Genomic DNA, 72,089 nt, shown 5'->3' with positions numbered 1-72,089 from the left:
CATCTTTAGGTTAGTTACCGGTGCCTGCGCCATTAAAGTGACTTCCGGGTTTGTGTAGTTATCAGCCAATCAGCACATCGTTGTCAAGGGAATGACACCCCATAATGCAAACGTGAGAGCAGGCACAGCCGTACACACACGCACACAAACACACACACACTCTAAGGACCTACACTGTGTCATGCATCAGTCATAACTTAGAATAATGCTTTATGCAGTAATCTTGTCTCAGAAACGCTTTTATCACAAACAGGAGGTTAAAACATTCAAATTCAATTTCTTGCATCTGTAATGTTATTTTAATTTTATGAAACTTTATAGCTGATATCACGGTAACCGTTTTGCAGAGGCAGCAACTTAAAGTAACACGATTGATCCGATGTTTTCCCTTTTTTTCTGGTCATGTCACATATTTGCACAGCCAATTGACTTCCTAGGGCTTAATCTAGACTGCTGATCAATAGACCAATCGGAAAATTACCATATGCCAACACCCGCTAAGTATAGGATGACAGCTCCAACTGTGTTTATTTATCTGAATTTTACAGTTATATCACCACTGTGTATTAAATATCTAATTGGAGACTAATTGGAGATTAATTCAGTGCATATCTGCCATATCTGGTTGGGCACCGTCACCCTGACCCCCTCTTCCACTATGCCTAATGTAGGGTCACCAGTGTGTCTGTCAGGGCAAAACTAATTTGTTAATGAATCCCTAAGAAGTCTGTCCATTGTGTGGAACTGATTGTTCATTAATCATGTCTTGAAGCAATGGGCATTTTGCACGTCACGCTGTTGTGGAAAATCCCACTTTTTTCTCAAATTCTGGGCAATAACTCAACTCAAGTATTGATCCTCTCCAGGAAACACCAGACAATGAAAAAAGATGCAACACAAGTTCCATGCATTCTAAAAACATTTGGGTAAAAAAACAACAACTATGGGTCAAAAATGGAAAAAGATTCCTCTACTTGGGTCTATATGACCCAACTTTGAGTCAAGAATCTACATGGGAATTCAAAATAGGTACGACACAAAGAAAAGCAACTACGGGGACAGGAGTAGAAAGGAATGAAAACGTAACTAAAATGAACGAGCTTAACATGAGGTGGTGGACATTTTCTCGCTAGACACACATGAGACTGGTAAGGTTAACCTAACCACATCAACTCAATTTAATGCACCAACTTGTACACAGTCTGGTTAATTCTGCAAAAGTTGTACTCACAGTTTGTAGAAATTTAGAAGTTTGCCCTCATTGTGGCTTTGGGTAACATGTGGGGGGCAGGATTAGTTAACTTCCCAATCTTTGAACAACGGAGATGGAGAATGATTCAAGTTAACCTGGTCCCATATTTGATCATATCTTTTAGGATGATACTTTTCAAAACCAGAAGCAAAACGAGCTGTATTTTGGGAATGCTGGCGATTGTGTGCAAAGACCCAATTGAGGCTAAATGGAGTCGACAAAACTTGGACGTTGCTGATTCTGTTCCAACTAACTTGCTGTCTAAAGCGAGACAACACCTAAACATGGATGAGTTGAAAATGTCAGTGATCAAAATGTAATAGATGAGCAAGAGAGCAAGATGAACTGTTTATTTATTGATGTATTTATCTATACAACCATAATATCTTGAGGAATTTTCACGGCCATGTTGGGATCCAGTCAAGTTTGGCTAACAACTCACAAGAAAGAAAGTCAAAAAGGCATTTAAAAAAATATATATTTGACATATCTTCACAGGAAGAGTGGCTAGAATCGTAAAGCAAGCCGTTACGGTGAGAATGTTTCATTTATAGATGCTAACATGACAAGAGGTCAAGGAGAGAGTCAGCGAGGATTCTTTGAAAACATGAATGTCAAATTCATTTGATAAGGTCCAAAGGTGATCACGTGAAGAAGCGGTGATGTTTTGCACCACTGTCAATAAAAATACAGGCTTGAGTGGCTTGAACACAGTGAGCATCTTGTGGATAAAATTAGGTTTTAGAGCAAGCCAGAGAGGAGAGCGAGTGTAGGTCAGTGTTCAGTACGCAGCTCCCCCACTCCGCGTTTCTCTGGCTCCCGCATCCCCTCAGGGGGGAAGCAATAATAAAGAATATGTGATGAGGATGTGTGAGGCTGAGAGGACAAAAAGAATGCGATATCAGTGCCACGTTCACAGCTGGTGGGAGCAACAAATACCACACATTCCTTTTTGAAACGCAAACATTTAACATGCGCATTTCCATCCACTCCACCAATTTTGGGGGGTTGTGAAATTTACCACAGCAGGCTTCAACATGTGAAGCAGCATGTGGTTCGTTCTTATAGCTAAACTGTGCTCTCTATGTTTCAAGTAACTGTTTACCATTCTGATGTGCATATTGCATTCGATGCATCTCATCTGCATCATCACTCACTCCTCTTCGTTGCTGGCTATAAACTAGAAATACAAATGAAGACAGTTTTCCCCAGCATCTTCATGTTATTATAGGAAATATCGCAACAACATTATCAATATAATACTGTACACGCAACACTCGTGTTTACAAATTTGACCTTATTCCCCACACAAAGCCATCCATGCCAGTTTTCATCATCTTTTCATTCAGTTTCATCCACCTTATTAATTAGTCTACAACGTGTAGGTTCCGGTTCACTTTTTTTGTCCCTCTGATTTATTCAGACTAGCCGATGCTCATCCGTTGATCACGAAAGGCAAACATGTCTTGCGGAGTAAAATGCAAACAAAGCCGGTGTGAAAATCGCTTTGAGTCACTCGGATTAGGTGGGATAAAGTGTTCATAATGCATGTGGGCGTAAGATTTAGGTGATCTTCAATAGTCGATACTAAAACTGAAGTCTCTTTCCAGAAGTTTGTCAAGTGGAGAAACACTGTCAGCATTATATCACATTGACTACAGCTGGAACGAAAGCTGAGAAAAAAAATATATATCATGGTGCATCGTGTTAGTGTTTGTAATCACATTGTGGCAAACGGCAGATGTGAAGTGACTAGTCGACTTGTTGACAAACTGAATTTTCCACTCAGCGTCTATGGTGATTTATATAGCATTTTTCTACCATACAAGGCCCTCAAAGCGCTTTTCATTCGACTACTCATTCACCTACTGATGATGCAGCATCAGGAACAACTGGGAGTTCAGCATCTTGCTCAAGGAATACTTCGACGTGATCAGAACCACAACCTCTGGGTTGCAAGACGGCCACCCATCCACGTTAACTCCAGTCAACTAATTGTTAATCACGTGTTTGTAGCATTTTGTCTTATCTTGACCATTTTAAAGAGGATTTTCGACTGAGCCGTCTGCTGCCATTGCCGGACTTCAACGCTCTGTGGAGCAGAGAAATGTCTGCCCAACAAGGAGATGTTACGAACACAAGATTAGAGGGACCAGCTCGGTGAAGAGAAAAATGAGCTGTCACTTGGTACATCAACTTGTGAGCTGTATTTTTAATCATTTCATTTCATTTGCTTCAATGGCAGCCAATCAAAATATGTCTTTATGTGAAACCGGTCCATAACGCAAAAAAAAAGTTATGGAACACTGTACTGTGCTGAAAAAATGTCATCAGTTAATCGAACTACAAAACTTCTTCTGTCCTTTGTCCCGGAGAAAACCCACATAAAGTAAGACAGTCAGTCAACTTTATGCGACACAAAGTCATTTAAACACAACATACAGTACGTCAGCACAAATAACAAGCCTCAACCATAACAACATAGACACCAGGACTATGCAATGAAGAACTTAAGTAGCAACTTATTGTATTTTAGCAGGCTACTTGTCACGTTTCGGTTCTGTGGAGTTGGATTTTTGTTTGATTTTGGGTGTTCATGTTCCTTTTTGTCTGTGTGTCCAGTGTTTTGTTTTGTGTTCTTTGTCCTTCCCCTCATCTCGTTATGTGTAACCACGTCCGCCTGTGTGTCTTTCCTTCCCTTGTGCGTCAACCTATCAGTGCCCTCAGCCGCTTGTGTCTTGCCCAGATGTGTCTTGTCAAGTAATTAGCAGAGGTGTAATTAGGCCCCGTCAACACGAAAGCCCGTTTCAATGTATCCTCACAAGTTTCTTACCGTTTGGGCCATTCGTCCACACGATGGCGTGGTTTCAGAGCTTCAAACAGATCACTTTTGAAAGCGGGCTCAAGAGTGGAAAGATTTCAAAACGCGCCCCCTCCAGTGATGATGTAATGGTCGCAGTTCGATGACGACGCATTGTCGCAGATTGATGACGTATGCGCCAATTCTCCCATGACTGCGTCAGTCTGTCAACAACAATGACGGATAGCCATATCGTAGTCGTTTTGTGCAGCCTCCTTTGCCTGCTAATGCTTTTGCCACAAAATATTTTGCTTCTTTATTCCCACGTTCAACGAGTGGTGTTGTACTTGAATCACCCGCCATTGTCACTTCTTCTGTGTTGTTGTTTTGATACATGCAAAGCCATGTTTGTTCTGTAAATTGCAATAAAGTTTAAAAAAAAAAGTGTTTGTCTTCTTCGCTGATTCTTCTTCTACGCTTTCCGTTAACTCCCTGTGGCTGCGCTACAGCGCTGCTCCAGACTTGGCATATACATTACAGCCGTTAAACGTCCTCAGCGTCTTCTTTTGGACACGCAAGAATTTAAATGCTTCTGTGTGTACGAGATGTGTTTGAGAAACGAAGCCAGCTTTGCTTCCGTCTGGATGGGGCTTTAGTTTGCGGGGTTTATCCAGTCAGTGTGTGTGCATTGTCTACATTATGTGTGGAAGTTCGTGTGTTGAGTCTTCGTCACAGCCAAGTCGTCACCATCACAGCCAAGCTGTCGTCGCCACAGCCAAGTCATAGCCACTCCAGAGCAAGTCAAGTCAAGGAAAATTAGGTCCTGCCACGCTCTTTCCAGTCATGGCAACCAGTCTAATCATGTCGTGTCCAGTCATGGCGACCAGTCTAGTCACATCGTATCCAGTCATGGCGACCAGTCTAGTCACGTCAAGTCCAGTCATGGCGACCAGTCTAGTCATGTTGTGTTCAGTCAACGCGACCAGTCGAGTCAAATCGTGCCCTGTCATGGCGACCAGTCTAGACACGTCGTGTATAGCTATAGCGACCAGTCTAGTCACGTTGTGCCCAGTCATGGCGACCAGTCTAGTCACGTTGTGTCCAGTCATGGCGACCAGTCTAGTCACGTCCTGTCCAGTCATGGCGACCAGTCTACTAGTCACGGCCTGTCCAGTCATGGTGACCAGTCTAGTCACGTCCTGTCCAGTCATGGCGACCAGTCTAGTCACGTCCTGTCCAGTCATGGCGACCAGTCTAACCACGTCCTGTCCAGTCATGCCGACCAGTCCAGTCACGTCCTGTCCAGTTATGGTTGTCTGCTTACCTTTTACCCTATGTTTAATTAAGTGTCACGTATTGCACTTGATTCCTGTTTCACTGCTTTTATTTTCCTGCATTTGGGTCAGCCATCCCTCAATCACTCCCATATGACACTACCTCCTGGTTTAGATGGGATTCTACCAGGGGCTTGAGCAGCTCCATTGTGATTCCAACAGTAAATTATATAAAATCTTTCTTTTTCGTTTTCCTGTTCATGAAACAGCAAAAACAACCGATGTTGCTTTTGCACTTTTAAAGCTTGTCTGTGCTAATAAAGGATTTCAATAGTCTCCCTTGCTCATGAAATGATGCATGTGCCATAGTCATGATTGTACTCACATATTCTGCTTTTGAATATTATGGCTCAAAAACACAACAGCTAGAGCAGAAATTAGTTTCTCAAATGCTCCTGAATGAGAGGCAAAGAATGAAGAGGGGAAAAAAACTGAAACCCCTTGGGGAGAGAAAATAGCCCAAATGTATCTACATTGAGGCTTTGTGCTGCACCCTTTCTAGTCATTGGTATTCTTGGAATTTGTTCCTGAATGTGGCACTTATAATAGTGACGATCCAAATCACAAAAACCCTCCCCTTCCCTTTTTGTTCTCCTTTGTGAAATAAAAGATGAATGCATTTGAATAAAATTCGATAATTTCACTGTCAAAAGTCCTTACTCTTGCCGTTATGACAATCAAGAGTATCATTGGTAACAGCCACTGGCAAACATCCTGTTGGATTTCCCAAGTGGCAGGAGGGTTATTTTGTCTTGTCGTGAGAAGTCAAACTGATGGGCAATAACAGATCTGGAGGACGGACGTGGAGAGAGCTCTCGGAATCGCGCAAACACCGGCTGAACACACGTTTCTCAGCAGGTTGCTTTTGCACTGGAGTACATTAGCAATGCATCATACTGTCTCCTTTATTTGCTATTTTCTTGCCCTGCCAAGCTGTAGCATTTTGTCAATGAAAATAGAGATCACTGTAGATGTTTAATAAAGATTCAACATCATCATAGCATATCTTAAAGATAAGGTTTGCTTGCTTTTGTCAGTCTTTATTGAGAGATAGAAGAGAAGAAAAGGAATATGACAACTTGACAGGAAATAAAGTGGACAAGGCTTGGATGAGGACTTGAGGAGCCAAAAGGCAGTTAGCGACATCGACAGGATCTATGAGTGTCATTTATTAGCTGTTGTTGCCATCAAAACAACAGTTTTGACTGTGAAGCCCTATAAAGTTTAAACTGCACATCATTAAATGGATTGTGTGGTGGATACCATTACCACCACCATCTAGTATTAATATTGTTTGAATTTGCTAAATTAAAGTAATTGCTAAATTATTTAATATTTTCAGCAAATATTAAGTCTTTAGTTTTGTTCGGACACATATTTTATAAGGGGTGCACATGTTTGTTAATATTGTCTGAATATTCATTACATTTGTTCTTGTTTGAGGGAAGCAACCATGCTGGAAGGTGGGAGGAGTTAAAGATCTGGCACCTGCCACCACCACCTAAAAACTGGAGGGGAAAATACACTTGTTTAATGATTTATTTGGGGTATTTTTTTCTGGTAATTTGGTTTAAATGCACTTTAGCTTTTACTTGTTTAGTGTTGATATTTATTTTTGTCTGGTTTTTCTTATTAAATTAAGTTGGTAATTGTGCTTGATTCGTACCTCTTGTGTTCATTTAGGTTGGTCCACCCCCATTTAAGCCACCTGAGTTTGTCAGGAGGTCAGTCCAGTTTAAATTGGGCCTAAAGCTTTAGCTATTAGTTGATGTTGGAATTTTTGATCAATCATTTTTCTCTGAATTGATTAAATGTATTTATTTTTTGTCTAAAATTGGAACACCCGTGTCCTTGTCCATGTTTGGTCCACTACAGATGGGTAACTTGAAATGAAAAGTCAAGTTTACTTCTTCCTACTCCCTTTCAGGCAGAATTGGACTTTATCGATTTGTTTTCTTATCTCTTTTTTGTTGTTGTTTTTTTCTCCTCGTGAAATCTGACACCGACTGTGTGCTTTCTTAGTGCCTGAAACAAAAACAAAAAATGAAATTACAAAAAAATGAAAAAGAAAATAGTGACACGTACAAGCAGTGTACAGTGGTGTTGTGAAAAATTATTTTAATGTGTTGCATTTATTCTTTCTTCTGAGATCCAAGTTTAATTAGTTCTACTCATACTTATTTTCCTTCTTTCCTTTTGTTTTCTTCATCTACTTCTTCTGAGATATGAGCAGTGTTGGGAATAACGGCGTTGAAACTAACGGCATTAGGTAACTCAGTTTTTTTTTTCATTAACAGACTAATCTAACTGATTATTCTCCCCATATTTGAAATGCCCTTATCGTTATTGTATGAGAAATGCGGTTTGTTGCAATTTATTTATTGGATTCAAGGCTCGAAGTAAGCTTACAAGACATTGTGCGGTAACTAGCTCTGAACATGTCAGTTGTGCACAATTAGAGGCACTGTTGTTGTCGTCGGACCTCGTCACAATAAAAGTGTCTTGACAGCTGAAATGTAGAGTGACTTTTATTTTGGAGGTGCCGCAGGAAGCGTGTCACGACGTGACGGACGTGTCATCTTTTTTCCTTCTGGACCTTAAGGCTTAGCATATTTTAGCATTTTAGCAAAGAGTCCACGTCCTCGCCTGGAACTGGTTTGACAACTTAGCAACTGAGTGACATTAATCGAGTGCTAAACATGGAGGCGATGGAGTGACATTTATATGTTAATGATGCATGTTAAGCCTAGAGTTGGGCAGTTTTCTGACGTAAATCAATCATTAAACACGTCTTTATATGTGTGGAATTATAAACTGAAGGTAAAGATAGACCTGCGAGGAAGTTGTTCAGGTGAAAAGCAATTTTATTCTCATTTCCATGCAAAGAATGTTCGGGCGCGCAGACATCACCATACTCTCATGTTTGAAAGTGTACAAAAGTATATGTTTTTCCAGAGAGATCAAGTGGAAGTTGATGATTCTGAGGAGTAAATATAGTAATAGTTATGACTATGATTTTGGCCATGGTAGCATTAAACACTGTATATTTTAATAGCATTGGCAATTTCTTTGATCTATTATTGATTATTTTACCCGCAACAATCATAAAAAATTGCCCGGAAATCCTGGAGGGAATGTCTAGGACTGTCTACAATTTACCTATAGATGACATATGTGCCACAAATCACCATCTATCCAGTATTTATTTTATTTGTATTATTATTCTGATTGCTGTAGTAACTGGCAGTGGTAGAACAAACATCACTCCAAATGTAATGAATTATTATTATTATTATTATTATTATTATTATTATTATTATTATTATTATTATTATTATTATTATTATTATTATTATTATTGTATGATGTGTCATATTGTGGAGTGAGGCATTTGTGTGACATAAATACTCACAAAAATAAATGAAAACACCCTATATAGCCTGGACGTAATTTGAATTCCGAAATAATAATAATAATTAATAATAATAATAATAATAATTATTAGAATTTTGGAATAATAATAATAATAATATTGGAAAAATCCTAATTGTTTGATATAAAACGTTTTTTTAAGTAGTGAAAATAGTTACTTTGCCTGGTAACAAGTTACTTTTATTATAAAGAAATTAAATTACTAACTCAGTTACTTTTTTAAGCAACTAATGAGTAACTATAACTAATTACTTTTTTAAAGTAATGTTCCCAACACTGGATATGAGTATAATTAATTCCATCTTTTTCTTTAACTTCATTTTTTCGTCTTCTTGTTTTTCATCATTGTCGTTCTTCTAACACTGAGTTTAATTCTTCTCCTTTCTTCTTCAATTTTTGTTCCTTCTTCTGACTCATTTATCTGAAAACTCTTACTGAAACATCAAGGCACTTCACATGGCAGCACGGCATTTTCCTTTGAAATAAATATGCTCCAAAGCATGTACAATTTAGAGCAGGGATGGCCAAGTTCGGTCCAGAGAGCCACTATCCAGCCTGTCTCCCTCCTTCTGCACGACTGAATCTAATGATCAGCTCATCAGCAAGCTTTGCAGAAGCCTTATAACGATCCTGATCTTGTTAGTGGCGAGAAACATAGAAAACAGGCTGGATAGTGGTTCTCGAGGACCGAACTTGGCCACCCCTGATTTAGAGTACAATACAACCAAAATGTTGGTGAGCTATATGAAGTCTCTGAAGTTCTACTATGACGGTGAAGGGAAAAATAACCATGGTTTGATATGTCCTCATGAAACCTCTTATATAAGGATATGTTGTTGTCCTGAACTGTTGTACGAATCCAGGTGCCCAACAATTTGTAAATAAAGGGCGGGATGAGCCTGGGAACTCTTCCTTGTTTATACTACAGCCTTCCCTGCTTCGCAAACATGTTTTCGAGAGTGTCTGGGAGAGGGCTTGGACAGCCCGGTTTCTCACGCTCACAACTGACGGAGTCAGCTGTGGAACACGTACGATTGCCCGGCCGTTGTTGCAGCCCGCTTCACCCGGACCGTAGGCTCCCCGGTCTAGCGTCAAGGTAAGCGCTGATGATGATCGTATTATGCTGCTTAACGTTGTAGTGTATTGATTACTGTTTGCGGGGAATAAAATGTACAATTATTCGAGCAAATCGAGTCGCGATTGTTGCTGTTTGCGGGGAATGAAAGGTATAATCATTCTAGCACAGCGCAGGTGTTGATTACTGTTTGCGGGGGATAAAACGTACGATTATCCTAGCACAGTATAAATGTTGATTGCTATATATGGGGAATAAAAGACACAGTTATTCTAGCAAAAGTATATCAAGTCTCTGTGTATTCATTGTTGCCGCCGACCACTCACGATCCTGCATAAAAATATAAAGGTGAAGTAGTGTTTTCCACAAAACAGACGGTTTGTTTAAAAATAAGATGCACAAGTGGCATCCTTGGTACTGCATTGTTGCTTGAAGACTGCATTATTGTTCTGAGTGGAACTAGAGACTGCCTTTAAGGTCGTTTTAAACTATCTTAAGAGTTTATCTGTGCAGTAACTAAAAGTTGGAGGATTTAATTTTGGTCGTTTTGATTAAATTCAATGATGGTGCATGAGTCGCATCATGGATGACACGCTGTGGCAATTCAGGACTCAGGTGCAAAGAAGGGTTGGCCGTCAAAGCAGATGTTTATTAAGCAAAAAAAGCTCCACACTCTGAGGGGAAACAAAACAAAGGCTATGAAAAAGCCCCGTCCACACGAAAGCCCGTTTCAATGTATCCTCACATGTTTCTTACCGTTTAGGCCGTTCGTCCACACGATGGCGCAGTTTCGGAGCTTCAAACAGATCACTGGCCTGACCGGACACCATTTGCAGGATACTCCTCCAGCGATGACATAATGGTCGCAGCTCGATGACGACGCATTGTCGTAGTTTGATGACGTAGGCTCCAATTCACGCAAACCATCATTCTGTCAACAACAATGGCAGTTAGCCGTGTTGTAGTCATTTTGCGCAGCCTCCTTAGCTTGCTTATGCTTTTGCAGCTAAATATTTAGCTTCTTCTTTGTTCCCCTTTTTGAATCACCCGCCATTGTCATTTCTCCTGTGTTCGTCTTTTTCATGTTGTTTCGATACATGCAAAGCCATGTTTGTTCTGTAGATTGCAATAAAGTTAGAGGAAAAAAGTATTTGTCTACTTCGCTGATTCTTCTTGTACGCTTTCCGTTAACTCCCTGTGGCTGCGCTACAGCGCCACTCCAGACTTGGCATATACATTAGAGCCGTTAAACGTCCTCAGCGTCTTCTTTTGGACACACGCAAGTCTTGAAATGCTTCTGTGTGTACGACATTTGTTTGGGGAACAAAGCCGGCTTTGCTTCCGTCTGGACGGGGCCTAAAGGCGCTCCAAAAGGGAGAATATCCAAACTACAAACAAAACAACAAAAGGCATTCCTAAACTAAAGACTAAACTGTGGCTATGTAAGGTTACGACAAGAAATTCTCATAAGAGACAAAGGATAGCAAGGCAGCGGACCGAGACTGTGGATGGGCTTGTGTGATCTTGGCTAAACACATTGGCACAAGATAGGGGAGACGCAGACTATTTAACACATGAGGGCATAGGGAAAGAGGTGGACACGATCAGGAATCAAGGTTGACACTGAGTTTTCCTTTTCACCACTGTGAAGAACCAGAGTGAAGTGATCAGCTCCAAGTGCGTAGACTCTATACTAGAATATATAGAGCGCAGCCTAATTACAGTCTATCCTTTCGTCTTTATTTGAAGACAAGCGTACGCATGTTAAGCACTGGTGTGCCACATAAAATGAGGTGTCAGCCTTGAGTTTGACGTGAATTCTCGAGGGACAGTGCGCTGATGAAATCCACTTGAGACGCTGCAGCAACTGCTGGAGCGTTAACATTTAAAGTAAACGATAATTACCAGTTAACCACCAGTGACGCTCTCTCCTTGTTCGCTTCCTCCACATTTATCCTGCTTCATTCCCTACTGGATTATTTCCGTCTCTTCCACCTGCCCAAAGCTCTTGTCTAATGACAGCTCTGCTACACTTCCCTGCCTGCCTCCTTCTGCCACACATACTATTGGCCTCCTCACAGTGTGTGTGGAATAGCTCATTACCAGCTCATCTAGCCGTGTGTTTTTGTGTCCAGTTGGCCCATTGCAGTTCAGCCTGATATGACTCTCCTTGCCTACATGACCCTACACTGTTTGTCCCTGGATTTTGTACCATTGGTACCAAACTCAAAGCATTTTTTGTTTGACTATTGAAAGTACATATACAATTCAGTACTCTGCTACAAACAAATAAAGGGAACACATAATGGTCTAACTCCAAGTCACACATCTGGCAATTGAACGTGTCCTGTTAGGAAGCAGCAGTTCCAATGTAATGTAATTGACACTATGGACTGGCTTGCCAGTTCCCCGACCTGAACCCAATCGAGCAGCACGTGTCTCGTTGCATCCACAGACTGTCCAGGAGGTCAGTTGATGCCCTGATCGAGGAGATTCCTCAAAAGAACATTGGCGTCTCATTAGGAGCAGGGGTGACAGTTGCCTGGCTTCCTAAGATTTTCAGGGACTCCCAAATGTCTCATTAAAACTAATTTCTAAAGTTTCTGCCATTTAAAGCAATTATGATTGTTTTAGTCTGAATTCAAACACATTCAAACACACGTCGGTGTCAGCCAAAGAGGATGCTGGAGAGATGAAGTGGAGAGTGACAAGATGACACCTTTCATATCGAAGATGTGAGTTTTAAAGTGGTCAAAATGGTTAAATGTGGATTTATGTTCTTATCATTTTCTGTATAAGCGTTGTGGTAATTCACCTGTTGAATAATAATCCTCAAGAAGAATATTAAGGACTCTTTCTAGCTCAGAGGGTTGAAGAATTCTAATTTTTTAGTTGATGACAAACATGAAATTTCAAAATCTTTGCAGTACACAGATGGGTAGCGCCCTGTGACTGGGTTTGCTTAGGGCCTCCAAATGACTTAATATGCACAGGCATATTTTTCAACTTTAATTTTGTGTATGGCTCTGACTCCAGACCTCCCAGAACTAATGATTTAGCTTTCCATTGATCATTCTTGTTATTTTGTTCTCAATGCATCCCACTATGTCATGAATAAAGATTTTCAACTGAAATATTTTATTTATTGCGCTCTAAATCGTCATGCTTTTAAAATAATGGCCTAAGTCTTTGGCTACATCCTTAATTAAAGTGATCATTCAATACTAGGCCTGAAATGAAGTTAGGAAATTAAATCTTTTTTTGTGTGTGTGTATTCTGAAAACAACTGAAAGAAAAACGTGGTCATTATTTTAGGAGGGTGATGATATGTGTGTGATGATATGTGTTTTTTTAGGTGTTCCTTTATTATTATTATTTTTATTATTATTATTATTATTATACGGAAGAGGATTAGGGCCAGTGAAGACAGAAAAAAAAGGATGGCATGATTCTCACTTTATTCTCAGAATTCTCACTTAAGAGTCAAAATTCGGACAGAATTTTGACTTTAAAGTGAGAATTCTGACTTTATTCTTAGAATTTTCATTTTAATCACCGAATTCTGACTTTGGGGTGAGAATTGTCACTTTATTCCCAGAATTCAGATTTTAAAGTGAGAATTCTGACTTTAAAGTGACTTTAAAATCAGAATTATGACTTTACTAGTGCTACTATTATTCTCACTTTAAAGTCAGAATTCTGAGATTAAAGTCAGAATTCACACTTTAAAGTGAGAATTCTGAGAATAAAGTGAGAATCCTGCCAGACTTTTTTCTCTCTCTTGACTGGCCCTAATCCTCTTCCGTATTATTATTATTTATTATTATTATTATTATTTTTATTTTTTTATTTTTTCAGTGAACGTATATAGTACTTAGCTGCCGCTTACTGTATCCTATGTGAACATAAGAATCACCACACTTTTCTGTTCAGGAGATTGACTGAAAACTCAAGAGTGCATTCTCCTTTCAAATCCATCAGTCTGACACCTGGGGTTCATTTCACAAAGCATGTTCAACAAACACCGAGACTAATCCTGAACAGCGAGTTGACATACACTGAGAGAGGAAACTGTGCGTTTTCGGTTCCAGGACAGCTGATTTGAGGTAGTTATATCAACGCAGAGTAGTTTCACCTGGCGTTGCCACTACACTAAACTACACTACACTAAAAAGTCCATATCAATGGAGCCCCGATTCGTCGAGTCACCATGGCAACGGGGAAGCGCAGAGCGCGGCGCCGCCGTCTGCTTCCGTGCTTTTTTTTCTTTCTTTTTTTACCTCTGAAACAGGTTAGAGTTACCTCTTTTTCTCTGGTTTCAGTTACCTCCCTTTCTGAAACGGAAAACGCAGAGTTTCCCACATTTCAGGGTTTCTTGACCCAGAGTTCTCTCTAAACCTGCTTTGTGAAATAGACCCCTGGACTATTGCATCAAGGCGTTGATCACACATTCAACAACTGGTTACCAGATTCACAAAAAGGGAAATGATATAAACAAAAGTAACTTTGCAATAAAGATGGCATAATATTAAAACTTTTGTCTCACAAAAGTAAGACTTGTTTTTGTATTATAATGAGTCAGAATCACAGATAGTATTATGAGGGGGAAATGTCATACATATGATGGTCTATTTTGAGAAAAATTGTCAGTGTGTCAATGTAATGCTGGGGGAAAGTTATACACTCACTGCCAGCAACGAGGCACTCTAAAATGTCAACATCATGGAAGATGCATACCACGCGTAAAATACTATCTGTAAAAAGTCACAATTTCTCCAATTTTATCAGAATATTTTCAGAAAATGTTTTGGTTTTACTAGCCTCAAGTCATAATATGAGAACTAACAAAGTCAACGTGAATAGCGGATTCATTCATTGCTAAAACATTTTGGACCGGCTTTTGATTGCGAAATAATCATCTACATTCTACAGCGATAAACACGGTGCGTCAGTGAGACAATCTCGCTTGTATTGTTTAGTGGCTGGTCACATGACGACTGTCATCCTCACCACATTTCCAAAATTGCTGTTGTACTTGTTTCATTTATGACAAACAACAAACTTCAAACTACCACGACACATAACTCTGCCAAATCTTTACATTGCCTGCTCAGTGCTTAATGTGATGTTATATTCAGACTTTATTCACGTAACACGTAGATAGTGTGATCTTAAATACTTTTTAGAGCTTTGTTCAAAATGTAAAAAGTCTTATATCAACTTTCATATGTTTTCAATAGAAATATCCATCAAAGCATGAATGGGTTACAAGTGTCAAAACGGGGCTCAATGAAATGATATACTGGATGATTCAACAGAAACTCAGACTTGCAAAAGCAATTTATTATGCTCAACTCCTGAATTCTGCAAATGCCTCATACTTTTCAACTTTCTGTGTAAAGTGTATTTTTTGTGAACTCCGAGTGTATAGTAGGGTCATGCCTGCAGCGCTCGCTTCCTGACGCAAGTATACTCCTTTTGACACAAGATGTGCGAGGCTGCTGATGCCAAAACATTATGCGCTTACTGTATGTAAAGTTCCGCCCATCTGCCTGAATGCCATTAATAATATAAACCTCTGCAGGTGTTGTTGCATTAATCTGACAAACTCCCCCCGCGGCAGCGCTAAACCTGGGGGCGGTATGTCAACCGTATTCGTGTGAGGACGCTTCGGAGATGCGCAAAAGTCCCTGCGCACGCTTGAGCTCGTATGCATATGCATAAACAGGCAGAGCAAAAACGGGCATATTTGCACAAGAGTTCTGTCAAGTCCGGTCACAGTTAGTTTTCCCCGTTCATTCATTTAAAGCTTCGGCAGCCTGGATGCTGCGTGAGGAGAAAACAAATGCGCAGTGCACTCAAGTGAAGAAGTCTTGTTTTCATAAGGCTACATAACTGGGAGATGACACGCATTCTGGCTGGAATTGAGCTTTTGCTTTGCTCTTTTCCAAAACCAAATAAATACATTTTGAGTAATCTGAAATAAAAGTTACATATATTTACCTAAACCTTTTTTTTTTCCAACTTCAATTTTATCCTGTTAAAACAATTAATTGGCTCAGTCTGAACATGTTCAACTCAAGTTAAAGCGTAAGAGACACCTAGGACGAATTTTAATATGTTGAACGATATAATATACACTACAAAATGAACAGTTAATTGAATCAAAACATATTAACCCACTAGCCTATGTCATGATTTTTAAATTACTCGCGCAAAATCTGCCCAGTGGCGAGCTCCCAGCGGCCGAATGGGATATGACAGCTATTTATAGCCGGCACACTCTCTATCCTGAGACTTTAACAGAGCCAGTGACAGAAAGATGGCTGAACGGGTCATTCTTCTTATTCGAGCTTTTTCCCATTCCACACTCTAAAAAGACAATTGTTGACCAACTTTGAATTAACTTAATTCAATCATGTGTTACTAGGGGTGTTAAAAAAATCAATTCGGCAATATATCGCAATATTACAGCGTGCAATTCTCTAATTGATTCGATATGTGGCCGAATCGATTTTTAAACATCAATTTTTATAGGAATATTCAACAAAACGTTTTAGTTAGGATTAGGGTTCACAGGTTAAGCATGGAAGGATGTTATATTAATGTAACATTAAGCCTTTATATTTTATTTCAACACTGTTCAAACATGAAACAGATTGTTTGTTAAATACAATGGCTCACAGTTATAAGCCTGAAGTTTCAGATAAATAAATACATCCATCCATCCATCCATCGATTTTCTTAACCACTTGTCCTCACAAGGGTTGCGGGGTGCGCTGGAGCCTATCACAGCTGGCTTCGGACAGTAGGCGGGGTACACCCTAAACTGGTTGCCAGCCAATCACAGTGATTAGTATGTTCTAAATTTGAGTAAAAAAAAAGAATCGCAATAATCAACTATAGATTCGTATCGAGATTAATCGGTATCAAATTGAATTGTGGTTTATAAATCGTGATACGAATCTAATCGCCAGGTTCTAGGCAATTCATGTGTTACCATTTCAAGCGATGTTTTAAGTTGGTCAACAATTCTCGTTTTACACTTAAGTTGGTTCAACAATTCTCTTTTTAGAGTTGAGCAGCAAACAATTTGCTACGCCACTCTTTTGGCAGAATAAAATGTTCGGTCGCTGTAGGTCACACTTGATCTCCTCATAACACATCACTATCCTTCTTTTATGAAAAGCAGTCATTTACTGTGGTTAGGTTAGCATGAAGCCATTATCTTTCGGCTAATGTTGCTACTCTCGCTAGCTTTGCTGCTCATGAATGACCAGTGACAGCTGTGACGCATTTTTTTCACCGGGTACCGAGAGTAACGCTGTCTGATATAAATAGCAACAATCGTGGTTAGCAAAACATTTGGTGAAAGGACTCGGCTATTTACTACCGATAACTTCACTGCTAATGAACGGGTGTATCGGGTGCACTGTTCAGTGATTTCAGTAACAAAATACGGACATTCCCTAACACTTGGCAGCTCTGAAGATAGTAAATCTCACTCCTCTCTTGGGTCACTACATGTTGATTTGAGCTGTGTAATATCCAGTTTGATCAAATTATGAGGCATGTTTTGCTGACTTTTCTGCATTAAACACAACTGTAAGTCTTTGGCTTTTGTGTACTGTGAGTTGCTAAATTAAACAATTAAAACAGAGCGAGCAACCTACTGATAGCTCGTCATCGGCAGCTTGAAAGTCAACAGTGAGGAGGGCTGATGATGTCACGCACGCACAGGGTGACAACATGGGGGCGTGGAAATGAGCTGCCATGGGAAATTGCGAAATTTCCGAGGCTGTTTTATTGCGTATTTATTAAAGCAATCATTGAATCATATTAAATGTATGTGCACTCTGTCTTAAAAATGCTTTTAGGATGATTTTGTCTTATGTCTCTTACACTTTAACAAGAGTCTGAACATGACAATGGCTCTGCAATCACTCTTTTTTTTTTCCATTTGGCTTTGGGTTCACTTTGGATAAGGGCTTTCCATATGCACCTTCTAAAACAGTGGTTTTTAACCTGGGTTCGATTGAGCCCCAGGGGTTCGGCGGAGGTCAAGGAACACACCCGAGTCATATTATTCATGATGTCATGTCCCGCTTGGCTATCATTGTCTGCAGATAATTTGGTGCCCTCGATAGTCGACTTGTAACTGTTGTGATGGTACATCGCGTGACTTCTTTAGTATTGTAATCCCTTCATAATAACTATGTTGAGCAAAAATAAAGAAAATGGTTGGACGAATATGTGCAATATGAACAGAACTTACAGTGTTCCACAGGGTTCAATTCTGGGGCTTCTGCTGTTTTCATTGTATCTGCTGTTTCTGGGTTCCATCTTAAGGAAACAGCGGTGGTTGTTTCAAAGACCTCTATAAATATAGTTGAGTTGAGTTGAGTTGAGTTGAGTGATGGGAGATTGGGAATACAAGAACACAATGCTTGTTGAATTCAAGGTGAAAAGAGCCAGATTCAATGGAAAGGTTACGCTCCCTGTTTATTTTGTTCACCGGTAAACCCTCTACCTATGTCATAATTGTGAAATAAATATTTTATTCTTCAATGAAGAAGGGTTCAGTGAATACTCATAAAAAAAACTGATGGGGCTCAGTACCTCCAACAATGTTAAGAACAACTGTTCTAAAATGTAAAGCCCCCCGTTGCCCCCGTCCGTCTTTGGCTCTCAACCAGGCTGCTTTGCAACTGGTCCAGACGACATTTGGCAACTTTGCGCATGCACTGGGCTGCGTCTCAATCTGCAGGTGTGGATGCTGCCAAGGCAATAGCCCCACCCCGTTTCCCATCCCAAGCCAGCCACTGCCTAGTGCAGCTGGCCTCTTTTTAATCAGAAACTGGCCTTTTCAGGCACCGTTGAGTTAAAATGCAAGAGTTTGCTGACTTGTGTACTTTCAGCATTGGCTTTCACGCTAACAAACGACATATCTCCTCAGACTTTGTAGAAATGTTGTCGATGCATTTCTTTCTCTTCAACTGAATTTCTCAGCATTCACACAAAGAAATTGCCTTTCTACTTGAATTGATGTTCTTTAAGAACCAAGCGCAAACACTGCTAATGAAGAAGCTGCAAACATGAAGAGTGATTCACTCACATGGCTGAGTGCGGTCAGTGCAAGTGGGCGGCGTGTCCCTGTGGCAGCATGAAAATTATATAATCAACCTGTACAGTCAACCTCTGTTCAACCCCGTGTGTGTTGTCCGTTGCAGACGAGTCATTAGGAGCTCTGGCGACCAGTCAAATGAGAATTTAGACCTCCCTGCTCTGACAAATGGTTCCCAACAAAGGCCAAGTTTGGCTTTTATGAGTGGCGGGCAGCATGTTTGGTATCTGGCCTTCAGCATAAAGTGAGGAAAAGCATACCAGAACAGCTGGACTTTATTTGGGGTTAACCAGATGCATTAAATGGTGGCAGGTGTTTGCTGACTACTATTTAACAAGAGTTTGAATGTGAATGGTTCGTTCTGAATACAGCAGCATCCGCAGTTATGAGTTATTGTAACAATCTGCAGTATGGCACCGCGCCACTAGGTGGCGCCACCTTGTTTTTGTTAGGCTAAGCAGCATTATTATTTTTTTGGGGCCGTGAGTGTATTTGATGCCATGGATTTGTACGTATAATTGTGACGCGTGGTAGCACCAAGAAGCCTACTTTTAACAGTATGCAAATTTGAGCAACCCCTTTTTACGTTCCTACTTGATAAGATAATGAAAACAATCCTCCTCAGTTAAGTTGTACAGGTCATTTATATGTAGAAAAAGTACAGAAATTATTTGTCTTTGTCAAAAAAAATTACATCACAAAAACCTGGTATTTGAAGAGGGGGGTGTAGACTTTATATCCACTGTAGTACAGATTCTGCATGAACTTTTTCTTCTTCTTCTTCTTCTTCTTCTTCTTCTTCTTCTTCTTCTTCTTCTTCTGTGAGGAGTGGGAGGGATAGAGAGAGAGAGAAGTGCGGAAGTTTGAGCGTTTTTTGGTGCTTTTTTCATCTTTTTTTGATAGTATGTGTAATAGTTTTTTTCTTTATCTTGTAGTTATTTTTTGTAAAACTTAGTGGTTAGTGTTGGTGGGGGGTTTTCGGTGGTGGACCGGCGTCGCCGGTAGGCAACATGCCGGTGGCGGAAACGCCCGCTGCCGAGTTTGAGCGTCTCACTCGCCGGCACGCAGTTAAGCTGTTGCCGGCAGTGGGCTGCTCAGTGGAGGAGGCAGGAATGGCCGTGGGGAAGGTGGTGGGATACAATAGTATTAAATCTGCGTCCCGAATGAATGGAGCGATCGTTATCTTCCTTGATGACACTAACAAGGTGGGACAGGTGGTTGAGAGCGGTGTTGTGATTGGCGACACCTTCACTCCCGTTCTCCCCCTCGTGAGCCCTGCAAGAAAGGTAACGATCTCGAATGCTCCGCCGTTTATTAAAAACGAGGTGCTCGCTAAAGAACTGTCGAGATTTGGTCAACTCGTTTCACCGATAAAAATGGTGTCTTTGGGCTGCAAGTCACCGCAGCTTAAGCATGTTGTGTGTCACCGGAGACAGGTGCACATGGTGCTTAAAGACACGACGGGCGAGCTGAACCTGACATGCACTTTTAAAGTTGATAATTTTCCGTATATGGTGTTTGTTTCTACTGAACACATGAAGTGTTTTGGGTGCGGTGCGGAGGGGCACCTAGTTCGCTCCTGTCCGGAGCGGAGGGCGTCCGCTCCTGCCTCGGGCGGGAGCGCCCCCCCACCCGGGGATGCGGCGGTGGCCGAAGGGGCGCCGCAGCCCACGGAGCCGGTGGATTCGGCGGCGCCGTCGGCTCCGGTGTTGGCTGGTCCGTCGGCTCCGGTGTTGGCCGGTCCGTCGGCTCCGGTGTTGGCCGGTCCGTCGGCTCCGGTCGCCCCGGTGACGGCGAGGTTGGCGGATTCGGTTGATACGGTGCCGGTGGTGGGCGGGGCCGCGGAGGGGTCGACAGGAGCCGGCGGTGGGCCGCCACTGCCACAAACCGATAACGTATTACAGGAATCGATAAAAGAAAAAAGGGGAGCAAACGCCGTCATTCTACGACCGTGTGAAAATGTTTTTGTGAATGAAAACATGGCTGATGTGGGCGATGAGGCAATGTCTGATGATGACACACTGAAAGTGTCGCAAAAGAGAAAACTTAATGTTCTTGTGAAAGGTATTGTTAAAAATAGAAAAACGACTGAAAGTGAATGTGATTTTACACAGGATGACAACGATGTACCCTACTCTGTCGAAATGATTAAAAGGTTTCTTGAAGATACAAAAGGGGTACGGCAAACCGCCGTATCCGAGCATTTTCCCGATCTCAAGCTTTTTATTAAGTCCGCAAAGCCTCTTTCACGAAGGCTTGGGGAAGTGCTCACCGATCAAGAAATTTATCGGCTCAGAAAGAGCATAGCGAAAGCCAGAGATGAATTGCACATTGATGAAATTGGAGATTAATCTCCTTTTATTGTTTTTTTTGTCATTGCTGTGTTGTCCTAATGGGTCGCTATTTATTTTCCCATTAATGTGTGATTTTAATATGGGAACTCTGAACGTGAATGGTGCCCGGGCTGATTTCAAAAGAGCTGCTCTTTTTAAGATGATGGAATTGAATGGACTGAATGTGTTGTTTCTTCAAGAAACGCACAGCACTGACAACAATGTCTGTGAATGGAAAATAGATTTTAAGGGGGAGGTAATTCTGAGCCATGGTTCCAGTGCCAGTGGTGGAGTTGGTATTTTATTAGCTCAGAATTTTTTGCCGGCTTCTTTTAGTGTAGAAGAAATTATTCCAGGTTTTTTACTAAAAGTTATAGCTTTCTATGAAAATGTTAAGTTAGTATTTTTAAACGCCTATGCTCCAACCAGAGGGGTGGAGAGGATCACGTTTTTGGATAAGTTAGGTGATGCTCTTAAAGCGTGTCGTGGTGATTTCGTGTTTTTAGGCGGTGATTTTAATTGCACTGAAAATCCCGCTCTGGACAGGAATCATCCTGAGCCACACCCTGGGTCGTCTCACAGACTCAGACAGCTCATTAAAGACCACGAGCTGTCTGACCTATGGAGAGTTTTTCATCATGACACACGACAGTACACATGGAGCCATAGCTATGAGAATTATTTATCCCTCGCCAGACTTGATCGCTTTTACTGTTTTAGTTACCTTTTAAATATTTTTAAAAGGTGCTCGATTCGGCCTGTTGGTTTTAGCGATCATTTTCTTGTGTCTTGTTCCGTTTTTATTCAGAACATTCGCTTACGTAGCGCCTATTGGCATTTTAACACAGCTCTTTTGAATAATCAGGCTTTTAAAACAGCTTTTAAGTTTTTTTGGTTATCCCACAGAGAGAGCAGACCCAACTTTCCCACCATCCAGCAATGGTGGGATTACGGAAAAACTCAGACCAGACAACTGTGCCAGAATTTCACTCGCTTTGCCACGGGTGAGTTAACCCGGACTGTAAGGGGTCTGGAGAGACAGGTAGAGGAGTTACAGTCTTTAGCTGCTTCTACTGGAAATCGAGGGCTTTTAGACTCCCTCAAGTCCAAACAGTCGGCGCTGGCCAGCCTGCTCGGGGTGTCTGCACAGGGGGCGCTGGTCAGGTCGCGTTTTATGAACATCTCGCAGATGGATGCCCCCTCTCAGTTTTTCTTTGGGCTTGAGAAGAAAAATGGACAAAGGAAGATCATTCATTGCTTACGCACGGGTAGCAGTTCTGAAGTCTCAGATTCTTCTGGGATTAGGAAATATGCTGCCGGTTTCTACAGAGACCTTTATAGGAATGAGTGGTCAAGTAATTCAGAGACACACAGTACTTTTTTAAGCGGTCTCCCTCAGGTGAGCCAGGAGCAAACCCCCCAGTTGGCGGCACCGGTGAAGCTCGAGGAGCTGGAAGCTGCCCTGGGGAGCCTGCAGTGTGGCAAGGCTCCTGGCATTGACGGCCTTTCGGTGGATTTTTACAAGTCCTTCTGGCCGATTGTCGGACCAGACTTGCTTGCCGTGATGAATGACAGCATCAAAAATGGGAAACTCCCGTTGAGCTGCAGGAGGGCCATCATCACCCTGCTACCAAAGAAGGGAGACCTGCAGGACATTAAGAACTGGAGGCCTGTGTCCTTGCTGTGCTCTGATTACAAGATCTTGTCCAAAGCGCTGGCCCTTAGGCTGCGAGGGGTGATGTCGTCCATCATCCACCCTGATCAGACCTATTGCGTGCCGGGCAGGCTCATTAGCGACAATGTCAATCTAATTCGGGACTATTTGGAACTCTGCAATTCCTTGGCTATTGGGACTGGTCTCATTTCCATAGACCAGGAAAAGGCTTTTGACAGGGTTGAACACCAGTACCTGTGGCAAACCATGGGTGCCTTTGGTTTCAGCCCTGACTTTATAGCCATGATCCGGGTGTTTTATTGTGAAATTGAGAGCGTTCTTAAAATAAATGGTGGTCTGAGTGCCCCTTTCGACGTCCGGAGAGGGGTGAGGCAGGGCTGCTCTCTCTCTGGGATGCTTTATTCTCTGTCCATAGAGCCTCTGCTCCACAAGTTAAGGGAAACTTTAAACGGTGTGTACATCCCCCAGTGTTGTATGTCTTTCAAACTGTCTGCCTATGCCGACGATGTAGTGGTTTTAACTAAGTCGCAAGAGGACATTGATACGTTAAGAAAAGTTGTGAAAGAGTTTGGTTTTATTTCATCTTCGCGAGTGAACTGGGGGAAGAGCGAGGCTCTCATGGTGGGAGAGGGGCTGAAGGACAAGCTCAAATTGCCAGGCGAACTGGAATGGAAAAGTGGGGGTTTTAAATATCTGGGCATTTTTTGGGGGGATGAGACCTACAAAAAGAAAAACTGGGAAAAAGTGTTGGAGACGGTAAGGGGAAGGTTAAAACGGTGGAAGTGGTTGCTGCCAAAAATGTCTTATAGGGGCAGAACCCTCATCGTCAACAACTTAGTTTCGTCTTCCTTATGGCACAAACTAATGGTCTTGGACCCTCCAGCCTCTCTCCTGGAAGAGTTGCAGCGCATTTTAATTGATTTCTTTTGGGGGGGCAGGAGGCACTGGGTTCCACAGAGCGTCCTTTTCCTCCCTAAAGAAGAGGGGGGGCAGGGCTTGGTGCATTTGGCCAGCAGGGGCGCTGCTTTTAGACTCCAGTTTATACAAAGGCTCCTGACTGGCCCCAAGGATGTTCTGTGGAGACCATTAGCCCGATGCATCCTGCAGCGTTTGGGTTTATATGGGCTGGATTTTAGTTTGTTTTTAATGGACTTGTCTCGCATGAGCACAGTTTCTCTGCCTTGTTTTTATCGGAGTGCTTTCAAAGTCTGGAACTTCCTGAAAAAACAGCGGGCGGAGCAGGCTGACTCACTGTACTGGCTCATGCAAGAACCTGTCCTGCAGGGAACCCTGCTGGACTACCCTAGCTGGGGGGGAGCGACTCTGTCCAAAACCCTTCAAGCTGCAGGGGTCGCAACGCTTGGCAGAGTGGTGGAGCTGACCGGTCCCAGTCTCGAAGACCCCGCTCCGCTGGCCTCCATTCTGGGGCTACATTCCTTGAGGGTCGTCAACCAGCTGCTGAACCACTGGAAAAGAAGACTGGCTGGACATGAGCGCTCTCTCCTCAGTCTGTATGGCAGTGGTTCCCTAACTCCAAACCCGGAGGACGGCTTCCCCCACATCGGCCTGCTCCCAGAATTGGGTGACTGTGGCGGTCCCCTGCTGGAGAACATTCCAGCAGTTCCGTTGGGAACCGCGTCCGGAAAACACTTTTACCGAACAATGGTCAAGACCTTACACAAAAACAAACTTAACGGACGCTTGGACACTCCATGGAGGAGAGTTATAGATGATAAACTGAAGCCAGCTTGGGGCACCTTATACAAGGCCCCAGTGGTCAAGAAACACGGCGATGTTCAGTGGCGGATCCTCCACGGCATCGTGGCCGTGAACTCCTATATATCCGCGATAAATCCAGCTGTTGCGGACACCTGCCCCTTCTGTGGACACAGGGAAACAGTATTTCACTGTTTCTATCAGTGCGAGCGTTTGCAATCTGTTTTTGATTTAGTTGATAGGGTTTTTAATCAATGTAATGTAGTTTTTCACAAGCACTCTTTTATTTATGGTTTTAACCATAAGGGTCAGATCAAGAAGGAAAGCCGGGTTTTAAACTTTGTTTTGAGCCAGGCTAAGATGGGTGTGTGGTTGTCCCGAAAAAGGAAAGTTGAAGATGGGGCAGAAGTTGATCCCACGGTTCTGTGTAAAAAGTTGATAAAGTCCAGACTCTTTATTGATTTTAGTTTTTACAAGAGAGCAGGAGATTTGGATAGGTTTTGTGACATGTGGACTGTTAACGGGGCACTGTGCGACGTGAATGAACAGGCGCTATGTTTTAGTGATGTTTTGATGTAAAAGCTTTTGTATTTTTTTATCTATTTATTTAATTGCTCTTGCCGAGCTGTATGTTAGGAAAAGAATGTAAATAAGAGCGGCAAATAAATGTATTTTTTCAAAATCAAAAAAATCAAAATCTTCTTCTTCTTCTTCTTCTTCTTCTTCTTCGTGATTTGTCTTGACATCAACAAACTACCTGTAAACATAATTGTTTCATGTTTCACTAATTAGCTACGTAAAAATGTGTCACTGCTCAATGTCTAAATGACTGGATTTTGGCCTGTTTTACTACTGCCACTTCTCCTCTCTTGAGAAGTGATCAAAGTGAGACTGTTGTTCTTTGTGAACATTACCTTTGTTTCAAATCTATGATTCTGAAGGCCTTGGGCAGATTAGATTAAGATGGCAACACATAGAAGCAAATATCTGATTGGACGACAAAAAAGATGGCAACCACATACACGTAGTGGATGCAGCACAGCCAAGAAAAAGTCATAACAAAATGAAGAAAATGGGCTGTTTGGATTGAATACAATTTCATGAAACAAAAATATGCTACGGGAAGACCTGTAGGTGTGACAAATAATGTTTGACCATAGATAAGGAATGTTTGAAAATACAACAAACATCATGTATGTATTGTGTCTCTCCCAAAGAGTAAGCATCCCTTTAGACGTATAGCGGCGCAAAGTGTCACTTTGAACACGACGACGCATCATTGTTTTTCATCTGAGGCACTGATGCACTTCAGTGCTAAGTCACAGGCAGACATGACCATGAAATAGAATTGGTTTTACATTCACTATTCAACGACTATATAACCTGCTGGCCACTTTATTAGGAACACCTTCACAAAATCTTGCCTTTTTTGAAAAGGCAAAATAAGGTTAAATAAGACAAATGCAGATATGACTGTGAACTTGGCAAGATTCATAAATAACCATATGAGGAGTGGACAATCCACAGGGTGCTAATGACTCACATGGAAATGTGTGAGATACACATGTCTGAGCTAGCAGGATTAAATAAAAGATGGTGACTTTAGTGTCATTCAATTGTGTTACGGGATTTGTTTTTCTAACCATATTTGTCCTAACAAGGACTGTTACCTATGAAAAAAAAATAAAAGATGGTTTGCTACACAGAGGCGGACCTCTCCAATGTTTAAATTTTTGCAAGGGAAATGTATTTTCTGAATTCATTATTAAAGTCAGAATTAAGAAGAATGGTAGCTTTCTTTACGGGTATCATTTCAGAGTTAATTTTCCACTAACCAGGAAGTAGCTTCCTTGCTAACAATATATAAACATAAAATACATATATTCAATGATCTTGTTTTGAGATTATTTTTTTAAATACTAGTGTATCAACAGAAGAGAGTTTAAAAAAAATAATTACAATAATTATTTAAGTCATTTGACCTGAAACAGGAAGTAGCCTGCCAGCATACAGATTTGTGTTAGTTAGTTAATCATGCCCTGCGATTGGCTGGCAACCAGTTCAGGGTGTACCCCGCCTACTGCCCGAAGCCAGCTGGGATAGGCTCCAGCAACCCTCGCGACCCTTGTGAGGACAAGCGGTACAGAAAATGGATGGATGGATGGATAGTTAATCATTCCATTTTGGGCAGGTATTTATTATATTTATAAATATGTGCGAGAAGCAACTGGCAGAATTTGAGAGCTACCCGCAGGGAAGAAAAAGCATCTGGTGCACAATGAGTCATTAGTTTACATTAAATAGCCATACATGGCTGATTAAAGCAAAAGTAGCCAGGATCAGCAGCGAGCAGATGCCAAGGCATCGCCTCCAAGGAAGTGACAGCAGGAGAGGAGGGCATCTCAAACACGATTTCTCGTCGACAAAGTGGTCGTGAAGCAATGAAAACTTGTTATGAGTCAGTCATACCCGTTAAGAGTGAGGCCGAGAGCCCGAAATCGATTGATTTCAAATGTTATTGTTATTTCATTCTGCTGCCTCGAGGTAGCCGAAGTCAAGGTTCAATTTGTTAGTAGCCGTCTTCAAATTTCTTCAAATCCTTTCATTGAACTGTAATACAATTGTTACAATTGTAATGACATCGTTTGGTTTGTGAGCACATCAGCTGATGTTTTAGTTACCGGTAAAAGTCAGTTGACTTCTTTGTATAGCACTTTAACAACAAAGTACTAAAAGTGATTGAATAAACAAATATAGACACATCAATTAATTAAAAGTTTCACTAAAAATGAAAAATATGTGGAAAGGTCATATGTTATCATAAATGAATAACCCAAATGCTTTCCTAAAAAATGGAAATGTGAATAAAGGCAATTGAAAGTCCATAAATTATAATAAAATTGACAAATAAAGAGCTTTACTTAAAAAAAAAGAATGAGTAAAAAAAAATGACTGGAGTTTTTACTGACATTTTAAATCTTAACCTTAAACACTTAAAATCTGTTCATAATCAATGCAAACAAAGCTTTACTTTAAAAAAAAATACAAGTCAATGTTTTCTAACGATAATAAAGGCTTTGGCAAAATGACAGAACATAGGTTTAAAATGAATAAATTATAATAAATTAGGTCAATGGGCTGGATCTGCTAAAAAAAAAAATGAAAGAGAGAAAATAAGCTTAATTTTTTTGTAGACTGCGTGTGAAAAACGAGATATTTTTCAAACGTCTCAGAAACTTGGATAGCATTGTGCGCTAGTGGTTAGCACATCTGACAGATTCTGTGTTCAAACCAATTACCCATGAGTGTGACTGTTGCCCTGCGATGAACCGGTGACCAATCCAGGGTCACCATGCCTTTCACCCAAAAGTCAGACATGATAGGCTCCAGTAACCCGTCACCCAAAAAAGCAGTATGGAATTTTAGACCCAAATTTCAAGCAGCTCACTGGGCTTCTCTGAGAAGTAATCAAGTTGAACATTCGTACTGAATCATTTTCTTATTATTTTTTCAGTTTAGGATGCAAGTGAAAAACTCATTTGAATCAGTGAATCAGTTTGAAGTCGAATGAGTGACAATCGGGCACTTTGTGGTTTGTTCCACCTTGCGACAGTGATCAAAACTGCACTTTTATGTTCAGTATGCTTTTGGCTGCCACTGTACTCTCCGTTACCTTTGACCAGTCTTTTGTAAACAAGTATCTGTCCTTTAGTACAAACTAATGTGATTACTTTTGTCACTTTTGCTTGACGCCATATAGTCAAGCACACGTGTGACTGCAGCTCATGATACAACTCGACTCTATGAGTCAGCAGGGAATTACACACTCCAGTCACGTTTTGTGGACGACGTGTGTTCATGCACGCGTGAGCGCGCGCAAACACACGCACACATGCACAATCCTCCAAATGCCCCCTGACACGCACTGACTGAGCAGAATGAATCTAATACGTATCTTCATAACAGCTTGAAATGATCTTGTTGACTAAATCAGTTGTGCCCATCTGCACTAGATTAGAAAATTATTACCGGATGAATACTTAACAACTCATTTAGAGCGCAAGTAAAAAAAAAATAAAAAAACGGAGTTGCATATGATTACGCTTATGATGTAGAAATCGAGAGGCCTTTGCCTTGAGAGGACACATTATTAGGTACACCTGCACAATCTACTGAGATAAGATTCTGCCAGGCATTGTGGGGATTGGTAGAAAATTGGGAACAGTAGAAAAAGCAAAAGCCTGAATATCATTTAAATTAAATCGCTGCCTTTCTTAATTAAAAAATATTCATCCTTGATTACTGACTGGTAGAGAGCTGAAAATATGGACTGGACTTTTAAACTTGGTGTCTCAAGAAGATATTGTTCATTAACTGCTGGATGTTTGTATTCGTCAAATGGAATTGAACTGTTTACTGCCACGTATGTATACACAGGTGGGCATTGAAGAGGGTCTCGCCCAGCCTGTCTGCGGGGGAGAAGCGCACGTGACTTAAGATGAAATATAAAAACATTATTCAAACGCTTATAAGAAAAAAATGGAGCGCAACACACAATATATGCTGAGATGTGAGCGCAGTAATGTTGCAAATGTAAGGACAGATTAAGTGTATGTATATGTGTAGGGGATGGACTGTGATGTGAAACGGTACTGCTCAAAAAGATAACTGTCCGGAAATTCCAGCATATCTATGCGCGGTCTGATAGGAATCTCACGACGAATACTTAATTACCTGGGCAATTATGCGGCACCTTCATCAATAGGGTCGTTGTCAAAAGGACATGACATGTTCGTGACAAAAGTGGACTTTACGCTATAGACAATAGCGGACTTTATGAATGAGGAAATGAAATGTCAGAATGCGGCTGAAAGGAGGCGGGGACAGAGAAAACCTCAACGTTAATTGTGAAAAACCTGACACTGACCAGGTTTGGTTCATGGAACATGTTACTACGGTAACTGACCGAGAGCTTAAATGACCTCTTTTTATGAAACAGGCTAGAGTTACCGCTTTTTCTCTGGTTTCAGTTACCTCCCATTTCAGGGTTTCTTGACCCAGAGTTCTCACTAAACCTGCTTTGTGAAATAGACCCCAGCACAGCTTTTGGAAGAATATTAGTTGGTGAATCTTGGCTTGACATGTCAGTTATGAGGGAGAGAAATGCCAAAACGCTGGATGGTATAGATTGTGTGTTGTGATAGTTGAAAGTGTGTGTGGCTACTGTGACAAAAGGTATGCAGTTCATGGAGTGAATGATGAACGCCATGTAAAAAAGTCAGTGGTGATCAAATCGTCACTTGCAATTATTTTACCATAAAAAGCCTTTTTTTTGTTTCATAGTTTGAAGTGTCATTAAATAAATGTATAAATAAATAGCATCCAAGTCACTGTTCTGTTTGACATACAGTATTTGTTTTCATAAAAACCTTAATTTTCTCCACTTTTTGTTCAGAAACTGGTGCTTTCAGTGAAAGCGAAGTGCTGATTACTAAGGAACAGAAAAAGCTAAAAACAATCTTTTTTTGCAGGTGAAAGAAGAGTCAATTCTTTTGGTAGGTTCAGTGCTTATATTTTCACAGGACACACTATTTTGCTAAACATGGAAGATTATTATTATTTTTTTTAAAAAGCTCTAAAAAGACCGCCAATGAATGAGTTAATTTCTTTGTAAAAAATACAAAAATTAAAAATAAAAAAAAATAAAAATATATATTTAAAAAATTAAAAATTAAAAATTAAAAATTAAAAATTAAAAATTAAAAATTAAAAATTAAAAATTAAAAATTAAAAATTATAATAATAATAATAATTAAAAAACAGTGACTGCATGAAACCTTGATATAGATGCGGCGTTTCCAATTTTTACAAGCAAACTAAATCTCCCTCTCGCTATATTTTGCGGAGCGATCCCATGCTGAATTGTTTTACGTTTGATGGAGAAATCAAGCAAGGAGAAGCTTTCAATCCCAGCCGACTTGCTAACCCCCCGCGACTGAAAAGGATTAAAGAGGTAGCAGTAACTTCACCCCAGCACTCACCAGTTGCAGCATAAAAGGGAAATAACTCCATCCTGTCAACTTTGAAGTCAGCGATGTCATCTCTCCTCTCAGGGGTCCTACAGTTGAAGACAGCGAGAGATAAGGTTGCCATGGAGATAGTCTGTCCCTTTTTGACCTTTCATATTGTTCATTCTCTTTTCCTGGCCTTTTGCACCCAAGTGCAGTGCGAATGTATTGCGACTGACATTTAGCCCGTGGTTCCTTGCGGTAGATACGAGATGGCGACCCTGATGGGCGATATAACGAGCGTGCGCTTATATACGCAAATCTTCAGGAAGGGGAAATTGATGTCTGAGTACTTGATGACAGCTTGTTTCCCAGTCTGCGTGCAGGCGATGTTTGTCTTTGAATCAACACAACACGTGTCTGCTTGCTTTGTCTGAGTTAGGCAAAACAACAATGGAAGTGCCAAAACTAGAGGCGGCGTCTACCTCGCGCTGGAGCTGTTTTGTAATCATTTATTATTTCATTGAATCTATCCATCCATCCATGTTTTATTTGCACTTGTTCTTAGTAAGCTCTAGGCTTGGAAAGGGTGGACATTTTGGGTAGTTTTCCAGGGAAAGTTAAGATGGGGAATTATGGAAATACTCCAACTTGGAAACTTTCTCTGGGAATTAAGTAGCAACGTGACTTTTGAGATTCTCCAAAAATAGTAGTTTTTCGGTTGAGGGTAGGAAGTAGCTGATTGGTGGGGGAGAGGGGGGTTAGATTTTTGTGTGATGTCACCTAAAGAAAATCTGGTCAAAAACACATTCAACTTAAGACAGTACAATTTTCCTCTTCTCAACTGTATTATTTAATCTTCCACTCAGGGAACTCCTTTAACGGGCTCACAGTTAAAAGTATCCACCAATAAGCCGTTATTCCGAGGAGTTCTCCTGGCCAATGCATGAAATTACTGTGACATTACAAACAGCGTCACTTGCCCTAAAAACTCGATTTAGGCAGCAGCAATTGAATGTGATTCAATAGAAGAGCAATGTGGGCTGAAAAATAGGTCATGCATATTTTTGGGGGGGGTCAATTTATTTGTTATGAAGGATTTTAAAGCTGCTTTAAGCACTCATTTTATATATTTTTTTCGTATTCCACAAAGATGGCAATGATTGTCACGTTGCTAAATTATGGTTATTTCATGCAAAGTTTTCAAATGAGTATAAATATAAAAATGATGTTGTGTCATAAGCAGACATTCATCTCAAATCAAAAACTCTCCTTCCCCGCTGGCAGAGAAACCAGGCATGTGGCGAGGGCCTTAATTGAAGGGAGAAATGGCTGACACTGCCCCACATAATCTATATATGTAATCTATAATACATTTACTTACTGTAATTGTGTACAAAAAGATTGCTAGCAAGAAACAGCCATCCATCCACTTTTTGACGCTTATCCAAGGTCGAGTCGCGGAGGCAGCAGCTTCAGCAAGGAAGCCCAAACTTCCCTCTCCCCGACCACTTCATCTAGCTCACAGGTGTCAAAGTCGGGTCCTCGAGAGCCTGAGTCCTGCATGTTTTTGAGGTTTCAATTATCATTATCAGGCTCCTGCAGAGCCTGCTGATGAGCTTGAATATGAATCAGCTGTGTTGGACGTGGGAAACCTCAAAAACATGCAGGACCCCCGAGTATCAGACTCTAGCTCCTCCAGAAGGTGTTTCCAGGCCAACTGAGAGACATAGTCTCTCCAGCGTGTCCTAGGCTGTCCCCGGGGCCTCCCGCCGGCAGGACATCCCCTGAACACCTCTCCAGGGAGGCGTCCACGAGGCATCTGAACCAGATGCCTGAGCCACCTACTACTCTGAGCCCCTCCGGATGACCGAGCTGTCACCCTGTCACGGTGTGGTCACGGAGCGGCGTGGTGTCTGTAGGCGTGTGAAGTGGAGGACCCAAAATGCAGGGAGGCAGGAGAACCACAGCAGGAGTGCGAAACTGGCGTGCTTTATTTTACAGAAAACACTAACCAGGGTACTGGTTAATGCTAACTAAACAACAAACTGAAAAGATACAAAATCAAAATGACAGACAGAACTCCAGTGGTGACCGTGACAAGCGGCAATGATCCCACGCCGACTGATCACCACCCGGGAATTAAATACACTCACACTAATTGGGTAACTAGCCACACCTGGGGCCAGGCATAAGTGGCTGAGGGCCCAGATTGGTCAACCCGGAAGGGCTGGAACCCACTCAGGACCAATCGGGACCCTCAACCAAAACCAGATCTTCCCAGACATGACACACCCTATCTTGAAGGGCGAGCCCGGACAGCGGACACCCTACGGAGGAAACTCATTTCAACCGCTTGTATCCGGGATCTTGTTCTTTCGGTCACGACCCACAACTCGTGACCATAGGTGAGGGTAGGAACGTAGATCGACTGGTAAATCGAGAGCTTCGCCTTTCGACTCAGCTCCTTCTTCACCACAACAAACCGATACAGAGTCCGCATCACTGCAGACGCTGCACCGATCCGCCTGTCGATCTCCCGCTCCATCCTGCCCTCACTCGTGAACAAGACTCAAAGAAACTTGAACACCTCCTGGGGCAGGATCTCATCCCCGACCCAGAGAGGGCACTACACCCTTTTCCGACGGAGGACCATGGTCTCGGATTTGGAGGTGCTGATCCTCATCCCAACCACTTCACACTCGGCTGCGAACCGCCCCAGCAAGAGCTGGAGATCACGGCTTGAAGAAGCCAACAGCACCACATCATCTGCGAAAGCAGAGAAGCAATGCTGATAACATCAAACCGGACCCACTCAACGCTTCAGTTGCACCTAGAAATTCTGTCCTTCTGTCCATAAAGGTTATGAACAGAATCAGTGACAAAGGGCAACCTTGGCGGAGTCCAACCCTCACTGGAAAGGAATCCGACTTACTGCCGGCAATGTGGACTAAAAACTCTGACACCGGTCGTACAGGGACCGAACAGCCCGTATCTGGGGGCTCGGTACCCCATACTCCCGAAGCACCCTCCACAGGATTCCCTGAAGGACACGGTTGAACCTCTTCTCCAAGTCCACAAAGCACATGGACAAATTCCCATGCGCCCTCAAGGACCTTACCTAGGGTGCAGAGTTCGTCCACTGTTGCACGGCCGGGATGAAAACCACACTGCTCCTCCTGAATCCGAGATTCAGCCTCCCAACGGACCATCCTCTCCAGCACCCCTGATAAGACCTTACCAGGGAGGTTAAGGAGTGTGATCCTTAAAAAAAGGGGACCACCACCCCAGTCTGCCAATCCATAGGCACTGTCCTCAACGTCCACGCAATGTTGTAGAGGCGTGTCAACCATGACAGCCCCACAACATCCAGAGCTTTTAGGAACTCCGGGCGGATCTCATCCACCCCCGGGGCCCTGCCACCGAGGAGCTTTCCAACCACCTCAGTGACTTCAACCCAGAGATAGAAGAGCCCACCACCTGGGAACCAAAAATTATTGGTAGGGTAGAATCATTAGGATACACAAACCCCTCCACCATGGTAAGGTGACGGTTCACAAAGGGGTAGCAAGAAACATATTTTACTGAATTTTCGTGTCCATTTGGCATATAATTAACTGGCTACTTGTGTTTTACTGTCAACCCAAACTTGACATTTTGGCCACTACGGAGAGGAGCAATTGAATGCAAGAGAATAGTTTTGTTTATTCCTGAACTATTGGCCTTATCACTTCTTAAATGATGGCCCCTGCCCATATTATTGACAAATCAGTGGTGCTGCTTTAAACAATGCAACAGCAGCGTGTCGTGAATCCCCATATATGGCTGTTTATTTGGAGAAACTTAATTTACATCACAGTTTAACTTTAGCCTATCCCAACTATCTTTGTACATCTTGTGTTTGCCATTCGCCAAGTCATCACATGGCACACACAAACTGTAGAAAAACAAGCATTCACAATCACATGCACACCTAAAGACAATGTCGAGTCCTCACTTAACCTAAAATGCATCTTTTTGGAATGCGGGAGGAACCCAGAACCTAACAACTGTGAGGCAAATGAGCTAACCACTTGAACATAGTGCTGATTTAGTGAAGCTTCAGTAATATATACAATTTTACATAAATCCTACAGTTCCATGTTGGTTCTGTCTATCTGCTATTCTTAATCTTATTTTGTGAAGGTTTGTAAAAAGCATTTTTGAACATGAAAACCCCAAATAAAACATGATGTGATACTTTTCTTTCTTTTTCTGTCTCTGGTAAGCATGCTGATTTCTAACCACACCAAATAAGGCCACATGCCAAACATAATCACATTTCTGTAAACACTAAGATTTTTCAAACTGTTCCAAATATTTGTTTGATTTTTTGCTTCTTCTGAGAAGAGTCCCCACCCAGCACTCAAAATAAGATTGTCATATTTCAAGATTTGATCAGTTTTCCACACAATACCCATTTCCCGCACTTTGATAACATAATGATGTCTGAGTTCAACTCTTATCTAATGGTTAAAGCTGGATTAAAACAAACGCCAAAGATTTTGTTTACTACTATAAGACAGTAATGCTCTCTAAAAGATCTTCTTCCAATTTATTTATAAAGCACATTAAAAACAACAACAAAGCTGACCAAAGTGCTGTACACCAATAAAAAGATAAAATATAGCATCATAATAAAAAACACAAGCAGGAAATAAAAGATGTTTACAATAAACCAGGAGAACTACAAAATAAGTGTCAACTCTAATGCAGGATCCGAGGACGCTAAGGAAAACAAATTGTTTTTTAAAAGAGATTTAAATGCAAACTTAGAAAGGTAGAATGGGGCCAGCCTATTTAGAGCTTCATAAGCAAACAATAATATTTGAAACTGAATTCAAAAACTTATTGGGAGCCAAAGGACAAGTGAAATGTGCCTCCAGCTGCATGCTGTTAGAAGTACTGATGCAGACACCGATACAATACCAGTATTGATACTGTCTGTACTTGTATGCGTAAAAACACTCCGCTACAGCACCCAATAACCATTACCAGCTTGTCATATATACAATATTATTCTATCCTCTCTGTGCAATAGTAAGTAGTTCTTCAAAAATAATCAACTTGTGCTAGGACCAGTATCAGATGATAAATGTTAGCAAAAATATTGCAATTTCATGGTATTACAGTATTGCAATTTCAGCTCTAAAATGCATTATTTTGAAATGGTTCCATTATTTTTTGGCCATTGAATATGCTCTCTAAGGGCATTAGAGAAGATAAAATTAAACTAAAGAATTGTATTCAAAATGCAAATCTAGTACAGTCGATAACCGCAAAAAAATGGACGCCTTCTTCAACAAACACCAAAAAAACATTCACTATAGGTCTTCTATGTAAAAGAGGAGGGGGAATGTAGGGAACAACCCCCACACACCATCCCCCCACCCCCTCACCACCACTACCACCACCCCCCAAAAAAGATGTTTTTTTGTTTTTTTAAACGTGCATTCTATTGAAATGTTGAAAAGATCATGTAAGCAATGGAAGTACTTGCTGGTCAACACCGACCACATTGACGACATTACAATAATCAAGTTGGGTGGAGACAATGTTTCATGGTCAGCGAATGAGGTGAAGCTTTTAAATTACATAAATATACAATCATCATCTTAATGTGGTCTAGATGGAGTTGCTATTGAATGGATTCAAATCCAAGTATTAAAAATAGACTTTATTGAATAGCAAATGTACTATTCTGCATGTCCTTGAAAGGCACAGCATTAACCATTCCATCATTACATCATTGCGGTTGTGTACTCAACACAGCATGTGGACAGATGTATTAGGACACCTTGCCTTTATACATTTCAATGTGACCCACCACAGAGAAAAGTGTTGTCAAAGGGAAAGTCAACCCAAAAATGTTCTTTACACTAATATGTTCTATGTGCCCCAACTAGTCTAAACACGTTATTTTTGATAAATATTGCGCTTGTGAAATTTGAATTAAGCAGCAAAATTCAACCGTTTTTATCCATTTTGCCACTTGCTATCGACTGCTTAATTCCACAAACGCAATATAAATCCGAATGCCGTGTTTAGACTAGTGGGGCCAAATAGAACATATTATTGTAAAGAACATTTGGGATGTGACTTCATCTTTAATAACCCTGCTAAACATGAAAACAAAATCAAGCGAAATTAAGAAATGACAGTAAAATGAGGTTTCAAAATAGTGTTGTCTCTGCTTTCAGACATTGTGTGCCTGTCCAATGAATGAGCTGAAACCACACATGCTCAACTTTTGACTATCAATCAAATACCAGTTATATTCCCGAGAAAAATGAATTCTACTTTGACTTGCAACTTTCTTATGCCAACAGATAACTACATGTTTGAGCCGCAAAAATACATCCACATACATACATCCTCTGGTGGCTGGAACGTATCCCTCCGGGCAGTCTGGGGGCTGTTTTATGTGACAACAACGAGGCGCTCTAAAGTATCCACACCAGCACGAAGCATCTTCCCACAGTCTGGCTGTCAGGTTAAACCATCTTTCTCTGCATGACATGCATGCACTCACATATGATAACACGGCGCTCTAAAGTGGTCACACCCGCATACTAACTAAAGGGAAGATGAATTTCGGGGTGTAGGCCTATGGCGGATATCTGCCAAAAAGGCGCTCAAATTCTTATACCGCTTCGGAGTGGGCATCTCACATTGGATGCAAGTGCATGACTTGATCCTATTTTAGCCACAAGTGCTCAGTCTTTACACATTTTCAGCAATTACCCTAAAATGTGTGTAATGTCAGTATAAAAAAAAAAATCTCTGAATTCACTACAGGGTTTTAAAAGTTGAGTTACTCATCCTGAGTGTTATTATAACGTTCTCCCTGCGGTGTCCTTTACAGGGCTGAAACACACATAGTTCAATATGAGACTTTGTGGTGCAGCATGCAGTCCCCCATTGAGGCGGAGTGTCAGGTTTTGAAATGAGTACCATCAGATGAATAGATTTGTTTTTTCTCTGCCTTGACAGAATACAGTTGACCTTTAAATTTGAAATACAGTACAACCTCCAAAGGCACAATCTGACAGTTGTTGACTGCCAAAATAATTTATCCCATCGGAAATACTGTTAAGCAAATTAATTTGTTCCGGACTCAAGTGTCGCCATCATAAAATCATTTTTAATCAAATGTGGGAAATGTTTTAATTTACATTCTTAATTGTCATACACATGAAAAATAAGTTCACCACTTTGTTATGAAAATGAAGCGCAACTACTCCCCTTTGGTAGATGGAGAAAGATACCGTCCTCCATGACATTTTGTAGGTAAGGGTTGAGTGGCATAAGAGCACCTTTGTTTGTCATCACTCTGCTCTTCTCTGCAGTGGCTACAGAAAAAAGCACAAAGAAAACACACTTGGAGAGGTCTTCTCTTGACACTCAATAAACTGAACTCTTGTGGAATTTGTTATCATCGCACACAAGGATGTTTGAACTCCAATAATGTTTGAATTTACAGGTATGAAAGATAGATAGATAGATAGATAGATAGATAGATAGATAGATAGATAGATAGATAGATAGATAGATAGATAGATAGATAGATAGATAGATAGATAGATAGATAGATAGATAGATAGATAGATAGATAGATAGATAGATAGATAGATAGATAGATAGATAGATAGATAGATAGATAGATAGATAGATAGATAGATAGATAGATATTAATAAAGGGATTAATAAAGTAAATCATCACCTGCAGACTCGATAGGAAACTTGAAGAGTATAATCATACGTTGTACTTTAATTTCTCCACAATAAAAAGTGAATGAAAGCAACACAGAGCATATGGCTCGAGTCCACTGAGAGACTCGAGGATGGCGCACAGACTGACGCGGGAAGCGCACGCACACACCTCCCCATCATCCTCAGCCTCATCATCATAATCCGCCTGCCTGTGCAGCCTCGTTGTGTGTTCGCAAGCACTCACTCGGTGACGCCGGAGCGCGCAGACACGCTGGTAACTCTGCAAAATACTTGGGATCTTTCCTTTTGTTGTTGTTTTTCCAGTGAAGGGAATATCGCAGTTTTCTAAATGAACGGGATGGTCATTTTTAACAGAGCGCATGGATGTATGATTTGTGATTGGTAAACTTTTATTTTGAGTTCAGCAAACACTTGAATGGATGAGTGCGTGCTGGGTAAAAGTTGTTTGTAGCAGGAATATTTCCCCCCTTACATTCACTCTTGGAATTAGTGTCAGGAGAATGCTGAGCGAACTGTTGCCGCTCTGCTACCTGCTCATCTCGGCGGTGAGCCTGCAGGACGCCCCGGCCACAGCCACAGGTAGCCGCTTCGTTTGCAACGCCATCCCCCCGGGCGCGGAGCCCGGCTGCGGCTACACTCCGACGGGCAACGGCTTGCAGAAGAGCGGCCCCGTGGAGGACGAGCTGCGCAACACGATCATCCAGCTCCGGGAGACCATCCTGCAGCAGAAGGAGACCCTCGTCAGCCAACAGGGGACCATCAAGGAGCTCAACACCAAGCTGGCGCGCTGCGAGGCGGCGGCGGACGACTCGACGCAGCCGGGCAAGTCACGGGGTCACGGCTCCAGGAGGAAAGAGTACGGCAAAAACACCATGGGGGACCTGCCGCGGGACCCCAGCGAGACCATAAACCAGCTTGGAAAGACCATGCAAAGCCTGAAGGGGCGCTTGGAGAGCTTGGAGGTAAGACGCACGTACGCAGATCGGTGCATGCGTAAACATGAATGAGCAGCCAGGGGCATTTCAAAACCCCCAAGGCAAGAAAGAGAATTGTGCATGACCACTAACCCCCCCCCCCCCCCCCCTCGAACCAAAACTGGACAATAGATAAGCAACAATAACCATCCACCAACCCATCCATTTTCTGTACAGCTTGTCCTCATTAGATGCAGGTGAACTGGAGCCAGGGTACACCCCGGACTGGTCGCCAGTCAATCACGCAGCATATAGACAGAGAACCATTCATTCTTCGTTCAGATCTATGCATAGTTCAAAGTCTGCGAGAAGCTAACGTCGATGTTGTTGGACACACAGTGTATGAATAACTACAAAAATAAACCAGAGATGAAAAATCTTTAGAACGCTAACATTACAACCAAGTCATTACCTTTCTTATCAATATCACATTTTTCTTAAAGGGGAATGAAACAGCCTTCTTTTTTTTTTACATAATACATTGTATGTGCCAGCACAAATAAACACGGTACTCTGATTAATATTGTATGTGTGAAAAAATAATTAAACATAATAATCAATCAAGATAAGGGGTCCGCCATGTTGGGCGACATCATCACCAGCTCAAGACGGTATGTTCAGATGTCGAAGCTCAAGTTGCACCCATCCTGCTAACATAATGACTTGTTTAACCGTGATAGCTCACAGATTTTGACAGTGATGGGTTTATTAATTCAGTCCTGTGTACACCATTTTGTACACTATTGTGTACCAACTTTTATACATGTAATGAAATCAAGAATGTAGCTTGTTGTTGATTAATTACTGTGAGGTTGTCTTAGTTAATAAAGTGGGCAGGAATTGGTGAACATAAGTCACATTCTTGTGACCCAAAAATGGCTGCCCTCTTAAGCAAGTAGATGTGATCTTTTAAACTTTTTTTTTCAATAAATGCTTTCTTGATTTAAGTAAGTCCGCCATTGTTTCTTCTGTTGCCGCCTAAACAACGGCCATGACCTGTGTCTAGGAACGTGAATCAATCTTAAAGAATCCCACTAACTTTGATTGACAGACCGGGTTTTTCTTCTGAAAAACGCCATTAAGAAATAAAAAGTCCATTGTGGAAAAAGACATGGGGAAATAAAGAACTGACTGTAAAAAAATTAAGTCATTATTTTAAAAAGTATGACACTCGGCTGGCCTGGGAACGCCTTGGGATCCCGCCGGAGGAACTGGTTGAAGTGGCCAGGGAGAGAGAAGTCTGGGCTTCCCTGCTAAAGCTGCTGCCCCTGTGACCCGACCCCGGAGAAGCGGCAGATAATGGATGGATGGATTTTTTTTTTTCAATCATGTCCGCTAATAAGCAAGGGATGACATCAGTAAGGGCCCCACTGGATACCAGCTATGAAAAACTTGTTCTTGTCCAGTTAAATCACACATGTGGTGCACAAGGAGTTGTGTGATGTGATTCATAACTCCGTCATGCCAGTGTCACAGCTGCTTTTTAGATTAGCACACCTCCAAATAAAAGGAAGTCCAATGTCCTACAGGTCCGCCATTCCACATTCCCTGGCTGGGACCCAAGATCAAATTTGATTTCGAGGCTTTCTGTTACTGCCAATAATGTCAACTGTTGACTATTCACAAATCTCACTGCAGCAATTTTACACTGTGCTTAGTGTTGTTTAGATGATCATGTCTTCAATCTGACACATCTTTCCCGTGTATGGATTTTAATCTCAAAGGTTAGCATATTAAGATACAAGAGCAGATTGTGGTTGATTTACACAATACTCCATGTGATAAAATATCATACGGACTATCTTCTAAGCCTACTAAAAATGACTAACATAATTCATCATAACACGTAATTAGTGTAAAATTGTCATCTGGTTTGTTTTTGGTTTCCAAAAACTTCCACAATGTACAAAAATAATTTGCATTTGTAGTGCAAGAACACTAATAACACTTTTATCAGACCGATACCAGTAAGAGTATTCAGCTCTTGAGTAGTCACCAATGACGATACCAAGTACATATACTATTACGACTTTTGATAAATAAAATTTCCTTAAAAAAACAATGACAGATCATTTTAAAGAAAGACCTCAAATGCATTAAATTAATGGCATTTTTCTATTCTTTAAATTTTTAGTTCCTGGTTGTAAAGCCGTCGCAAGGACTAATACCTTGGAATAATGCCTGGTATCAGCCCGATATCGATACCTGGTATCAGTACTTGCCCATCCCTAATTTATATATATACCGCCAAGGTCCCTAAGGGGCAGACGAAGTAGAAGAATAGCCACTGAATTAGCATAATGCACAAATTGGTTTATACCTTATATTATAGTGTATTTCATTTCTTATTATTGTATGGTTTTGTAAAGTACATTGGGTAAAATGATTGTTCTGAATAAAATTGACAAAACTTTTGACAATGTTTGTTGACTAAAATTAGACGAATCAAATTATGTGTACTTGGACTAAAATAAAGACTTTAATGCTAGACTTATAGTCGACTAAAATGGACTAAATAAAAACGGGATGAGGTTAACTAACTCTATGTTAAAAACTGAGACTAAACTTTCAAATGGCTGATAAAATGAACACTACTAACAACATAACTGCTTAACTCATCTTTTGTCTTATGGAGCATTTTTGTTACGTAATAATCCTCTGTACTGTTAATGGTTTTATGTTGACATTTTGACACTGCAATGGATTGATGTTTGTGTGGGAAAGGTTTGAATTGAACCAAGTGGAGGCCATCAAGCATGTGTGCTTCTACTGCATTGAATCACACGTGCTCAACACAATGAACAATTGTGCAGGTGATTATTATGATGATGACAACATGTGGCTCCCTCTCTCACTAATTGAGGCCATGTGCGCGTATATCTGCAATTCACAATGCTTTACTTTATTGCCAGCTTACAGCAAATTTGATGTGATTCCGACGCCGGGCCGCATTGTGTCAGGAAAGATTAATCAAACTCAGTGAACGGGAACAAAACAGATGGGCGGGATCAACAGGGGGAAAAAAAAATACACATTTGTATTTGTATTTGTATTGAATGCACCACCGGTAAGCTCGGACATGGGCAGTTTTTGTCCTATTCGTCTGGCGTGAAGTCTGGGTCATGTCACGTACACAGTTTTTTTTTTTTTTTTTTAATACTCATTCCAGGCGTGGGTGTTTGGTGCAAGCAAGCACAGGTGCATACTGTCTCTCAATATGTATTAATAGGTATTTCCCACCCCCACCCCCACTATGCCTTCCAGCAACAGAGTTTGCAACTCCCCAGCACAAATGTATCAACTGGAGGTATTCCGGCACTGACCCCTTTGCCACCGCAGCTGCGGGAGCTCCTCGGGCAGCGTCTTGGAGTTCTGGAGACGCAGCTGCTGCGAAAGGTGGCCGAGCTGGAGGAGGAGAAAAGCCAGCTTTACAACGAAACGGCGGCCCATCGCCAACGCACCGAGAATGCGCTCAATTCGCTACTGGAGAGGATCACAGAGTTGGAGAAAAGTAAGTCATACTGACGGATCTGTAAAAATGCTGCTCACTTTTAATGCCAGAGATATTTAGCAGCAATTAGTCAGTCCCTGTGCAAGTGGATGATGATGATGATGATGATGAAGAAGTTGTTAAAACACACTTTTTAAAGTATTCCTGAATGCCTATTCTCACGCTCACTCATATAGCAATCACTTTCAAGAAACAAAAACCGAATCGGTATAACTTGATCAATCTGGGAGCGTCTAATCCACAAAGCACACCCAGATGGGGACATTTATAACTAACTGCTGCCAACCAGATTGTGTCCTGGTGCGCCGGTGATTTTTGCGCGTATGTAAATGAGGTAATAAATATGGTAAAATGAGACTTATTGATAACGCCAACGCTAATAGCCACACAAAGTTTGAGTGACGCAAGCAATGTCTATTGAAGGCTGGTATAAACTTGGCATTATCAGTAGAAGCCTGTCCATGGCTGCATGACGATGTCTTTTCCATGTGCCAATCACCTGCCTGCCTGCGCAGGCTGAGCCGCCCGCAGTGAGCTCTATAGTTTGGGTAGGCAGGCAGTCGCAAATTGAGACGCACACACCAATTACAAATTAGTGTGTCAGCAGGCGAGTGTACACCGTATCCTAGGGTGACCATATTTTCATTTCCAAAAAAAGAGGACACTCAGCCCGACCTCGAGATACTGGATACTCAAATACAAGATGCCATACATTCAAACTATTTTACCATATGTCTCCTCTGTATAAGTAGAAAATAGAAAGAAAAAAAAACATTACTCTCTTTTGAAGTCTTACATTTTTTGCTACGCAATCTTTTTTAATTTAATTTTATACTTCGAGCGGGGTTCGTACCCATCGCCTCCGGTGCGGCAGCTCAACACTTGCCACTCAGCTAAAGTTCTGGGCCACCGTCACAGCCAGTGCACAGTCTGCCAGGCATGGTAAACGTTGCAGTGCACTCCGTCTGCCATATGCTGCACAACGAAAAACGGACAATTTCAAACCTGCCTAGACGCCCGGAAAGAATGTAATAAAGTGAATATCTCCCTGTAACACAGCCTAATTCCTCACAAATTCAAGCTAGCAATAGCAATGCCAAAAACCATGTAAAGTGAAACAGCCAGTTAATCGAAGTACATCCACAAAGCCAGTCGGAAAAGGCCTTCTCCTGGTTGGGGGTGAGATCCTGCCCCAAGTGGAGGAGTTCAAATATCTTGGGGTCTTGTTCAGGAGTGAGGGCAGGATGGAGCGGGAGATCGACAGGCGGATCGGTGCAGTGATGCGGACTCTGTATCGGTCCGTTGTGGTGAAGAAGGGCGAAGCTCTCGATTTACCGGTCGATCTACGTTCCTACCCTCACCTATGGTCACGAGCTGTGGGTCGAAATGAGTTTCCTCCGCAAGGCTCTCCCTTAGACAGTGGTAGGCAAACTCGATGTTTCCCTGCTCCGACGCAGCTGATTCCAATCAACAGGATTGTTATCAGGCTTATGCAGAGCTTGTTGATGAGCTGATCATATATCAGCTGTGTTGGAGAAGGGAAACGTCCGAAACCTGCATGACTCCAGCCCTCGAGGACCCAGTTTGCCCACCCCTGCCCTTAGAGATAGGGCGAGAAGCTCGGTCATCCGGGAGGGACTCGGAGTAGAGCTGCTGCTCCTCCACGTTGAGAGGAGCCAGTTTAGGTGGTTAGGGCATTTAGTTCGGATGCCTCCTTGACGCCTCCCTGAAGAGGTGTTCCGGGCATGTCCCACCGGCGGGAGGCCCCGGGGACGACCCAGGACACGCTGGAGAGACTATGTCTCTCGACTGGCCTGGGAACGCCTTGGGTTCCCGCTGGAGGAGCTGGTTGAAGTGGCTGGGGAGAGGGAAGTCTGGGTTTCACTGCTAAAGCTGCTGCCTCCGCGACCCGACCTCGGATAAGCGGTAGAAGATGGATGGATAGATGGATGGATTCTCCAGAGTAGCGTCATCTTACCGCCGTACTGCACATTAAGTGTGTTTTGAATTCACGAATGCACTGTGCGAACGTACGTTCGCATAGGAATAATACAGCGACGTAAAAAGGCTGCGTAGCGATCTGCCTATTTGAGTAAAGGACTTTTCTACTGGGAAAGTGACTACGCATGCGCGAACACACATCGCTACGCGGACAGGGCTGGGAAAAGCACAGTAGCGGTGTGCCTTCAGGAGGATAATTATTTTGCTTGCACGCCAGACGAAGTAATGAGTCATTTTTAATTGAGGTATGAAAATCACCAAATAATGTCACATTAAACCTATAGGTAGTGTAGGCTTTCTGAAATGAAATAAATAATTTAATAAAAAATAGAAAAAGCCAAACGGTTTCAACTTTCATTTCAGCCTGGGGCAGGCAGTGCTCACCATGGAGCGAGCTGTCATTTTGCGACGTTATCCCACATGACATGACGTTGCCCAAGCTGATGGGTGATCGCAGAAGAGGGCATTTGTATTTTATGCACATTAACGGCATGAATGAATGACGTCATATTCCTCATCTCCGCTCAGCACAGCTTAATGGCGCTTAATGAGGAAAATGCTTATGTCCATACACTGTCTACTCACAGTCCTGCTTTTCCGAACTCACGTTATGATAATTTCACCTTTCTCTCAGCTGCTGCTGGTATTATTCTGGTGTTCTTGGTGCAAATCCTGCATTAGTCTATCATGTGTTCTAAACTACACTCAACTGTCAAACTTTATGGGCATGTTTGCGCCGGTATATAATTGGAGCAAGATCGGATAGGATGTTAAGAGCAAGCAAACTGCACGTGCAAATGAAGAGCAATTTCTAGCGCTATAAGCGGACGCAGTGCATTCTTAGTGGATTTGGCCCATAGTGCATGTTTTGTGTTATGCTAACTCGTTTTGAAGTAATTACAGCATTTTATAGCTGTGATATCCTTCGGCAAAGAATATCAGCGCTTGTTGTGCGCACCTATGAATTGTCAGCCGGTTTACAACAGCTCTGTAAACGTTTTCCTTAATTTGTATTTTCCATCATATTTTAGCATAGTGCTTAACCATTTGCATTACTACAGCATATTAGCCTTGATTTTTAATTTAGCATAGAACATCGTTGGCACTATTGGACTTGCTCCTTGCCACAATGCTACAACTGGCGTCCTAAATGGAGAGGACTAAATGGGGCAGGAGATTTGAACCATTCCTTCTGTTTGTGTGTTACTCACCAATAGACAAACCAAGGGCTGTTGGTAAACTGCAGTTGTTTATTTACATTCAAACTTCAGCTTGCGGCCAATGTGCAACATCATCCACACTGATCACGAGGTTACTATTTCAGCAACTGTTCCGGGGCGGCTTTGATCTTGTTCCTCTCATTCATCTACAACTTCACGCAACATCCAGGGTTCACCAATTGCAGTCCTCGACGTCCGGAGTTTTAGCTGTTTCCACCCACTAATATAATCAGCTCATCATCATGCCTGTTAACCATCCTGACCTTTAGTATCAGGTGTGTTTGTAGGTGGAAACATCTAAAACCTGCAGGACTCTGGACCTTGAAGACCATAATTGGTGAACCCTGATAACTGTGAACCTCCTCTATGTCAATCTGAAGGAGGATGCTCTTGTACATTTTAAAGGTGGGGTCTTAAGTTTTGACCGTTTTTATTTGTATACAAACAATTCGAAACTGACTCCTCCAAAGGCTAAACGCCCCCCCCCCCCCCCCCCCCACACACACACTCTTATTGTCAACATTGTTCCTGCCTTGAGTGATGTGCCCCCTGCTCTGTGATTGGCTGGAGGGGTAAACATTGACTTTCCGCCCAGAAACGTCCCTCTTATGGCAAAACACAACAAAATGACCAAATACAGGCTGGGGGGTGATGACAAAATCACCACCACATATTAACAGAAGCCCAGAGGTGTTGATTGAGAAGGATTTCATGTGTATACATCAAGTGTTTATGAAGTGTTTATTTCTGAGTGAAAATGTAAGACCCCACCTTTAATTAAAAATGCATTATTAGTAGTGCTGTCAAAGTTAAAGCATTAATTGATTAATCACAAAAAATGATCGCATTAATCAGGAATTAACGCAGATTAATCGCACTATTTATTTTGACCATAGATTATCCTTTAGCATGACAGCGGATGGCTACGTTTAGCACAGGTTGTGTTTGAGCAATAACATAATTTCATGAATTAAAGTAAAGCATTTAATGAATGTTTGCGTATCACATTTAAAATATTTGTTCATGTCAAAATATCGGGGTCATTTTTTTCCGTTTTAAATTATGCAAGTAATTAACTGATTAGAAAAAGAGGAGGATGAGCGTGTGCAGTGGATCAAAAAAATGTTGAAGACGTCCTCATAACATTAAATGTCAAAAAGAATTAACACACAACTGGTGCTCTTCAAATTTTAAGGGGGGAAAATGTAGATAAAAAAGGCTTTTTTATTAAGCGATTAATCGTGATTGATCAAAATTCTAAAATGTGATTAATCTGATTAAAAAATGTAATCGTTTGACAGCTCTAATTACTAGGCTATATTCATTGTTTCATACGAGTATTTTTCTACAGCTGCAGTGGCTTCGTAATGCTATTGAAGCAAAGTTTGGTTGAGTAAAACGGATAAAACATATATTTAAATAAGTCTAATGAAAGTCTGCTAGCTTAATGCTAACATATAATGGAAAACCCCATAGACGAGCTAATGTAAATTAGCAAAGCTGTTACGGCACTTATGAGACGTCAAACAAATGCTACTTTATTGCACACCGAGCAGCAATATATACAAACAACAGAGTACTGACAAACATATTGTATATCCTCGCTGCTCTGTGAAAGCAAATAAATATAACTGTTACTTTTTTCAGGGCTTCTTCTGGTTGTTAATTATCTCGCATATTGTCAGTACTGCCAAGGATGTTGTGGTACAACACGGAAGGCGCACAAGTCTTAAGTCGTACTTGCCTGTAGGCTAACACAAATTGCTTTAACCTTGGCACAAGTCGGCTTTTTTGTCCCTCTGACATTGTCACTTAAAGCTGAGCATTATCATAAAGGCAGAATTCGTCATACATCTTTTGTATTGGTTTTCATTAGATTGCACAGGTGCACAGTATGTGTCAGTGAAGAGAGACTGAGCGGCAATTCCTTGTGTAAGATGGGACAACAAGCTAACGTCATTAAAAAAAAGATGATTTTAGAAGTTGACACATTGCTGTGGCTGAGAGGCACAAATCTTTTAAAAATGTTCAAATGATATTATAATTGCATTTTATATGCCTCAATGGGCGCCCACTGAGGTTTGATGTATTGATTCAGTGAAAGCAATTTCTCCCAAAAAGCTGAATACATAAACACATCCACCTGAAATAATAATAGTGTCAAGTCAAATTTTTGTCTCCGCACCAGGGAGGACACACGATTGTTTCTTTACAAGTGTTTGTTTTTTTCTTTCTTTTTTTTTATAGTGAAGACCTTGTAATGTTTCGAATTTGTGATTCAGTGCTACTAAAATATGCATCATATTTTGCCGTAGCAACCTCATACATTACACATTATTTTGGCAGATTTTATAGCTCATATTCTCCTCTTTTATTCTCATTTCTCACTTATGAGCCTTCCAGTCTGCCCCAATGATGCTCAGTCAACATTCATATTTACCGCATGTCTTACTCACTTTCTTATTCCATGTCTTATAAATTCTTAACTTGTGTAAGTTTGATTTTTCCTGCATAACTACTCAATATTTCAGCATACTCTTGGCTGTAACACAGACCTTAAATTTTGGAATCCCTAAGTGAACTAATGTTATTTATTTATTTTATTTTTTTGTATCTGACAAGTAAAGCATTTGTCAAATCACAAACAACACCACAGCAAGTACACCTGCACAAAACATGAAAATCTGTCACTACATGTGAGAGCAAGGCTTTTGTACAAAAGAATACTGGGATTGAAATGCCTTGATTTTTTTTAATTTGTGCGTCCCAGATCAGAAATACTTCACAAAATCAAACAACAGAGATTAACAAACCAAATTTATGCAACATTAACAACATACTATTTATCCTAATTATCTAAAAAATAAATATATTTTGAAATATTATTATTTTATATTGAATGGGTTTTTTTGTCTTTGAGGAAAGTTGAGATGCAATGATTACAATACAATACAATACATCAACATCTCAATGATTATCAAATTAATCAAGTCAAGTCAAATTTATTTATATAGCCCTTAATTACAAAAGAGTCTCAAAGGGCTTCACATGCCCACAGTTGACAAATATTAACGAATCAACAACTAGTTTGATAATTGACTAATCAATTAGAAACCCTGTTGAACCTAAATGTGTCCAAATCCTCGGAATTGGAGCCTCTCAACAGTAAATATTCTCTGGTTTCTGTAGTCCTCCATTAAAGCAGAAACTTTGGTTTTGCAAACATCTGCTTTGACTTATTAAACAATGATCAACATTTTTGATGATTTTCTAATTTATGTTATGGAACAAACCAGGAACTGAATCATAGTCAATTTATTTATCAAAGGGATTAAAATTATTTATTTTATCCAATTCATCATCAAAAAAAAATAATAGATTAATCGATTAAAAAAATAATCATTGTTTTCAGCCCTAGAGGAAGGTAATGTGCTAGTGTCCTCTATGCAGTTGTCACTCTGATAACCAATTTTAATTTAAGCAGCAGGTTCAAACCTGCTGTAAATGTTCCCATTCATTTTATCTCCTTGTTAGCAAACAGCAAAGTTGGGCGGAACGTACTGAAATACTGAGCAGTTGGCCAGTAAACAATTTGGAAAGGTCAAAAGGTTATAGGTTCATCCTAAATTGACCCAATTTGTCCTCAGATAACAACGCCTTCAAGTCACCTGAGGACTTCAAGGTGTCCCTCTCACTGCGCACCAATTACCTGTACGGACGCATCAAGAAGAGCCTCCCCGAAATGTACGCCTTCACCGTCTGTATGTGGCTCAAGTCCAGCGCCAGTCCTGGGATCGGAACCCCCTTCTCATATGGCGTACCAGGCCAAGCTAACGAGATTGTGCTGATCGAATGGGGGAACAACCCCATTGAACTGCTGGTTAATGATAAGGTAGGAACGGCATATTGTTTTCTCATCAGGGAAGCCATGTTCTCTTATTACGTCCTGGTTATTTGAACCCCTCTGGCTGCGATGATGCTAATGATCGTAGCGATGCTCATTAAAAGTGTGCATGCTTGCTTGTTGTATAGTACCGTGCGAACCATTGAGCACAACAGTGATAAAGGAAAGTCTCTGACCTTCAGCAGTGATTATATAATTAGCATCTTCTGAACATTTCATACAACTGACCCACATTCCGCATTGGCTCCACAATAACAGTAATTCATTAGAGAATCGCTGTGCTAATTTAAGGGCATCTTCCGTGTTTTTCCCCCCCTTCCTGTAAATGCTAATACGGCAGCTAGTCATATAATCTCTTAATGCAGCCAAACTAGAGATAGTTTCATATATGCTCATAAACACTACTTTTATTTTAGGGGTGGGAATTGTAATACAAGTAAGTCATTCAAAATAAAAGCTGATACAATACAATACAGCAGCCGATGTACTGTTTTGGAAGTAAATGTCTAAAAAGTGGGACTAGTAGTACAGTACATGTTTCTTTCCTAGTAGAAAATAAGACATCCAATTTGTTTTTTTGTTTGTTTTTTAACGGTCAGTATTTAATAAAAAACAGAATACAAATAATTATTCTATAAATTTAGGCTTAACAGTTAACAGTGTTTCCATAAATATCACATCAGTGCTACATTTCATTGACATTTGACATCGAAATTGGCATAATTCAAAGTAAAAACTTTATTTTCATTCAACTCAAAACCTAAACTTTTGCAAATACTGTATATGTGGTCGAGAATGAAAAATAAGGTATTTATGAATATTTAATGCTATATAGTCCTTCAGCAAAGATAAATTGTTAAGAAAAAGAGATACAATGCAACTGTGAGAACTCAAAATGTGCAAACAAACACAAACAACATTGCTGATAAAAAAAAAAAATCACAGTGTACTACTCATTAACATACTGTACTTTTGACCTTTCACATTTCACATTTCACATTTCCATTCAAATTCGTTGACGCTGCCTCTGCAGCATGGAGCTAATTTTGGCAGTTTGATTTTGTTTTGTACATAGTAGAAGGTTTCCTATACCGGAGAAAGAAAAGTGTTCTTCCCCTGCTGTTTTGCTTACATTGGTGGGGCTGCTAAGGCGCAGTCAGTCAGCTCTCCTCGCTGCTTTCCCTCCGTCATGCATTATACATGCACTCAAGTCAGACAGATGAGAGGAAGATGGTGCGAGGAAGGGTGGCAAATATGAGACCCCAAAAAAGGAATTGCTAAGGGCTGCAGAGCTTTGGGGGTCGAGGGGAGAAGGGTTCAGAGTGCTGACAGAGGATGAACAAAAGGAAGTTATGATAGATCAGACAGATAGATGAAAGACGGTGAAAACGAATAACGTCATCATGTGTTAACAAGCTCCACTCCACTGGGCCAGGTGGTTTCTACTGTATATGATATATGATCATATGCAAAATTACATAGAAAGCACAAAGACACCTCAACAGTATACAAAGCTTTGTGGTCGTGTCTCTATAGAGCGTGTTAGTTGTCCTAATACCTCAAGGTTTGTTTTGTGTTAGAACATCACTGGAATGCTGTATCGCACGGCGGCCTCATTTAACCAGCACGTGTAACTGCCAGGGCTTTAATCCGCGATGGGTTCAGTCAGTCTTGTACTACATTAACATGGTGTTCAGTTGGAAATGAGAGCGAGACAGAGAGAGAGAGAGAGAGAGGGAGGGTGGTGGGGTTGCTTTGTAAATCGGCTGTAATCTGAAAAAGCATTCACCAAACAATTTGGCATATCTATCAGAAATAGTGTTGTGCTTATGACCACATGATCTGCAGGACCAGGACTCACAGAGACCAAGACTTTTCACAGTCAAGACCAAGACAACCCGAGACAGAGTCAATATCAAGACTGTGACAAGGCAAGACTGGATCAAGCCAAACCCAAGACAAGACCAAAATCGAGACTAGCCGAGACCAATGTTGAGAATAACGGCGTTAAAGTATAACGGCGATAATTTCGTAGTAATGGAGTAATCTAATTAATTATGTTCCCCATCGGAGCAATTCCGTTATCGTTACTGTCAATGTAATGTCACCAGGCTTGGGGAGTAACGGAATACATGGCCGTTACGTAATCAGATTACAATTTTTTTTTTAACTGTATTCCGTTAGTTACAGGAAAAAACATGTAATCAGATTACAGGTACATTTATTAAAAACGGGGATTACTTCGAGGATTACAATTTCTACGATGAGAGAGAGTGTGAAAGAGAGCAAGCGAGAGAGAGAGACAGAGAGACACAGAGAGAGAGAGAGAGCGCATGCACGCCCGCGCGAGTGGGACCGTTGCTACATGTCGGGGAGGTGGGGGACGAACGAACTGACTAGTCGTGTCCTCCACACGTGGGCAGTTTGAAAAAGCTTCACGGACGGGAGGAGGAAATGGCGACCGGTATTCACTGGAACTTACTCATGTTGCTGAAGGAACGAAAGTTTGAGCTGAGACTGAGAGTCCAGCGGCATGCTACGCGCTGTAGTTTCTTGCTAACTAGCCCACTAGCCTACAACCTTAATGTCAGTTACACCTTCCAAACAAATCTTCCTCCCATCAATTCACTATTTAAACATTATACACAACATATACACGGCTAAACTTGCGACTGGGATAAAAATAAATTTTGCACTTGATGTCACGCATCATCATCTTCATTGGATGACTATCTATCTATCTATCTATCTATCTATCTATCTATCTATCTATCTATCTATCTATCTATCTATCTATCTCCTACATGCTTTTTAATTACACAAAGATTTTTGCTATTTGTAGGCTGTTGGACCCTATCACCCGCAAATAGCAGGGACACATTGTATAGAATATATATTGTGATAATATTTAGTTTTATTTTGTCTTCATGAGCATACTCGGTATTGGAGTAATCCAAAAGTAATCTAAAGTAATCAAGTTACATTATTTTAATATTATGGTACTTGGATTACGTTACTAACTACATTTTTAGCAGGTAACTTGTAATTGTAACGGAATACATTTTAAAAGTAACCCTCCCAACCCTGTGCGTCACGTTGCGTAAACATGCACGATTTGCTTCCAGCAATGTGATTTGCTGTTTAAGATGTCAGCAACTCAAAGGATAGAGAAATATCATAGTTACTTTAGTTACTTGGCTGAGTAACTACTTTTACAAGGCAGTAACTGCCTTGCTAACTGAATTACATTTGGAAAGAAGTAATTTGTAACTATAACTAATTAAATTTTTAGGGCATCTTACCCAACACTAGCCTAGACCATGACGCGACCAAGACCGTAATGTTGAATAGTTAAAGGGAAGTCCAGTCAAAACTTTTTTCTACAATAATATGTTCCATGCACTCCCACTCCATGACCAAGACAAGACCAAGGCTTTCGCAATTCGAGTCTGGGACAAGTAGATCAAGATAAAATTATGGGCAATTCTTTCCTATCTTTGTTGTGTGTGTTATATGATTATACTCGATGAAAGTCTATCATTTTAATGCCCGAGCATCCTACATACATTTCTACATATGCCCAGCGATAAGTTGGCGACCAGTCCAGGGTGTACGCCACCTCTGGACCAAAGTCCGCTGAGGTAGGCTCCAGCACACCCGTAACGCTTGTGAGCCGATGCGATATAGAAGATGGATGAACAGAATCACAGGCTGTGAAGTCATTCTTTCAAAATGCTAATAAAGAGATCAAGTCTAGTGTTGCGCTATCCTCAGCGGGCCGTGATGTCTCGGCGTTAGGTCGTCGTTTCACTTTCATCCATGAGCAAAGCATGAGGACACAGTTTTGCTGCTGGCAGACTGACTGCTTTGAAAACTCCTTCATTCCTTCATGCCTTCATGCATTTTGTGTCACCTGGGTAATGTATATTTTATACTGCCGGCTCATCTGGAGAATTTGCACGCCGTCTTTTGAAGCCCTCCCCCCCAGTCCTTTAAATTGGTGTCCTTGTTACTGGTGCGACAATTAGGTGCACATCTTTCATCTTGACACGCGTTCTTCTCGAACTCGTGTCCAGGTGGCACAGCTTCCTCTTTCGGTGAGTGACGGGCGCTGGCACCACATCTGTATCACCTGGACGACCAGAGACGGCTTCTGGGAGGCTTACCAGGATGGCGAGCGACTCGGCACCGGGGACAACCTGGCCCCCTGGCACCCAATTAAATCTGGAGGGGTGATCATTCTGGGCCAGGAGCAGGTGAGAGCTTTACAGGAGCTTACACTGTAGGCGGCAAGCATGTGTGTGTGTGTGCGTGGTGTGTATGTGTGTGTTTTCCATGTACCAGTAAGATCCCAGAGGGCATTTTCCTTCTGGATTCAGCGCCCACGGTGCAGTGCAGCGGGGATAAGGGTGAAGTCGCTCTTCTCACGCTATTGTGTTCCTTTTAAGTATTACCTCATTCATTTGCTGTGAAGATGAAGCATTATGTCATTTTATTAGCGGGTAAGCTCGATGACTAATTTGCTTTCATAATTTTCTGTGAGACGTTCATCCATATTAGATTATGTTTGGCTTTAGAGCGCATTCAAAGGGAGATAGCTGCATAGATTGTGATTCATTTAGGGAGCTCAATGGTGAAGGAGAGTTAAATGAAAAACAAGTACAGTGGTACCTTGGAGTTTAAAAACAATTCGTTCCTGTGAAGTGTTCAAAGTTCGAATTGTTCAACCTCCGAAACGTTTTTCCCCATAGGAAATAATGTAAATGCAATGAATCCGTTCCCAAGCTCCAAAAACTGAAAATTCCTATTTATGTAAAAAAAGAAAAGAAAACATGTGCACCCTGTACAGTATTTTAAACAATAAAAAATACCTTACCTTTTTTGTTGTGGTGTGATGGCATCAGTGGATGAAAAATGCTGTGTTAATGCATGCTTTAGTTAGGTGCTGAGTCAGTGTATTTTACATTGGGCATATTGTTAGACTACTAAGGGGTCCTTGTGCGCTGTTTGGCGCCAGGCACATTGTTGAACAACGAAGGGGGTTCCTTGTGCAGTATTTACGGAAGTAGTCACAGTAGTTTTCTGCCACTGGAACTGCTATCTTTATTTGGGCACATGCTGAAGAAAATTTTCGTGGAAAAATCTAAATGTACTCGCGAATGTACGGAGCACCTCCGGGAGTATTCTCCCGCTCTGACTGGAAATGAGCAGCGCTTCGTCTCCAGTACCGCAACGTGAGCATTCGGCATCGCTCGGCTTCACTCGGCTACCCGATCAAGGTACATTCAGCTTTGCTTGGTTTGCTTGGGTGTTCAAACTCCGAGAATGAGGTCAAACTCCGAGTCATTTTTTACTCAGAATTTTGGGTCGAAGTCCGATTTGTACGAGTTCCGAGACGTTTGAACTCCGAGGTTCCACTGTATAGTGAGAGAGTGATCTGTGAACTAGTTTATTTTTATTTTTATGGAAATTCTTTAGGATCGAAAGGAACAAAATGTATTAATAATACTCCACAAAATCACGTCCTCTAAAGCAGTGATTCTCAATTTGTTAATCCATATTTTTCAGGAACCAAGGGACCATAGTTTACAAATGAAATAATTACATTGATATTTGACCCAATTATAAGCATATGAGCAAATTGCATTGGATTTTCCCTGTTGAGTTGAATTTAGTATCAAATACACAATCTGGACCAAGTTCAAATTTAACTCATTTGGTCCCAAAAACGTTCTATTTTAAATAGTACCATGGTCCGAAAAACATATTTTATACATAAAAAAATAATAATTATGCTAGAGCAGGGATGGCAAACTCCGGCCCTCGAGGGCTGGAGTCCTGCAGGTTTCAGAGGTTTCCCTATTCAAACTGCAGCTGAATCCAATTAACAGGATCGCTATCAGACTTATACAGAGCTTGATGATGAGCTGATCATGAATCAGTTGTGTTGAAGAAGGGAAATATCCAAGACCTGCAGGCCCTTGGTCCTCGAGGACCAGATCTCGCCATCCCTGTGCTAGAGCATACAGAAGGCTTTGATGCAGTCTCTGACCTGAATAGGTCGCTTAAAGCAATGGTAGTTATTACAAAAAATGGCCAGCAGGTGGCAGCAGAGTATAAGAGATCAAACAGGGCCATGTTGCAACAAGCTCTTTCACCCAGTGTTTTCAACAGGTTTGTGAATAATGATGAAACATAGCTATATTCTATTGCTAATTCCTGCAAAATGAAAACAGATACAAATATACTTTTTTTCCTGATGAAAGAAGAGGCTAATCTTTCTTTTCATACGTTCCGTGTTTTTATAGCAGTAGAACACAATATTCTGTGGGCCTAGCAAAATCAGTCAAAATCCAGTTAAACAGCCGGGAGCGAAGGGGGTTGCTTCAGTGAAAATAGCTGGGAATGAATGAGTTAAACTTTGAAATGCTATGTTCGCATTTCTTCAACCTGGACAAAAATAATGAGTCTGTGATATTTTCCCGGGAGACAACTCTCATCTCGTTACTCGAAGGACTCATAATTTAGTGTCCTCATTAGTCAAGGTGCCATTCTTCATTCTTGATCTTAAACTGTAAAACTCTACAGAAAAAAAAATACACAGACAAACGAAAAGTCAAAGAGAATTCATTCCTATGAATGAGTCTGCTGATGTTTTCCTAAGCTTGCATCATGCCATCTAATCTTGTGCTTCTCCTTCTGCGAAGGACATAGTTGGAGGTCGTTTCGACGCCACCCAGGCCTTCGTCGGCGAACTGAGCCAGTTCAACATGTGGGACCGAGTATTGCGATCCGTGGACATCGTGGGCCTGGCCAACTGCTCGGCATACATGCCTGGCAACGTTGTCCCTTGGATAGACGCCAACGTGGAAGTATTCGGCGGGGCAAGCAAAGCTCCTCTGGAGATATGCGAGGACCGTGCGTTTGATTCCTAATGTGAGGAGACATCGGAATCGAAAAAAAGCCAAGTATTCTTGTTCATTGTGCAAAAGCAAAGGGGACATGCATATTTGATATTGTGCGGTCACTCCAAGATTCACATGTGTTGGCTTAAACGTGTCTGTCCAGTCTTAATCATGGAGAAGACTTCACACTGGTGACCATGTGGAGAAGATACGTTGTTGACATTCTGGGCCTGATTTACTAATTTGCGCATGCAAAAACAGGCGCAAATTTGATTGCTCACACCAACAGATGTGGAAGCTGATCGACTAACTTGGGCGCACCTTGGATTGCATCTGCCTTATCGGTAAAATTGAAGCACAGCTAATTGGCTTGTCCTAGAAGGAGTATGGAAATTGATTTAGCTTGGGCAATAAGATTCATCAAACCTGAGACGAATTGCAATGGCTAATTTTGCATATTTGCAGCGCATCTGAAAAGCACTTGCAAACTAACATGTACAACAGTGTGAGAATAGCACAGGCAAAATGAGAGACGGCGGGAATAACCTTCAACTTGTGTAATCATTTTTGAAATGCCAGAAACAAAAATTATCACAGCGTTACATCTATCGATTGTAATTTTGAGTGTCTGATATGGAGCCAGTCACAAGAAGAAGTCATGCCATATCGCCTATAACAAAGCTTCTTTCAACTCTGTATGTTTCAATTGGTGCTATTCGCTCCCTGAGCAGTTTTTCAGGTGTGCTGTCCCAAGTTTTAAACACAATGTTATACAGGATAGGCAGTGTGTCAGGAAGGTTTCAGGACTGGTGTCACAAAAGATATTTGAAACCCAAACAGCTTTTCTACTTGGAAGTAATCCCCTGGAGTCTAACACACGTTCCCAGCCTTCTCTGCCGCTACTTCATTGTGGAAGTCTTCAATACAGTCCCCTTTGATGACCTCCTCAGGCTTGAGCAATAGGAAAAAAAATATGACGGAGGATTCAGAAGGTTGCTTTGTTCTTCGCGGCTAGCAAATGTCAGATGCTCAGGGCATTGTTAGCAAGCACGTTGTCATGGTGAAACAGCCACGAGTTGTCCTGCACTTGGCTAGTCTCGATCTTGTTGTAGATATTCTGGTTTATCGTCTGGCCTACATTGAAGGGAAAACTTAAAGTTTGCAGTTTGAGTTTGAAATATGTCTTTTTTTACTTCAGTCCTGGAGCCTGTATACACCATTTCTACTCCTCGTGTATCCACTTTGGTGTAGTTAAATCCCACAAAACATGGCCTTTACGTGGTTGCTGGCTTCTCCAAAATTATCAAAGTGATAGTATCATTTCAGTTTGTCTCAGTGTGTAAAGGCCTCTTTACACCAATTTGACGTCGGAAATTGGGAAGTGGCCGGACGTCGTTATAGGCTGTAATGTATAACACATCGTCATAACGTTGGAACCGTTGGCGTAGTATCTGGTGGCCATTTCCGGCCACTCAATTCAACATGTTGAATCAGCATCAGACCGTCGTGACATTTTATCACTCTGATTGGCTGTTAGCGAATCAGCGCACCGGGCAAATTCTGAACACAGATAAACAGTAAGCGATGGAAAGCCTTTACAATTTCGCTCATTTAGCACATTATCACTCTACATATTTGGACATTTGGTCTGTCTGGACCAAAGACCTAGAAGATGAATTCATCACTACGATCGAATGAGTGATGAAAGCCAGAATATTGCAAGACATTGAGGCATAAGTCGATATACCGGGTAGGAGAGGATGGACTGGCCAGCAATTACTATTCGGCGTTCGTCACCGTAGGAACTGTGCACGGCAGCCGACGACATGCGCCGATTAATATTTATCGATGGGGTGGGACGCCGACCACCAGCCTGAAATGCCCGTTCACGAAACTCATGAAATTCCTGATGATGTCTTTCACTATCCAGTATCTTACTGCGTGCTGCACTACCCTACCCTCCAGCCTACAACCCCTTTCCCGGTAGAATCTTGGATGTCTAATGGGACCCGGGAAGGTGCCTTGTGCTCAGCCTCCCTTCACCGACCTCCGCTGGAGCTCTGGGCGAGCTACCATGGGCCGGTGCTCGACCTGAGTCTTTGCTGTAGCAAGCCCGAATAAGTGCTCCTTGCCTGTCCCACTTCAACACATGCTCTCCTTCTAACTCTGGAGCTCGAAACCTTCCGAGTTCCCCCCGCGACCCGCACTCCAAGTGGCCGAGAAGGTGTCTCATGCTCAGCTCAAGGCTTCTTGACTATCACTGCCTCTAGCGAGAGTCTCGTAACCGGCTGCTTTCCGTGCAAGCAAGCCAGAGTTGCCAGATATTGTGTCAAATATTCCCCACAATGTAAACCGTTTGCTTTGCTGTAATTCAGGAGATTAGCAGGAGAAATGGCTGATTGGGAGCCATGTTGGAGAAATCAAATCGGGAGATCCTCTATTACACAAGTTGCCAACAGCACATGCAATCTGACATCATCTGATCATTTAAGATCCGCTATTTGGGATTTTGTAGCATAATCTATTAGTGTGAACACACAATTTAGCGCCCGCAATTTGAGATCTTAGTAAATCAGGCCCCTTATGTTTTCTCTTCTTTCATTTGACTCCTCATGCATTTCTTACACTGACAATGCTGCACTGTGTGCGTCATGAGTTCTGCGCTCCAGCCGGCTTTCAAGTGTTGCGGAAATATTATTCCCGCGTTAAACTGTGCAATGTTGCACGCTTTGAAGAGCGGGAGAAGGTGTTAAGAAGTTTGCGGCATTATTATTGTGAAGCATTGCAATGCGGCTGATCAGCCATATTTAATGCATGAGCCTGAGCAAGGAGTGGAAGATTGGGAAAGACAGTGCATGCCTTATTTTAGTCCATAGTGTGTATGTGTGCAAAACAAGGGAGAGTGTGGACATTACGTAAACGAATGTCTTGCGTGTTAAAATACCAGCGATTACCAGCGAGGGAGGACATTTTCATTCTTGTAAATCTACGCTTAATACCTCTCTGCCCCTTGAGCAGCTGCCATATCCCAAACAGCTTTATATGGACGCTTGCGTTCAGGTTAATAGCGAATAGCCGACAGCTGCCCAGAACCGGCTAAAACCCGGCGGTGGACGGCTGCCGACATGCCATAGGGGACAGCGAGGGATTGACCAGAAAGGCCAATCTGTAATTCCTCCATCATGAAGTACAGTGGTACCTTGATTTATCAGTTTCAATCACAAGTATCCCAAATTAGCATTTCCCATTGAAATGAATGGAAATAACACTAATCCATTCCAGGCCCCCCTAAAATATGTAACATTTCTAATGAGAAAATAGCATTATATTATTAGAAATAACATTATTGAGTAAAATGTAAAGAATTAAACCAATTTTGCATCATGATTTCATACTTCAACCAACATTGATTTCTTTAAAGATTTATAAAACAACTACATCAATGCTAGTTTCATTTGCTCGCCAGTGGTGTTAACATTAAGATAGCAAACTTTCATAAGGCAAAGGTTTGGTTTGGTTTGGTTAAATACACCAAGTGTCATTCTTGTTTCACACGTCACCATTGAGTGCCAGAGGCTTCCTTGTATGTCAAATTTGTGCTCACTAGACAAATCAAAAAGCAGCTTGTAAGTCAAGATACCACTGAAACTATGTCTACAATATGAATGGATGTGGATGTTTGTTTGTTTTTCAAAGCTGGAATGAATCATCATTGATCCAATCTGCATTTTAAATATGAGCAGCATTCTATGGACGTTATGAATGTCGAATTGTAACGCACTCATGCTATATTTTGGGAGGTGGGATAGACCCTACAGAGATTTTAGCACCGCTTAGTGCATAAATGGAATACAGTAAAACCCCACATATTCACAGTTGTGTTTTTGTGCTCAGGCCAAAGACCTGTCTAATATAAAAATACTGCTTTATTGCCCTCTTGTGGCATCTTTTTGGGTGAGTGTCAATAACTCGCGGACTTTCACTATTTGCCAATAGCAAGGAATCACTATAGTTTTGCAGCTTCATTTTTGTTTGTACTTTTGTTTTTACTAAAACTCGGCTGCCTTTGAGGTTAATCTGAGGCAAGAAGATATAAGACAAGAATTTTCTTTTTCTTTGTTAAAATTTTCGGTGCTGTCCCTTGGCAGTCAGGGGTCACCACAGCGAGTAACTCGCATGATACTTTTGGCACAGTTTTTAGGCCGGAGACGTCAGAGATGAGGTTTTATTTTTTATCGCTGTGTCCTTTCATTAATGCTTGTGTCTATATTTGTTAATTAATATTATGTGGGAGTATTAGAATTTGAAAAGAAAAAAATACGGGTAATGAAAATGATGAGAAAAAAGTTCAGAGAAGAAAATTGTAACTTCACAAAAAAAATTATATTCATTAAATGAAATCATATTTTATATTATGAGAATAAAGTTATAACATTACAAATAAATAGAAAGAAAATAAACCATGTTTTTAAAAAAATGAAATCAGACTTGATTGCGAGGGTAAAAGCAATAATTTCAATAAATTATCAATTTGTTACAGAAACTAAAATCCATATGTCAAATAATAATTATATTATTCTCATAATATTATTACTTGATTCTTGGTGAATTTATATTTTTGTCTTTTCAATGTATCTTAAATAATCGTCAGCAGGATTTGATGCAGTATCGCATGAGACAGCGCAGAATGTTTAAAAAGGGTGTTCACTGTTCAGTCACCCGAGTAAAGATTGTAGGATTTGCCACCATTTTGTTTGTCATGCTTCAATGTAAAATCATGCAAGATTCCTGAGCAAATTTCCCCGCTTGTTTCTGCTCTTGATTTTTGCTCATTAGCAGTATATTACGGTGGGAAATTTTTTCCTAAAAATTACAAATGGCCTTTTTTGGAAAAACTATTTTTTTCTTTGCAAGACTGAAAACAAAAGCTGCTGTTGTATTATCAGGTGTATATTTTAGATATTGAACCTGGCATTTGTACTCATTAAAAAAGAACATTAAAAAACACAGAAGAGCTGAAGTAGCAGTGCACCATTTTTCACTTTGAGGTTTTTTTTCTTTTATGTACATCAATCTTTAATGCAGAAGAACAAAGATCAGTGCTCTGTCAGTTTTAATCACAAGACTCTCAAAAAGATATAATTGTGTGTCATGCATATCACAAGTGAGAGAACCACATAAATAAAACAAACTGGCAACAAGAAAAATGTGCATGTGGTTTGTGGGAGCCGCAACAGTGATTGCCTTGTTGAAAAAATAAATAAATATGACTCTGAATTCATACCAATCTGTGGCCTCTGATAAACAATTCCACTAAATGCAGAATGCGTGTATGTGTGATGTTTTCATTTGAGTATTATTGCATTCTCTGCACATCCTTCTTATCGCATATGTCAGTTGTAGAACCACCAATAAACAAACCAATCCAACCTGCACATGACAATCAATGAAACGTCTTTTTCTGAGGATTGCAATGGAAAACGTAATGCGGAGATACAAATAGGTTGCCATAAACCAGGCTTTGAAGGTTCTGCCTGCCAATTTTTCTTAAATATTTGCATTCCAATGTGTAATTTTTAAGCACAGAACACACATCTGCTCATTGCTGCTGACCTAACACACATATGGTGCCATAACGAGACTGATTGCTTTTGTCACAAAGCATTATTTTTAATCACATCCCACATTCATTCAACATCACATATACAATATTTTATTTGGAGGAGGCATTGAGTGACAAAGTTGAAATCAAAACGAAACTGATCTGAAAAGCAACATCACACAGATAAGTTAAAATGTTCCCAGTGGAGGGAATTTTTTATCACTTATTAGTAAAGTTCTATAAAGGTCATTTAAAAATGTTGATGTCAGGTTTGCAAGATAATTTGGATTGGAAATGTACGCAGGTGTATGAACATGTGTGTGAATGGGAGAATGTGAGGCTTTGTAAATATGGAGTCGATAAAATTGCTATACAAGTGTACTCCCGTTACCATTTTTCATTTTAGGATACCCTATTCAAGCTATTCTAGCTGGTAAAAACAAAAAACAAAAAAAACGGTGTCTCGGCCGGCTGGATTTCTCATTAATACAGGGAGTCCTCAAGTTACGGCGGAGGACCGTTCCTACGCTGGCGATGTAACCTGAATTTCGACTAAAGTCGGATTTTCCCGTTCAAGTCGATATTTACTTCAAAATAGTAACAGTAATTTAAAAAAAAAACATATTTGGGCGACCCGGAAGAGCCAGAAACCAATATTTCGTGTTTCCGCACGGACATTCATTGCTGACGGACGGCGGAGCGGAGCTAATTCAAGCTTAAACACGGAAATGTGACGCGCCTGACGGCGAGCCGACCTGCTGATGGAGGTCCGTTGCTGGAGGTAACAACAACACAACTTTAAATAACTTTAAAATGGCGTGATTACTGTGGGAAATTAACGAAAAAGAAGGTGCTATGAACGAGGCACGGGCGCCGTAAAGTCGTAACGACGTAGGTCGCGTACAACGTAACTCAAGGACTCCCTGTATTCAATATGCAAAAAAGCTCAGCACAGGTCCAGGTCATGTTTGTAAATGAGAATTAGTTCTCAAACATTTTTACCTGGTTAAATAAAGGTTAAATAAATAAATAAAATAAAATAAATAAATATATATATAACATCTTTCCATTCAGTGTAACGCAGAATTGACCAAGCATTGGCGACTCACATGCACACAATAAGAGATTTGCCCTAAACAGCAAACCTGTATAGGCTTTTTGAGGCTGAACATTGAGTACTTTGTACTTTACCACAATTAACAAACTATAAAAATAAAAAAATAGCGTAACAAATCAATAAAGAAGCTGGTTACAATGACTGCAAGCTTCACTATTTCATCCTTAGATACATTATGATAAATATAGCTAAAGTGGAAGTCAATTCAAAAATGTTCTTTACAATATGTTCTATGTGCTCCATTACTCCAAACATGGTATTCTGATTAATATTGCATTGATGGAATTTGTATTAAGCAGATCAATCTGCCCATTTTCATACGTCTCTGTGAGTAGCCATTTTGACAGTGAAATCGAAATTGATGTCAAAGTGCCTTCGGGCTCGCATTGTGAACATCACACCACGTCTTACATTCCAGTCATTTTGAGCAACTAAAGTAGATTTAAAAATGGCATTGTGGTCATTTCCAACCTAAGTTATTGCACAAAACCAATAAAAGGATATGAACGATTATATTTGAAAGCATTGTGACATGTAGAAAAAATAAACATAAAAAAAGACTGATTAAAAAATAAAAACAGTACTGACAATGTAAGAACGGAGGAAGAAAGTCCACTGGTGGACTGTGAAAAGAGAAGGGCATATAAAGTTCAGTGGAGTTGAGTTGAGGGGATTGCGGCGTGTGGGCAGAAGTTTGTGTTTGAACACTGGAGACAAGCTGGCCAACGTGCAAGAAGACAGCAGGAGAAATGACTGCAGGGGTGTGGTGGAAGATTGTGGCAGGTCACAGTATCAAAGCAGGATAAAAGACGAATTTTCCTCCATGTAAACTCCACTCAACAACCATCCAATGTAAAGTCCTCCACTTTTGTATGTGAGATGTCATTGTTTTCATGGCTGTCACTTCCATCAACTTTTTTCATGCACTTCCTGGTTATCTTAATTTTCAGTTCTTTTCAAATGCTAGCCTAATAAATACATAATTACAAATCTTAAATGAGTATCAAATATGGAAATTCATTTTATGTTTCTTCAATCAGTGAAGCATTGGAGATATTCTGGGTTCTAATCTCAGCTACGCCTTACGGTGTGAAATGTGCTTGTTTGTGAAAAATGCTAATAAGATTGTTTTGTTTTTTAATAATGAACTATAATGATGAACTTCTTCTCACTATACTTGTAGTTCACTTGCTTGTTTGTTTTTTCAGATTTTTTCCCAAGGGTTGATGGATTTTTATAATCAATGCTCTGTACTGCTTGTCAAGGTCATTAAGAAAAGCATGTTTTGCGACGCTGTATTTTCTAAGAAATAACACTATATTATTAAAGAAAAAAAACATATCTGAAATAGAATATATGAAGTTAGAAAGAATAAATGTAACCATGTTTGCTATATTTTATCTAGCCATCCATTGATCAATGTGGCTCTGTACTGCAATCCAATAAAAACTCAATCAACAATAAAGAAATAATCTTTATATACAACTATAGTATATAGTACATACAGTTGCTGAATTAAAAAAAAGTTAATATTTTCAGTTAGTGCACACAAAGTGAATTTAGAGATTTGTTTGAGTAATTGCTGAAAAATGTGCAATGTCCCAACTATGTCGTACAGGCATACATTTCCGTTTTCCTGATTTGTATGGGGCGTGGCTAAATCAATGACACACTTTCCAGTCCAGTAAGAGTCGTCCATCCGCCACCATATACTGTACGAACTTCAGCACCTTTATTTACATCAGTGGTTATCCACTGCAATTGCAACATACAGTTCGCTAGCTAGCCTGTATGCCTACACCCCAAAAATAAATGTTCCCTTCGGACAGTTCACTGGCGTGGCTGTTTTAGAGTGCCTTATTGTTGGCCATGCAGAAAATGACATCATTTTTTTTAATTTAATTTTATTTTTTTGACCGACTTGGCAGCCAGCGCGTGGACCAGGATTTTATACTGGCATGTCCACTTTTGAGCACCTCGTTGTCTCTTGCAGGGTTTGGAAATCCAGGTCCAGAAAGGAAAAAAGCCCTGAAACGGATTGGCTTTAGCCACAGGTGCTTCTACTCAACAGGTGTAGATGAGCTTGTTTACCTACCAGTTGAGTAGAAGCACCTGTGACTAAAGCCAATCTGTGGCAGGGTTTTTACTTTCTGAACCTGGATTCCCCAACCCTGCATGAAAAAGCTCTGTGACATCCCAGTAGGGTAAATTCCAGCCACAGGAGGCTTAAAGCAGATATAGCCTATTATTTTTTATGGCTCAACTTGTAGATATGTGTCGGCATATGCTTGATTGATTGACGGTTGACAGTGGCTGTCAATTATACGCGGCCTGGCCCCTATAGCTCACAAATAGCGGGGATCAACTGAACTTGCAGATTTTTTTAATGATTCAAATTTGGCATTTGTTAACGTTCTTTGCAGTGCATATTTATTTTAAAGAAATGTGGAATTTTTCCCTTTATAGGGATTTTAACATTTTATTCAGTGAAACGAGTTTAATTATTATCATTTTAGTTAGTTTTTAATGAAATGAATGCCTAAATGACAACCAAGATGTTAGAGTATTCTTTAAATAGCGTGGCTATGTTCTCTGGAATCTTAAATAACCACTAAGAGTGATAGTGCCCAATTGGTTGTTTTCTTCCTCCATATAGTGCATGTTTTAAACATTGTTTATCAAATGAAATATTCAATTCAGGGCTGTTGCCAGCTTGTCAGTGTATTTCCATCCAAGCCCATGTCAGGAGAGTGACAGCGCAAGATAATTCGGCACAAAGCTTCCGTTCGCAGCACTCCGAGTACTCGAGAACATTGTGCAGATTTGCCCAAGGTAGTGTTAAAAAGTGTGTGAGCAGCGCAAAATCAAATGTGCGCATCTGCAGGGGAGGAGGTGCAGGGTAGCATTGAGGGTAGAATTAAAGTGCCATCGTGTCCCCACGGAGCCCCCAAGAAGGAGAGAGAGAGACTGTGAAAAACAAGTTTAAGAACTCAGTCCAGATGAGTCCTTTAAGTAGGTAATTAAAGCCCATGAAGAACTAAGTCACTTCTAGGCGTTGGATTTTTTTTATTATTATTTTTTTCCAGGACGTCACAGACTAATCGCCTTCAGCCTGTATCACTCCTCTCAAAAAATGGTGCATCACAAATAGAATATTCTGTTCCTATTGTCAATTTTGTCTAGCAGCTAGTTTGAAATGAGGCACACAAATACCCTTGCGTGTTGTTGCATTTTGGGCAAAAATATGTTGCCAACCATCCCCCAGAATACATTTGTTATTAATCACAATCTTGTTAGAAATAGTCACACATTTTGAAGAGAACAGCGAGTGCAAATATTTTCTCCACCAAGAAAATGGATCAGAGGCACCAGATGCTGAGACAATCTGTAATGTCACTTCTAAGAGAATCAAAGTGTGGACGCGGGATGAACAATATCATTTGTATTTTCCTCAGCAAAGTAATGCAGAGATATTCTCAAGCATGATGAAACTCCTCAAATTGCCTCATGTTTTGACAGAAAAATCACTGCACAAGCAGAATATAAAATGTGTAGCAGTACCATTGAATCTGTTGTATTCATTAGACACTGAGAAAGGCCGGACATTGGTTAGGGCCCATAAAATTATCAATTGTGAATTTTAAAATTGCAACAAGCCAAAAAAGTGGCAAACATCTTCAATCCCCCCAAAAAAATAAAAAAAATTTGATTCATCTGCCGCCATGCTCTAAAAAATTATCAAAATCCTTGAATGTTCATAGCAGAACTTTTGGCCATTTTTGCAGTAACTGAACAGATTCTGTGGAGGGCTGTGCATTTGGTGCCTGCATGGACCTTCACTTCAAATTGCAATTGAACAGCGCTCAACGACAATATTTATATTAACATGACAAAAACATTAACAGATCTAAATAAAATACAGTGGCAGCTCAGTCTGATTTGTTCAACCTCCGAAAAAAAAATTCCCATAGGAAATAATGTAAATGCAATTAATCTGTTCCAAACAGATGTTCAGAGCCTGTTGTAAATTCCTCATTATTGTCATGTTAAAGTGGAAGGCAACTTTAAAAATTTCTTGACAATAATATGTTATGTGACCTCACTAGTCTAATCATGACATTCTGATTAATATTACATTTGTGGAATATGAGTTATGAAGCCAAATACAGCTGTGTTTATGCATCTCAGAGGGCGGCCATTTTGCCACTTGCTGTCGACTGAAGATGACATCAATGTTGTCCAGGACTCAAGCGAAGACCAATCACAGCTCACATGTTTTCTGAAGCTGAGCTGTGATTGGTTGTTACCTGAGACCTGAGCAACATTGATGTCATTTTCACTCAACAGGGCATATTGTTAGCAGTGACATGCGGTCAGGATAGGCAAGGTAGGCACTGCCTACCACAGGCTGAAATGAAAGTTGAAACCGTTTAGCTTCTTCAATTTATTTTAATTATTACACTACCTATAGGTTTGAAAGTGACAACATTTGGTGATTTTCATACCTCAATTAAAAATGACTCATTACTTCGTCTGGCCTGACGACAAAAATGCTGCAAAAATTATCCTCCTGAAGGCACACCACTACTGTGCTTTTCCCAGCCCTGTCCGCGTAGCGTTGTGTGTTCGCGCATGCGTAGTCACTTTCCCAGTAGAAAAGTCCTTTACGCAAATAGGCAGATCGCTACGCAGCCTTTTTACGTCGCTGAATTATTCCTATGCGAACGTACGTTCGCACAGTGCATTCGTGAATTCAAAACACACTTAATGCACAGTACGGCGGTAAAATGACGCCACTCTGGAGAATATTAAACTATTTTCACGCCTTTCTTTTGAGGAAAAACGTCAGCTTTTGAAGGATTGGAGACCAATGCCTGAGCTAACGGATCTTCAGAAAAGTAAGGGACAAAGAATCATTCATACTTTTCACAAAGAATAGTGCAAAAGGAAAGATTGGCTTTGTGGAAGAAGAATTAGGCTGTTTTACAGGGAGATATTACCTTTATTACATTCTTTCCGGGCGTCCAGGTGGATTTTATAAATTAATGAAATTGTTCGTTGTGCGGCAAATGGGAGGTGGAGTGCACTGCAACGTGTTTATCGTGGCTGGCAGAGCACGCACTGGCTGTGACGTGGCCCAGAATGTTAGCCGAGTGGCAAGTGTTGAGCTGCCGCACCAAAGGCGATGGGTACGTATCACACTCGAAGTTCTAAAAGATAAAGATTGCAGAGCAAAAAATGTATGAGAAATTGTTTTTCGTTTTATTTTCTACCCATACAGAGGACACACATGTTAAAATAGTTTGAATGTATGGCATCTTGTATTTGAGTATCCAGTATCTCGAGGTCGGGCTGAGTGTCTTCTTTTTTGGAAATAAAAATATGGTCACTAATTGTTAGACTACTAAGGGGTCCTTGCATGCGCTGTTTAACGTCAGGCACATTGTTGAACAGCTAAGGGGGGTTTTCGTGCCAATATTTACAGAAGTAGTCACGGACGGTAGTTACAACGGCACGATTATCTCCTTCCTTAAATCCACTGTGGTTCGTAGCACTTCCTCTTTTTCTTTGCTACCACTGGCACTGTTGTCTTTGTTTGGGCCCATGGCGAAGAAAATTGTCATGGACAGATCAAAATGCACTCACGAATGTACGGAGCAACTCCGGGAGTTTTCACGCTCTGACTCGACATGATCAGCGCCTCGTCTCGACTACCGTGATGTGAGCATTCGGCATCTCTTGGCTTGACTCGACTACCCATTCAAGGTATGTTCGGCTTTGCTTGGGTGTTCGGACTCCGAGAATTAAGTCGAACTCTGAGGCATTTTGTACTCTGATTTTTGGGTCAAAGTCCGATTTGTACGAGTTCTGAGACATTTGAACTGCGAGGGTCCACTGTACACCACCGACTGATTAATAAATGTATTGATGGGCCCAGATTGCTCCAGATATGTTCGTCGAAGTTGGCCACTCATCACACACTTCTAACACATACAAAATTAAAATTTCAATTCAGGATGTGAGCTCTCTTTTCATGTCTATTAACATTAAGATACTAACTTGGTGGATCATCTGTTAAAAAAAAAAAAAAAAAAAAAAAAAAAAAAGATGATAGAGCTCATTTGAATATTGAATCCCAGAAAAGAGCATGAAGCTATTTTTTCACACTTCCCTGTGTGGATTTGTCCATCTGGGGATAATACAGAACTTAACACTCCACTCCCACCAGCACCAGAAGCAAAAAAAAAGAAGAAAAAAAAAGCACACACTAACTTATTATGGAAGAAGACCAAGTGAGTCAGCTGAGAAAACTCCCCTCAAGTTCACCACACGCATGAAAACAACTCGACACTATATTAAAATGCAGTTAGTTATCATGTCTTTATGTGTCAATTCAAGACACCCACACCGCCACCAAAGTCACCTAGGCATACAGCAGACATGTGACTGGCAGTGATCCTTTTATCTTTTGTGCAATCCAATCTGATGATAGCGAGCAGCACCCCCCCCCCCCCCCACACACACACACACACACAGGGGCTGTACTAAGTGTATTATCTAGTTCATCCACTGCTGCTAACAAAATCATCAGCAGCCAGTGTTTCCTACCCAAGAGATCCCCCCCCCCCTCCCATCGACCCACTCTCCCCGCAAACACACACGCACAAGCATGCCGGTGTGATTAAGTCCTGCTCTCTACTGCCATGAGCAGATCATGTGACCCTCATCCGGAAACAGAACGGATCTAGAGATAGAAAAACGTTGGGGGGGGTTTAACATTAATCCCTTCACTATCTATTTATAGCTCCTCCATGGCTGCTTACTATTTATGCATATGGACTTCCTGTTCCCACTAAGTCTATCCGTCTTTAGTTCAGACACCAAAGTGTAGTTTATTACTTCCACTAAAGACACACAGCAGGTGGATAAGGTGTTAGTCTGTGATTGGTCCAAACAAAAATGAGCATTTGTTGCAGAGGGAACACAAGAGGAAGTGACAGATGGGCAAATAAGCATCTGTGCCTGTGTATGTGTTATATTCGAGAAACACTTCTGATACAACAAGAGCACAGGAGCTAAGATCAATGCCACTGTTGCATTTTGTAGATATATCTACTGATATAAGAAATTGTGGAAAAGTCTAACTTCACTACTAACTTTCTTGTTTATATCATCTTTTTTCACAGCAGTCATTAGGAAAGTCATGTCAGGAAAAAATGGCTGTGTCCAAAGGTGTGGTAGAAGCCCATGCCGTCCTAACTGTGGCGATGAAGTAAAAGTAGGCTAAGTTCTATACCTGTGTCCAATTTTATTTTGTCCAGTACCTTTAGGCCCTTGAAGCAGGGAAGAAATCAAAGTCCAATAGCAAAAAGAGCATGTACCGCCGTTACGTAATCAGATTGCAATTTTTTTTTAACTGTATTCCATTACAGTTACAGGAAAGAATATGTAATCAGATTACAGGTATATTTATTAAAAATGGGGATTACTTCGAGGGATTACAATTATGATAAGAGAGAGTGCGAAAGAGGGCGAGAGAGAGAGACAGACAGAGCGAGAGACAGAGAGAGAGAGAGGACAGCGCAAGAGAGAGAGAAGGACAGAGCAAGAGAGAGCACGTGCACGCCCGCACAAGTGGGACCGTTGCTACATGTTGGGGAGGTGAGAACGAACGAACTGACGAGTCGTGTCTTCCACACGCGGGCAGTTTGAAAAAGCTTCACGGACGGGAGGAGGAAATGGCGACCGGTATTCATTGGAACTTACTTAGCGAAAGTTTGAGCTGAAAGTCCAGTGACATGCTACGCGCTGTAGCTTCTTGCTAGCTAGCCCGCTAGCCTACAACCACAATGTGAGTTACACCTTCCAAACAAATCTTCCTCCCACCAATTCACTATTTAAACATCATACACAACATATACACGGCTAAACTTGTGACTGGGATAAAAGTTCATTTTGCACTTGATGTCACATTTGTCATCCTCTCTATCTATCTATCTATCTATCTATCTAATTATCTATCTATCTATTTATCAAACTGTGAGGTGTGGTTTCTTTCAGTGACAGTTCGAAAACAGCATATGGCCTTCAATCAATCAATCAATCAATAGCCTACATGCTTTTTAATTACACAAGGATTTTAGCTATTTGTAGGCTGCCCGGGTCCCTATCACCCGCAAATAGCAGGAGCACATTGTATAGAATATATATTGTGGTGATATTTATTTTGTCTTTATGAGCATACTCAATATTGGAGTAATCCAAAAGTAATCCAGTTACATTACTTTAATATTATGGTACTTGGATTACGTTACTAACTACATTTTTTAGCA

At 41.0% G+C, this 72,089-nt stretch overlaps 1 protein-coding gene across 1 annotated transcript; it reads left to right on the top strand.

The window, feature by feature from the left end:
• The first annotated feature begins 38,720 nt into the window (after positions 1-38,720).
• Positions 38,721-62,343, top strand: nptx2a (neuronal pentraxin 2a). Its single transcript, XM_086092404.1, has 5 exons — positions 38,721-39,484; positions 42,761-43,007; positions 49,876-50,120; positions 54,209-54,388; positions 56,840-62,343. The coding sequence occupies exons 1-5, from the start codon at positions 38,942-38,944 to the stop codon at positions 57,065-57,067; spliced, it is 1,443 nt and encodes a 480-aa protein (XP_085948530.1). The 5' UTR covers positions 38,721-38,941; the 3' UTR covers positions 57,068-62,343.
• Positions 62,344-72,089: the final 9,746 nt, after the last annotated feature.

This window comes from Leptonotus elevatus, chromosome 1 (genome assembly GCF_054856555.1).
Source record: "Leptonotus elevatus isolate MCC_2025b chromosome 1, RoL_Lele_1.0, whole genome shotgun sequence".
Lineage (NCBI taxonomy): Eukaryota > Metazoa > Chordata > Actinopteri > Syngnathiformes > Syngnathidae > Leptonotus > Leptonotus elevatus.
Note: the sequence above shows the minus strand (reverse complement) of the source record. Positions and strands in the feature narration are given on the sequence as shown.

What these genes read in the sequence shown, in the direction of transcription:
- nptx2a (XM_086092404.1), top strand. Translation starts at nt 38,942, where the DNA reads ATGAGTGCGTGCTGGGTAAAAGTTGTTTGTAGCAGGAATATTTCCCCC. An exon ending in GATCACAGAGTTGGAGAAAA is followed by an intron (nt 43,008 to 49,875) that starts GTAAGTCATACT and finishes ATTTGTCCTCAG; the next exon opens with ATAACAACGCCTTCAAGTCA. An exon ending in TCATTCTGGGCCAGGAGCAG is followed by an intron (nt 54,389 to 56,839) that starts GTGAGAGCTTTA and finishes CCTTCTGCGAAG; the next exon opens with GACATAGTTGGAGGTCGTTT.